The 71,415-nt window shown below is 44.4% G+C and overlaps 1 pseudogene; it reads left to right on the top strand.

Moving 5' to 3' along the window:
* Positions 1-33,143: 33,143 nt before the first annotated feature.
* On the top strand, positions 33,144-57,882 carry LOC144248366 (3'-5' RNA helicase YTHDC2-like; annotated as a pseudogene).
* Positions 57,883-71,415: the final 13,533 nt, after the last annotated feature.

Genomic DNA, 71,415 nt, shown 5'->3' with positions numbered 1-71,415 from the left:
CTCTCTTTTACAACAAGCACAGATGCTTCTGCACAAACGCTCCTGCCCTTTTCACGCACTGGATGGCATTCTGATCCAGTTTGACTTTTCCATATCTGCCGCAGCAATAGCAATGGCCTTGCTGGCTATTTCCTCTTTTTCCATTTCAGGGCAATAAATAAAAGAGCTCAGAGCTCCATTGTTGTGCAGGGGCACCATTGCTTGCTGATGGCAGCCGGGGAGGACTATCAAATTCATAGAGTGCATCAAATAGAGTTCTGTTGAGCTGGCCCATTTTCATCTGGTTGGAGTGACTTAGAATCCCATTGCTAACAAAGTTGAGGATTTCTCCTTTGAAAAGGTGGTTGTGGATCTGAGGAGAAACGAGGTCATAAATGAGAGGTAACGGCCTGTCCCTCATGCTTCTCTCTTGCCGCAGATGGCAGAAGGAACAGCGGTCTCTGCCCCGGCTCCCTCTGCTCCTGGAGAAGGAGCCAAAAAGGAGCAAAAGGAGCAAGATGACCACAAGCCTGCAGCTGTGGCCGATCGATCCAAGACAGTAAGTGCCAGTTGTGGGTGGTGCTGTCTTTAGTGCAAGGCAGAGCTGCAAGTTTCTGACCAGCCAGCACTTGCATGTTGCTTGCTGAGGATGCCGAGTGCTGCAATCCTGTGGGACGTAGCCATTTCCTGCAGGCAGTGGCCTCCAGCTAGAAATTGGCCTTTGACCTGTCACTTTGAGGCCCTGAAGGTCTGGGGACTCTGGCTGAGCTTCTGGCTGCTCGGCTCAGGGAAGGTCGATCTCTGGGCTTCTGCAGCGTCGTGGCCAAGGGCACACGTGGCAGTGCTGCAGGTGGCAGGGCTTTTTTTGTCTGTTTTCCCTTTGTGGAAAGGTGTGTTTGGTTTGTGGAAGTGTTCTGCAGTTTTCTGGAGCACTTCTTCACTTGTACAGTCTCTTTTGGCTTTTGCTAAGCTGCAAGGAGATGATTGAGTTGTCTAGGAATCTGTGGGTGCCATTCTTGTTGAGTGTGGCCAAAGAAACCAAGTGCCTCGTTGGGAAGACTTCTTGTGTGGCAGAAAGAAGAAGCGGCAAGTTTCTGTGGACGCCTTTTGCGATGAAGCCTGCAGCTTTGTAAATGGCATTAGGGCCTAGGGTGGGGGTGAGGCTGCAAGTCCTTGACTGCTGTCTTGTTTGGCTGAGAAGAGGCAGGACATCTTGGAACCGGGGATGCTGTATTTGAAGTCAAAGGGGCAATTTTGTGGTGAGGGACCTGAGTAGGTTAAAAGGACCCAGTGGTGCCAGTCAAGAGCAGCTGAATGTGGGCCAGCGCTTGGCCACATAGCCAAGAAGGCCAAGGCCATCCTGGCCTGTGTCAGCAGCAGTGGGGCAGCAGGAGCAGGGCAGTGGCCGTCCCCCTGGGCTGGGCAGCGCTGCGGCCAGAGCTGGGAGTGTGTGTCCACTTGTTGGCCCCTCTGAAGCTGAAAGTCCTTGAGGGGCTGGAGCGTGTGCAGAGAAGGACACGAGAGCTAGGGAGGGGTTTCAGCCTGGACAACGGGAGCCTCCTGAGGGACCTTCAGGCACACTTCCATAGATCCATATGTGACAGTGCTCACCACCAGGGCTGTTTCCCTGCCAAACATGCCCTCACTGCCTCCAAGTGCTTTAGCCACCTGAGGAGGGAACACTTTTGTCTTGTGGCTTGTTGGCTTGCTAGGAGGTGAAGCCCTGCCCATTTTCTCTCTTTTACAACAAGCACAGATGCTTCTGCACAAACGCTCCTGCCCTTTTCACGCACTGGATGGCATTCTGATCCAGTTTGACTTTTCCATATCTGCCGCAGCAATAGCAATGGCCTTGCTGGCTATTTCCTCTTTTTCCATTTCAGGCCAATAAATAAAAGAGCTCAAAGCTCCATTGTTGTGCAGGGGCACCATTGCTTGCTGATGGCAGCCGGGGAGGACTATCAAATTCATAGAGTGCATCAAATAGAGTTCTGTTGAGCTGGCCCATTTTCATCTGGTTGGAGTGACTTAGAATCCCATTGCTAACAAAGTTGAGGATTTCTCCTTTGAAAAGGTGGTTGTGGATCTGAGGAGAAACGAGGTCATAAATGAGAGGTAACGGCCTGTCCCTCATGCTTCTCTCTTGCCGCAGATGGCAGAAGGAACAGCGGTCTCTGCCCCGGCTCCCTCTGCTCCTGGAGAAGGAGCCAAAAAGGAGCAAAAGGAGCAAGATGACCACAAGCCTGCAGCTGTGGCCGATCGATCCAAGACAGTAAGTGCCAGTTGTGGGTGGTGCTGTCTTTAGTGCAAGGCAGAGCTGCAAGTTTCTGACCAGCCAGCACTTGCATGTTGCTTGCTGAGGATGCCGAGTGCTGCAATCCTGTGGGACGTAGCCATTTCCTGCAGGCAGTGGCCTCCAGCTAGAAATTGGCCTTTGACCTGTCACTTTGAGGCCCTGAAGGTCTGGGGACTCTGGCTGAGCTTCTGGCTGCTCGGCTCAGGGAAGGTCGATCTCTGGGCTTCTGCAGCGTCGTGGCCAAGGGCACACGTGGCAGTGCTGCAGGTGGCAGGGCTTTTTTTGTCTGTTTTCCCTTTGTGGAAAGGTGTGTTTGGTTTGTGGAAATGTTCTGCAGTTTTCTGGAGCACTTCTTCACTTGTACAGTCTCTTTTGGCTTTTGCTAAGCTGCAAGGAGATGATTGAGTTGTCTAGGAATCTGTGGGTGCCATTCTTGTTGAGTGTGGCCAAAGAAACCAAGTGCCTCGTTGGGAAGACTTCTTGTGTGGCAGAAAGAAGAAGCGGCAAGTTTCTGTGGACGCCCTTTGTGATGAAGCCTGCAGCTTTGGAAATGGCATTAGGGCCTAGGCTGGGGATGAAGCTGCAAGTCCTTGACTGCTGTCTTTTTTGGCTGAGAAGAGGCAGGACATCTTGGAACCGGGGATGCTGTATTTGAAGTCAAAGGGGCAATTTTGTGGTGAGGGACCTGAGTAGGCTAAAAGGACCCAGTGGTGCCAGTCAAGAGCAGCTGAATATGGGCAGAGCTTGGCCACATAGCCAAGAAGGCCAAGGCCATCCTGGCCTGTGTCAGCAGCAGTGGGGCAGCAGGAGCAGGGCAGTGGCCGTCCCCCTGGGCTGGGCAGCGCTGCGGCCAGAGCTGGGAGTGTGTGTCCACTTGTTGGCCCCTCTGAAGCTGAAAGTCCTTGAGGGGCTGGAGCGTGTGCAGAGAAGGACACGAGAGCTAGGGAGGGGTTTCAGCCTGGACAACGGGAGCCTCCTGAGGGACCTTCAGGCACACTTCCATAGATCCATATGTGACAGTGCTCACCACCAGGGCTGTTTCCCTGCCAAACATGCCCTCACTGCCTCCAAGTGCTTTAGCCACCTGAGGAGGGAACACTTTTGTCTTGTGGCTTGTTGGCTTGCTAGGAGGTGAAGCCCTGCCCATTTTCTCTCTTTTACAACAAGCACAGATGCTTCTGCACAAACGTTCCTGCCCTTTTCACGCACTGGATGGCATTCTGATCCAGTTTGACTTTTCCATATCTGCCGCAGCAATAGCAATGGCCTTGCTTGCTATTTCCTCTTTTTCCATTTCAGGCCAATAAATAAAAGAGCTCAAAGCTCCATTGTTGTGCAGGGGCACCATTGCTTGCTGATGGCAGCCGGGGAGGACTATCAAATTCATAGAGTGCATCAAATAGAGTTCTGTTGAGCTGGCCCATTTTCATCTGGTTGGAGTGACTTAGAATCCCATTGCTTATAAAGTTGAGGATTTCTCCTTTGAAAAGGTGGTTGTGGATCTGAGGAGAAACGAGGTCATAAATGAGAGGTAACGGCCTGTCCCTCATGCTTCTCTCTTGCCGCAGATGGCAGAAGGAACAGCGGTCTCTGCCCCGGCTCCCTCTGCTCCTGGAGAAGGAGCCAAAAAGGAGCAAAAGGAGCAAGATGACCACAAGCCTGCAGCTGTGGCCGATCGATCCAAGACAGTAAGTGCCAGTTGTGGGTGGTGCTGTCTTTAGTGCAAGGCAGAGCTGCAAGTTTCGCTTTTGCATTTCAGAGCTTTCAAGATTCAAAAGATCAGAAAAACAAGTAGATCATTGCTACCTCATAGTAGGCAGGGTGGAATATTTACATCAGAGCAATTTGCATTACAGATGGATCTGCCAATTTTAATACCATGAGACCACCATAGAATCCCATTGCAATAAAAGTTTCTTAATATTCCTCGGAAGATTTAGTGTTATATGGGAGAAGAAAGATTCTTATAAATGAGAGGTAATGGCTCATCCCTCATGGTTCTCTCTTGCTACAGCTGAGAGAGGCAACAGCAGTGTCTGCCCCGGCTCCCTCTGCTCCTGGAGAAGAAGCCAAAAATGAGCAAATTGAGCAGCATGACCGCGAGGCTCTATCAGTGGTCACAGCAGAGCCTGACACTTCTGTAAGTGCCAGTTGTGGGTGGTGCTGTCTATCGTGCAACACAGAGCAGCAAGATTTCCTTTTGCATTTCAGAGCTTTCAAGTATTAAAAAGTCAGTTACAAAGAGATCATTGCTCCATGATAGTAGGGAGGGTGGAATATTTATTTCAGAGGAATTTGCATTACAGGTGGATTAGCCAATTTTAATGCCATAAGAGCGCATTGGAATCCCATTGCAATTAAAGTTTCCCAATTTTCCTTGGAAGAAATGGTGGTAGATGTGAGAATATAGAAGGTTATAAATTATAGGTAACGGCCCGTCCCTAATAATTCTTTCTTGTCACAGATGACAGAGGAAAGAGCAGTGTCTGCCCCAGCTCCCTCTCCTCCTGGAGAAGAAGCCAAAGAGGAGCAAATTGAGGAGTATGACTGCAAGGCTCCATCAGTGGTCACAGCAGAGCCTGAATTTTCTGAGCCAGTAAGTGCCAGTTGTGGGTGGTGCTGTCTTTAGTGCAAGGCAGAGCTGCAAGTTTCTGACCAGCCAGCTCTTGCTGCTGCTTGGCTGAGGATGCTGAGTGCTGGAGTCCTGCCAGGACCCGGCGATTTCCTGCAGGCAGTGACCACCAGCCAGAAATTGGCCTTGGACCTGTCATGTTGAGGCACCAAAGCCTGTTTGCCTCAGGGTGACCATCTGTCTGCTCGGCTCAGTGAAGGTCTGTCTCTTGGTTTTTGAAGTGCTGTTGCCAAGTGCACATGAGGTGGTGCTGGAGCTTCATTTGTTTGCTTTGTTTGCTTTCTCTTTGTGGAAACATGTGTTTGGCTGGTGAAATTGCTCTTCAGCTTTCTTGAGAATTTATTCAGTTCTACAAAGTGTGTGGCCCAGCTGTCTTGTGACTTTTAATCAGATGGAAGGAGACGAGTGTGTTGTCCATGAATCTGTGAGGAACAAGACCGGTGGCCACAGAAACAAAGTGTGTAGATGTGAAGCCCTGTTGTGAGGCAAAAAGCTCAAGGAGCAAGGTTCTGTAGATGCATTTTTAGGGTTACAGTGCAGCTTTGGAAATGGCATTGGAGCCTGGAGGCGGGGGTGAAGCTGCAAGTCCTTGACTGGTGTCTTGTTGCTGAGAAGAGGCAGGACATCTTGGAACAGGGGATGCTGTATTTGAAGTCAAAGGGGCAACTTTGTTGTGGGGGAGCTGCGTGGGCCCAAAGGATGAAGGCATGCCGGTCAAGAGCAGTGGAACAAGAGCCAGGGTGTGGCCACATAGCCAAGAAGGCCAAGGGCATCCTGGCCTGTGTCAGCAGCAGCGGGGCAGCAGGAGCAGGGCAGTGGCCGTCCCCCTGGGCTGGGCAGCGCTGCGGCCAGAGCTGGGAGTGTGTGTCCACTTGTTGGTCCCTCTGAAGCTGAAAGTCCTTGAGGGGCTGGAGCGTGTGCAGAGAAGGACACGAGAGCTAGGGAGGGGTTTCAGCCTGGACAACGGGAGCCTCCTGAGGGACCTTCAGGCACACTTCCATAGATCCATATGTGACAGTGCTCACCACCAGGGCTGTTTCCCTGCCAAACATGCCCTCACTGCCTCCAAGTGCTTTAGCCACCTGAGGAGGGAACACTTTTGTCTTGTGGCTTGTTGGCTTGCTAGGAGGTGAAGCCCTGCCCATTTTCTCTCTTTTACAACAAGCACAGATGCTTCTGCACAAACGCTCCTGCCCTTTTCACGCACTGGATGGCATTCTGATCCAGTTTGACTTTTCCATATCTGCCGCAGCAATAGCAATGGCCTTGCTGGCTATTTCCTCCTTTTCCATTTCAGGGCAATAAATAAAAGAGCTCAAAGCTCCATTGTTGTGCAGGGGCACCATTGCTTGCTGATGGCAGCCGGGGAGGACTATCAAATTCATAGAGTGCATCAAATAGAGTTCTGTTGAGCTGGCCCATTTTCATCTGGTTGGAGTGACTTAGAATCCCATTGCTAACAAAGTTGAGGATTTCTCCTTTGAAAAGGTGGTTGTGGATCTGAGGAGAAACGAGGTCATAAATGAGAGGTAACGGCCTGTCCCTCATGCTTCTCTCTTGCCGCAGATGGCAGAAGGAACAGCGGTCTCTGCCCCGGCTCCCTCTGCTCCTGGAGAAGGAGCCAAAAAGGAGCAAAAGGAGCAAGATGACCACAAGCCTGCAGCTGTGGCCGATCGATCCAAGACAGTAAGTGCCAGTTGTGGGTGGTGCTGTCTTTAGTGCAAGGCAGAGCTGCAAGTTTCTGACCAGCCAGCACTTGCATGTTGCTTGCTGAGGATGCCGAGTGCTGCAATCCTGTGGGACGTAGCCATTTCCTGCAGGCAGTGGCCTCCAGCTAGAAATTGGCCTTTGACCTGTCACTTTGAGGCCCTGAAGGTCTGGGGACTCTGGCTGAGCTTCTGGCTGCTCGGCTCAGGGAAGGTCGATCTCTGGGCTTCTGCAGCGTCGTGGCCAAGGGCACACGTGGCAGTGCTGCAGGTGGCAGGGCTTTTTTTGTCTGTTTTCCCTTTGTGGAAAGGTGTGTTTGGTTTGTGGAAGTGTTCTGCAGTTTTCTGGAGCACTTCTTCACTTGTACAGTCTCTTTTGGCTTTTGCTAAGCTGCAAGGAGATGATTGAGTTGTCTAGGAATCTGTGGGTGCCATTCTTGTTGAGTGTGGCCAAAGAAACCAAGTGCCTCGTTGGGAAGACTTCTTGTGTGGCAGAAAGAAGAAGCGGCAAGTTTCTGTGGACGCCCTTTGCGATGAAGCCTGCAGCTTTGGAAATGGCATTAGGGCCTAGGCTGGGGGTGAAGCTGCAAGTCCTTGACTGCTGTCTTGTTTGGCTGAGAAGAGGCAGGACATCTTGGAACCGGGGATGCTGTATTTGAAGTCAAAGGGGCAATTTTGTGGTGAGGGACCTGAGTAGGTTAAAAGGACCCAGTGGTGCCAGTCAAGAGCAGCTGAATGTGGGCCAGCGCTTGGCCACATAGCCAAGAAGGCCAAGGCCATCCTGGCCTGTGTCAGCAGCAGTGGGGCAGCAGGAGCAGGGCAGTGGCCGTCCCCCTGGGCTGGGCAGCGCTGCGGCCAGAGCTGGGAGTGTGTGTCCACTTGTTGGCCCCTCTGAAGCTGAAAGTCCTTGAGGGGCTGGAGCGTGTGCAGAGAAGGACACGAGAGCTAGGGAGGGGTTTCAGCCTGGACAACGGGAGCCTCCTGAGGGACCTTCAGGCACACTTCCATAGATCCATATGTGACAGTGCTCACCACCAGGGCTGTTTCCCTGCCAAACATGCCCTCACTGCCTCCAAGTGCTTTAGCCACCTGAGGAGGGAACACTTTTGTCTTGTGGCTTGTTGGCTTGCTAGGAGGTGAAGCCCTGCCCATTTTCTCTCTTACAACAAGCACAGATGCTTCTGCACAAACGTTCCTGCCATTTTCACGCACTGGATGGCATTCTGATCCAGTTTGACTTTTCCATATCTGCCGCAGCAATAGCAATGGCCTTGCTGGCTATTTCCTCTTTTTCCATTTCAGGGCAATAAATAAAAGAGCTCAAAGCTCCATTGTTGTGCAGGGGCACCATTGTTTGCTGATGGCAGCCGGGGAGGACTATCAAATTCATAGAGTGCATCAAATAGAGTTCTGTTGAGTTGGCCCATTTTCATCTGGTTGGAGTGACTTAGAATCCCATTGCTAACAAAGTTGAGGATTTCTCCTTTGAAAAGGTGGTTGTGGATCTGAGGAGAAACGAGGTCATAAATGAGAGGTAACGGCCTGTCCCTCATGCTTCTCTCTTGCCGCAGATGGCAGAAGGAACAGCGGTCTCTGCCCCGGCTCCCTCTGCTCCTGGAGAAGGAGCCAAAAAGGAGCAAAAGGAGCAAGATGACCACAAGCCTGCAGCTGTGGCCGATCGATCCAAGACAGTAAGTGCCAGTTGTGGGTGGTGCTGTCTTTAGTGCAAGGCAGAGCTGCAAGTTTCTGACCAGCCAGCACTTGCATGTTGCTTGCTGAGGATGCCGAGTGCTGCAATCCTGTGGGACGTAGCCATTTCCTGCAGGCAGTGGCCTCCAGCTAGAAATTGGCCTTTGACCTGTCACTTTGAGGCCCTGAAGGTCTGGGGACTCTGGCTGAGCTTCTGGCTGCTCGGCTCAGGGAAGGTTGATCTCTGGGCTTCTGCAGCGTCGTGGCCAAGGGCACACGTGGCAGTGCTGCAGGTGGCAGGGCTTTTTTGTCTGTTTTCCCTTTGTGGAAAGGTGTGTTTGGTTTGTGGAAGTGTTCTGCAGTTTTCTGGAGCACTTCTTCACTTGTACAGTCTCTTTTGGCTTTTGCTAAGCTGCAAGGAGATGATTGAGTTGTCTAGGAATCTGTGGGTGCCATTCTTGTTGAGTGTGGCCGAAGAAACCAAGTGCCTCGTTGGGAAGACTTCTTGTGTGGCAGAAAGAAGAAGCGGCAAGTTTCTGTGGACGCCTTTTGCGATGAAGCCTGCAGCTTTGTAAATGGCATTAGGGCCTAGGGTGGGGGTGAGGCTGCAAGTCCTTGACTGCTGTCTTGTTTGGCTGAGAAGAGGCAGGACATCTTGGAACCGGGGATGCTGTATTTGAAGTCAAAGGGGCAATTTGGTGCCAGTCAAGAGCAGCTGAATGTGGGCTAGCGCTTGGCCACATAGCCAAGAAGGCCAAGGGCATCCTGGCCTGTGTCAGCAGCAGTGGGGCAGCAGGAGCAGGGCAGTGGCCGTCCCCCTGGGCTGGGCAGCGCTGCGGCCAGAGCTGGGAGTGTGTGTCCACTTGTTGGCCCCTCTGAAGCTGAAAGTCCTTGAGGGGCTGGAGCGTGTGCAGAGAAGGACACGAGAGCTAGGGAGGGGTTTCAGCCTGGACAACGGGAGCCTCCTGAGGGACCTTCAGGCACACTTCCATAGATCCATATGTGACAGTGCTCACCACCAGGGCTGTTTCCCTGCCAAACATGCCCTCACTGCCTCCAAGTGCTTTAGCCACCTGAGGAGGGAACACTTTTGTCTTGTGGCTTGTTGGCTTGCTAGGAGGTGAAGCCCTGCCCATTTTCTCTCTTTTACAACAAGCACAGATGCTTCTGCACAAACGCTCCTGCCCTTTTCACGCACTGGATGGCATTCTGATCCAGTTTGACTTTTCCATATCTGCCGCAGCAATAGCAATGGCCTTGCTGGCTATTTCCTCTTTTTCCATTTCAGGCCAATAAATAAAAGAGCTCAGAGCTCCATTGTTGTGCAGGGGCACCATTGCTTGCTGATGGCAGCCGGGGAGGACTATCAAATTCATAGAGTGCATCAAATAGAGTTCTGTTGAGCTGGCCCATTTTCATCTGGTTGGAGTGACTTAGAATCCCATTGCTAACAAAGTTGAGGATTTCTCCTTTGAAAAGGTGGTTGTGGATCTGAGGAGAAACGAGGTCATAAATGAGAGGTAACGGCCTGTCCCTCATGCTTCTCTCTTGCCGCAGATGGCAGAAGGAACAGCGGTCTCTGCCCCGGCTCCCTCTGCTCCTGGAGAAGGAGCCAAAAAGGAGCAAAAGGAGCAAGATGACCACAAGCCTGCAGCTGTGGCCGATCGATCCAAGACAGTAAGTGCCAGTTGTGGGTGGTGCTGTCTTTAGTGCAAGGCAGAGCTGCAAGTTTCTGACCAGCCAGCACTTGCATGTTGCTTGCTGAGGATGCCGAGTGCTGCAATCCTGTGGGACGTAGCCATTTCCTGCAGGCAGTGGCCTCCAGCTAGAAATTGGCCTTTGACCTGTCACTTTGAGGCCCTGAAGGTCTGGGGACTCTGGCTGAGCTTCTGGCTGCTCGGCTCAGGGAAGGTCGATCTCTGGGCTTCTGCAGCGTCGTGGCCAAGGGCACACGTGGCAGTGCTGCAGGTGGCAGGGCTTTTTTTGTCTGTTTTCCCTTTGTGGAAAGGTGTGTTTGGTTTGTGGAAGTGTTCTGCAGTTTTCTGGAGCACTTCTTCACTTGTACAGTCTCTTTTGGCTTTTGCTAAGCTGCAAGGAGATGATTGAGTTGTCTAGGAATCTGTGGGTGCCATTCTTGTTGAGTGTGGCCAAAGAAACCAAGTGCCTCGTTGGGAAGACTTCTTGTGTGGCAGAAAGAAGAAGCGGCAAGTTTCTGTGGACGCCCTTTGCGATGAAGCCTGCAGCTTTGGAAATGGCATTAGGGCCTAGGCTGGGGGTGAAGCTGCAAGTCCTTGACTGCTGTCTTGTTTGGCTGAGAAGAGGCATGACATCTTGGAACCGGGGATGCTGTATTTGAAGTCAAAGGGGCAATTTTGTGGTGAGGGACCTGAGTAGGTTAAAAGGACCCAGTGGTGCCAGTCAAGAGCAGCTGAATATGGGCAGAGCTTGGCCACATAGCCAAGAAGGCCATGGCCATCCTGGCCTGTTTCAGCAGCAGTGGGGCAGCAGGAGCAGGGCAGTGGCCGTCCCCCTGGGCTGGGCAGCGCTGCGGCCAGAGCTGGGAGTGTGTGTCCACTTGTTGGCCCCTCTGAAGCTGAAAGTCCTTGAGGGGCTGGAGCGTGTGCAGAGAAGGACACGAGAGCTAGGGAGGGGTTTCAGCCTGGACAACGGGAGCCTCCTGAGGGACCTTCAGGCACACTTCCATAGATCCATATGTGACAGTGCTCACCACCAGGGCTGTTTCCCTGCCAAACATGCCCTCACTGCCTCCAAGTGCTTTAGCCACCTGAGGAGGGAACACTTTTGTCTTGTGGCTTGTTGGCTTGCTAGGAGGTGAAGCCCTGCCCATTTTCTCTCTTTTACAACAAGCACAGATGCTTCTGCACAAACGCTCCTGCCCTTTTCACGCACTGGATGGCATTCTGATCCAGTTTGACTTTTCCATATCTGCCGCAGCAATAGCAATGGCCTTGCTGGCTATTTCCTCTTTTTCCATTTCAGGCCAATAAATAAAAGAGCTCAGAGCTCCATTGTTGTGCAGGGGCACCATTGCTTGCTGATGGCAGCCGGGGAGGACTATCAAATTCATAGAGTGCATCAAATAGAGTTCTGTTGAGCTGGCCCATTTTCATCTGGTTGGAGTGACTTAGAATCCCATTGCTAACAAAGTTGAGGATTTCTCCTTTGAAAAGGTGGTTGTGGATCTGAGGAGAAACGAGGTCATAAATGAGAGGTAACGGCCTGTCCCTCATGCTTCTCTCTTGCCGCAGATGGCAGAAGGAACAGCGGTCTCTGCCCCGGCTCCCTCTGCTCCTGGAGAAGGAGCCAAAAAGGAGCAAAAGGAGCAAGATGACCACAAGCCTGCAGCTGTGGCCGATCGATCCAAGACAGTAAGTGCCAGTTGTGGGTGGTGCTGTCTTTAGTGCAAGGCAGAGCTGCAAGTTTCTGACCAGCCAGCACTTGCATGTTGCTTGCTGAGGATGCCGAGTGCTGCAATCCTGTGGGACGTAGCCATTTCCTGCAGGCAGTGGCCTCCAGCTAGAAATTGGCCTTTGACCTGTCACTTTGAGGCCCTGAAGGTCTGGGGACTCTGGCTGAGCTTCTGGCTGCTCGGCTCAGGGAAGGTCGATCTCTGGGCTTCTGCAGCGTCGTGGCCAAGGGCACACGTGGCAGTGCTGCAGGTGGCAGGGCTTTTTTTGTCTGTTTTCCCTTTGTGGAAAGGTGTGTTTGGTTTGTGGAAGTGTTCTGCAGTTTTCTGGAGCACTTCTTCACTTGTACAGTCTCTTTTGGCTTTTGCTAAGCTGCAAGGAGATGATTGAGTTGTCTAGGAATCTGTGGGTGCCATTCTTGTTGAGTGTGGCCAAAGAAACCAAGTGCCTCGTTGGGAAGACTTCTTGTGTGGCAGAAAGAAGAAGCGGCAAGTTTCTGTGGACGCCTTTTGCGATGAAGCCTGCAGCTTTGTAAATGGCATTAGGGCCTAGGGTGGGGGTGAGGCTGCAAGTCCTTGACTGCTGTCTTGTTTGGCTGAGAAGAGGCAGGACATCTTGGAACCGGGGATGCTGTATTTGAAGTCAAAGGGGCAATTTTGTGGTGAGGGACCTGAGTAGGTTAAAAGGACCCAGTGGTGCCAGTCAAGAGCAGCTGAATGTGGGCCAGCGCTTGGCCACATAGCCAAGAAGGCCAAGGCCATCCTGGCCTGTGTCAGCAGCAGTGGGGCAGCAGGAGCAGGGCAGTGGCCGTCCCCCTGGGCTGGGCAGCGCTGCGGCCAGAGCTGGGAGTGTGTGTCCACTTGTTGGCCCCTCTGAAGCTGAAAGTCCTTGAGGGGCTGGAGCGTGTGCAGAGAAGGACACGAGAGCCAGGGAGGGGTTTCAGCCTGGACAACGGGAGCCTCCTGAGGGACCTTCAGGCACACTTCCATAGATCCATATGTGACAGTGCTCACCACCAGGGCTGTTTCCCTGCCAAACATGCCCTCACTGCCTCCAAGTGCTTTAGCCACCTGAGGAGGGAACACTTTTGTCTTGTGGCTTGTTGGCTTGCTAGGAGGTGAAGCCCTGCCCATTTTCTCTCTTTTACAACAAGCACAGATGCTTCTGCACAAACGCTCCTGCCCTTTTCACGCACTGGATGGCATTCTGATCCAGTTTGACTTTTCCATATCTGCCGCAGCAATAGCAATGGCCTTGCTGGCTATTTCCTCTTTTTCCATTTCAGGCCAATAAATAAAAGAGCTCAAAGCTCCATTGTTGTGCAGGGGCACCATTGCTTGCTGATGGCAGCCGGGGAGGACTATCAAATTCATAGAGTGCATCAAATAGAGTTCTGTTGAGCTGGCCCATTTTCATCTGGTTGGAGTGACTTAGAATCCCATTGCTTATAAAGTTGAGGATTTCTCCTTTGAAAAGGTGGTTGTGGATCTGAGGAGAAACGAGGTCATAAATGAGAGGTAACGGCCTGTCCCTCATGCTTCTCTCTTGCCGCAGATGGCAGAAGGAACAGCGGTCTCTGCCCCGGCTCCCTCTGCTCCTGGAGAAGGAGCCAAAAAGGAGCAAAAGGAGCAAGATGACCACAAGCCTGCAGCTGTGCCCGATCGATCCAAGACAGTAAGTGCCAGCTGTGGGTGGTGCTGTCTTTAGTGCAAGGCAGAGCTGCAAGTTTCTGACCAGCCAGCACTTGCATGTTGCTTGCTGAGGATGCCAAGTGCTGCAATCCTGTGGGACGTAGCCATTTCCTGCAGGCAGTGGCCTCCAGCTAGAAATTGGCCTTTGACCTGTCACTTTGAGGCCCTGAAGGTCTGGGGACTCTGGCTGAGCTTCTGGCTGCTCGGCTCAGGGAAGGTCGATCTCTGGGCTTCTGCAGCGTCGTGGCCAAGGGCACACGTGGCAGTGCTGCAGGTGGCAGGGCTTTTTTTGTCTGTTTTCCCTTTGTGGAAAGGTGTGTTTGGTTTGTGGAAGTGTTCTGCAGTTTTCTGGAGCACTTCTTCACTTGTACAGTCTCTTTTGGCTTTTGCTAAGCTGCAAGGAGATGATTGAGTTGTCTAGGAATCTGTGGGTGCCATTCTTGTTGAGTGTGGCCAAAGAAACCAAGTGCCTCGTTGGGAAGACTTCTTGTGTGGCAGAAAGAAGAAGCGGCAAGTTTCTGTGGACGCCCTTTGCGATGAAGCCTGCAGCTTTGGAAATGGCATTAGGGCCTAGGCTGGGGGTGAAGCTGCAAGTCCTTGACTGCTGTCTTTTTTGGCTGAGAAGAGGCAGGACATCTTGGAACCGGGGATGCTGTATTTGAAGTCAAAGGGGCAATTTTGTGGTGAGGGACCTGAGTAGGCTAAAAGGACCCAGTGGTGCCAGTCAAGAGCAGCTGAATATGGGCAGAGCTTGGCCACATAGCCAAGAAGGCCAAGGCCATCCTGGCCTGTGTCAGCAGCAGTGGGGCAGCAGGAGCAGGGCAGTGGCCGTCCCCCTGGGCTGGGCAGCGCTGCGGCCAGAGCTGGGAGTGTGTGTCCACTTGTTGGCCCCTCTGAAGCTGAAAGTCCTTGAGGGGCTGGAGCGTGTGCAGAGAAGGACACGAGAGCTAGGGAGGGGTTTCAGCCTGGACAACGGGAGCCTCCTGAGGGACCTTCAGGCACACTTCCATAGATCCATATGTGACAGTGCTCACCACCAGGGCTGTTTCCCTGCCAAACATGCCCTCACTGCCTCCAAGTGCTTTAGCCACCTGAGGAGGGAACACTTTTGTCTTGTGGCTTGTTGGCTTGCTAGGAGGTGAAGCCCTGCCCATTTTCTCTCTTTTACAACAAGCACAGATGCTTCTGCACAAACGTTCCTGCCCTTTTCACGCACTGGATGGCATTCTGATCCAGTTTGACTTTTCCATATCTGCCGCAGCAATAGCAATGGCCTTGCTTGCTATTTCCTCTTTTTCCATTTCAGGCCAATAAATAAAAGAGCTCAAAGCTCCATTGTTGTGCAGGGGCACCATTGCTTGCTGATGGCAGCCGGGGAGGACTATCAAATTCATAGAGTGCATCAAATAGAGTTCTGTTGAGCTGGCCCATTTTCATCTGGTTGGAGTGACTTAGAATCCCATTGCTTATAAAGTTGAGGATTTCTCCTTTGAAAAGGTGGTTGTGGATCTGAGGAGAAACGAGGTCATAAATGAGAGGTAACGGCCTGTCCCTCATGCTTCTCTCTTGCCGCAGATGGCAGAAGGAACAGCGGTCTCTGCCCCGGCTCCCTCTGCTCCTGGAGAAGGAGCCAAAAAGGAGCAAAAGGAGCAAGATGACCACAAGCCTGCAGCTGTGGCCGATCGATCCAAGACAGTAAGTGCCAGTTGTGGGTGGTGCTGTCTTTAGTGCAAGGCAGAGCTGCAAGTTTCTGACCAGCCAGCACTTGCATGTTGCTTGCTGAGGATGCCGAGTGCTGCAATCCTGTGGGACGTAGCCATTTCCTGCAGGCAGTGGCCTCCAGCTAGAAATTGGCCTTTGACCTGTCACTTTGAGGCCCTGAAGGTCTGGGGACTCTGGCTGAGCTTCTGGCTGCTCGGCTCAGGGAAGGTCGATCTCTGGGCTTCTGCAGCGTCGTGGCCAAGGGCACACGTGGCAGTGCTGCAGGTGGCAGGGCTTTTTTTGTCTGTTTTCCCTTTGTGGAAAGGTGTGTTTGGTTTGTGGAAGTGTTCTGCAGTTTTCTGGAGCACTTCTTCACTTGTACAGTCTCTTTTGGCTTTTGCTAAGCTGCAAGGAGATGATTGAGTTGTCTAGGAATCTGTGAGGCCCCATTCTTTTCCAAGCTGTCTGTATTCCTTGTTAACCTGTTCTTTCCCTTTCCTCACAGTCAGTCACTCTTGTCTGAGAGGGATAAGCTGTTGTCTCTGACTGCTATATTCTGTTTGACTTGAGGTGCATGTGTTGATATCTCACCAGGCAGGCTCCAAAGACCTCCAAGAACACACTGGCCGTGAAGATCACCAAATTTGTCCCGGACCACTGGAACTTCCCCCTCCTCGAAAAGTGCTGCAGTTTCAGCACGTCTGCACGGGCTCTGGTCCCAATCCTCGCTCTGCAGCAGCATTACTTAAAGGAACCTATGATGTGGAACCTGTGAACTCAATCTCAGCCTTTGGTGATCTCCTTCTTCTCAGCTCCTTCATCTCCCTCCACGTGGCTTCTGAGAACCAGGAGACTGAGGAACAGTACCTGCGTATGCTCCGTACGTCTGCTGTATTTCTTGTCTGAGGGTCAGTGGATTGTGTGCAGGTGTCAGCAGAGCTGTACCAAATGTTCCTCCTGAGTTTGGTGTCACAGGGCCATTTAGGACTCCCGAGAGGAAGTGCTGTGCTCTGAGGCAGCGAGAGAGAGCTCTGGGTGCTCCTGCTGCCTCTGAAGGTAGCTGGGACTGGCCTGGGTTTGCCTGAGCTTCCCTCTCGGCTAAAGGCTGAAGCAGGGATTTTTCTTGCATCAGCAGAAGGCTAGGCAAGTCCTGCATGCTAGTGGCCAAACCAAAGAGAATTTTTAGCTTCCTAATTTCCCCTTAGACTCCTGACTTCCAACCAGTCATCAGAGCAAAAAATCTTCACAGAAATTTTATGGTTTTGGACTTTTGTCTTTTTGGTTGGGGATTTTTTTTTAGGGGGCTGGTGGTTTGGGGTTTTTTGCTTTTTCCCTGTTTATTTTTTATGGGGTTGTTTTTTTGGTTTTCTTTTTGCTGGGTTTTTTGGTTTTGTTTGTTTCTTTGTAGGGGTTTTTTTTTGGTGGAGTTGGTTTATCTCCATCCTGAAGGAGCCCTTCTGCCCCACATGTCTTATTGATGTCATTTTTATGACATTTTTATGTTGCCACTACTACATATACAGTTTCTTTTCGTGAGAATGCTATATTTTTGTCAATAAAAAATACTGTGAAAGAATATCAGGTTACAGGAGAAATAGAGAGCAGGAGGTGTTTCCCGTGTGCCCCCAAAGAAAAAAACAGATACTTTTATAACAATCTGTATTTCATATCCTAGTTTTATGCCTCTAAAGATGTGTCCAAGAGAGACACATTGAAGTGGCTTGATCAGATAAATCTGTACTGCAGGCATTTCTCAGGAGACAGCCTCCAGCCCATCCATGGTATATTCCTCAGATCCATGGCACTTTTTCGTACCTTCCCCACTCTTTCCCATGACTCTTAGAATCCTACCCATTGGCCCGAGCCCTGCTCAGATCCGTCTTTAGGAAAACACATCAAGTCCTCTGGGATTCTGCAGCACAGCCCAATGAATCTGCTTCTTGCCCATAACAGCTGCCAGTGCTGAACTCTCAGATAAGACCTGGTGGGGCTGAGAACAGAGCCCAGTGGATTCTGTGTCTGCCATCACCTGTTGGGACAAAAATGGCATTGATCTGCACCTCAGTGTGTCTGATCTCAAAACCCATCCTGTTGTGGCATGAATGGGGGCAACACTTTGTACGGGGCCCAGGCTGCCTGTGACTTCTTCCCATTGCTTGTCAGTACTCATGCTTGGGCTTTGCCAGCCTTGTTGTGGTCGCTGCCCTGTCCCTGAGGGCTGGTGGGACAGGGCTGGAACCTTCCTTAGCCCCAAGATGGGTGTCTGTGAGCTCAGCCTGCTCATGAAGGGTGAGGGTCCCGATGCTGAAAGCACTGTCGACATTGGTTATAGCATGAGCTGCTCTGGATTACAATTGGAAAGGCATTGTTTGGGCAATGTTTTCGCTGAAAGCTGGAGAAGATGTGCTCCTCTCCTGGGAATGCATCTCCCTGTGCTTTGTTTCCTGTCAAGAGAACTCTTCCAAGGGCTCTACACAATCAGTCTCTGTGCCAGCCATCTGCACTGCAGGGCTGCCTGTCCTGTTGATGTTGTTGCTGTTGTTGCAAGTAGCTGACTGCCTCCAGACACTGGGGCTGCCTTTTGTATCTCCTGGAAGCTGGGATCTCTGCTTTAAAGTGAGCATCTTGCATTTTGTTTCCCTCAGGGAAAATGGTGAACGTGGAAAATCCCAAGATGAAATACACTGAAATGGAATATATTGGCAAGGGGTGAGTCCAGCCACACTTACTTCTACACAACCATGGGCCAGGGGTTCTTCTGGTATATCACTGGTATATCAGGTGTTCCACTGGAATATCTATCCAGTGTGAAGTCAGGTCAGCTGCAAACATGTTCAGACACTGGAGATAGATTGTCCTATCTCTTCAGTGCTGCTCAGAACTTGTGAGGGTGCTCAGAAGGCATTGTCAGAGACATCTCCATGCTGCCAAAGTCTGCCTACATCAAGGAGCAGGACCTGGAAGATCTCCTTGTCTCTCAAGTGTGGGACAGCTCTGTGTTAATTTCTTCAGTATTTTTGTATGTCTCAAAACCACACTGCCACACTAATGAATAAAGAAGAATCTTGCTTGCCTGAAAGGGCAACCTAGCCCCTCTCAAAGCTATGAGATAACAGTTCCCAGGAGAATTTCATTCAATCCACGGTTCTTGGAAGGAAATGCTCCATGCTCAGAATAGGAACCACAGAGTTTAGAAACTCAAACCTAAGATGAAAGAATAAATTCCCTTTAGGAGCTGAGGCAGTAAACCCCAGCGCTTCTGCAACCAGCCCAGGCACTGCCCATGCACTTGAGAGGAAAATGCATCATCTGCCTTCTGGCAGAGCCCTCCTGCATCCTGCAGGTTTTAGGCATTTACAGCAGAGATCTCCTGTGTGGGCCAGCTTTCACTCTAAGAAATAAACAGCTTCTCCTTTCTCTGCTTCTGTTTTGTTTCTAGGCATTTTGGATCTGTGGTTAGAGCACTCAACCAAGCCACAGGAGGAGAGGTAAATGTCAACATCCCCCACAGACTCTGCTGCACTCAAGGCCTTTCCCCTCTGGTGCGAGCAGCTGTGGCTGGAGCTTTGGGTCGAGCTGTGCTGAAGAGGCACAAGAAACACAGACTGGTACCAGCCTGCAAAATACATTGGGGACAGTCTTTGTCCTTTTCAGCTGCCAGAAGGAAGTCACGCAGGGCAGCAGTTCATTTCAGAGAAGGATGTGCTCACTCGCTCTCAATTGCTAAAACAAAGGTGGTGCCTTAGAGCATCTCACTGCTCTTTGGGGCTACAGCTTCAGAGTCCTGAATTCTCACTTCTGGTTGCCAGCAAATACATCTGAAAGTTACTGGTAGTTCTTTAGCCACCTGCAGTGCTGCACTTGGGAACTGCACATAGGGAGAGATCTGCAAGGCGTCCCTAGAAACTCGAAGCCCTGCCCATAGCCCAAGATGTAGCCACAGAGTATTAAGGCATGGATTACTTCTTCTGAATCCCATACAAAGCAGCAGGGAGTGGGCTCAGAGGTTTGTGGGTGATAGTTGAGACACCAGTGTCACCAAGTGTTCAGGGCAAAACCTCAGTGGCCACATGTCCTGTAACTAGCCCCCAAGGGAGTGGAGAAATGGGCTATTGCAATGTCATTTCCTAATTACTGCAATGCCTAATCACAAGGCAGTTTGGCACAGCTCAACTGTGTCATTGCAAAATCACTTGCTCCATGTGCCTTGTGGCCTTGTGCCACCAGCTTCTCAAGTTACTGATTTTCAGTGTCATTTTAGGTGGCCATAAAGAAAATAAGCCTTAAGGGACAGCAGAGGAAGCAACTAACTGTTAATGAAATCACAATCATGAAGAAGCATAGGAGTCCCAGTGTTGTGAATTATTTAGACAGGTGAGTGGTCATGGTCTTATCCTGTGAATATGCATGTACATCCTGCAAACATGAGAGGTTAAAAATCCACTTTGGTCACTTCTAGAAAGTAGAGCTGTTAATTATAATGTATTAATATTTCTCTACTCATCTGCAATGGATGAGAAGAGAGTGCATCTTCTCTGCATGAGTCTTCCCTGGCACACGTAGTTTGAAAATTATTCCAAAATTATACAAAACCTGGATCAGCTGTATCGTACGAAGTTAATACATTCTAAGTTCACTGCCTCCACATTCTTTTGGGATTGATTTTTTAAAGTTTCTTCAATGCTGAATGATGAACCATCCTAAAGTGGATTTCCCTTGGATTGTTGCCCCTCTTTTTCTTTGCTATGCATGCCAGGAAGACTAGGTGCTTATTTCCAGAAACACCACGCGTGACAGGCTTTTGATCTGGGCTCTTACTAAACCACACTTTTCACTTGCTGGCCATCTAAGACATCTCCTTTTTCACAGCTGTGCCTTTCTCCCTGAGACTGCACAGATTGCAAACAAAGCACAGCCAAGAGGGAATGTCTATTCCTTTTATTCTGTCCTTGTCACAAAGGGCCTTGGAAACAAGAAGCCCGGAAGCAAAAAATCAACCTAGCCATGCATGTTTATCTTCACGCCCTTGTTTCTTTCCTTCAGCCACCTTCTGGGTGAGGAACTCTGGCTGGTCATGGAGTACATGGATGGAGGCGCTCTGAGCGATGTCATCAGGAAGACCTTCCTGACTGAAATCGAGATAGCAGTCATCAGTCGGGAGGTCAGCAAGCCCACCTGTGCTTCCAAGGGTTTGGGCAGGATTATCTGAGAAATAGGGGCTCAGAACAGGAGAGGTTTCACGTGCCAAACTTTGCTTCTGCGTTGCTGGTATGCTATGGGCACGTAAAAGCATCTCCAGTGAAATGCCTGGAGTGCCCCTGCACTCACTCTACTCAGTTCTTGTACTCTTATCTCCTGCTGTTGTATTCTCACTCTGCCTCTTGTATCTGCTGTTCTCCATCTTGCCTCCCTAAATTTTTGCCTGTCTTCACTGCATTCTTCACTTGTAGAAGCAAGGTGCTGGTAGCAGGATTTGAAATGAACAGCAAAGGAAAAAAGAGAGACTCATTTCTCTCAGTCCTCAGCTAAAAAGGGTACTAGTGCAGCTAAAATGCTCTTTGCTTCTGAGCACATCCACTGCAGCAGCAGTCATCCTGGCTGGTTTGCAGGGGACAGTCTACAACAGCAGGTGCTGTTGCTCTTTCAAAAGGTGACATGCCTTTCCTTAGAAAGGTCCTGCTCTGCAAGTGTTGGAGCAGCAGCTCTTCCTCTCAATGGCACTGTGTTCTGCCATTACTCGCCATTCTCCTGGGGAATGGGAACCTTTTAGAGTCTCTGTTTCTTTTCTGGTGTGATGAAATCCCTGTGTTTTGCCCTCCTGGTTCTGTTGACTCTCTCAGTGCTTGCAAGGATTGGCTTTTCTTCACTCAAACCAAGTGATCCACAGAGATGTGAAGAGCGACAACATCCTTCTCAGAACTGACGGCTCTGTCAAGCTGGGTCAGTATATTCCTGGTCAGGTGCAGCGTTCAGGGATGTGGGGTGAGGGGCTGCTTTGAGTGGCTGCCAGCTCCCCAGGAATGGTGCTGGTGGCAGTGCAGGGACCCCCCGCTCTGAGCTGATGACATGGTTGCAAGGTGCACAGAGGTATGACAAGGAACAAGCAGTCAAAAGGGGTGTTGCTCTGTGTGTGTCCATTGCAGAGGGAGGGAGCAACAAGTCTAAAGCTTCCATAGAACAAAAGCCACTGCTGAAGGCAGTGTACAAAATGTGGGGATTTGGCTAAAATCCTGAGGAAACAGAGCAGGGACAGTTGTCCAGGAGATTCAACAGCACATTCTCAAAGTTCTACTGGGCAATTCTTTTGCTTGGTTTCCTAATTGCACAGAATTCAAATAAAAGCAGTATTTTGCTTTCCCCTCAGCTGATTTTGGCATCTCTGTTGAGCTCAGCCCTGAGAAGAATAGACCGTCCTCGGTAGCCGGGACTCCTTGGTGGATGGCACCTGAAGTGGTGATGGGTCAACCATATGGCCCCAAAGTGGACATATGGTCTTTTGGAATTGTGGGAATCGAAATGATAGAACGGAAAGTTCCCTACTGGAGCCGAACTCCTGCCACGGTAAGGGGCAAATACTCACTGATCCCGCTTGTCTTTCTCACCTGCCCTGTGTTCTGCATGCCATTGGACAAAATCCCATTGCCATCTGCTGGAACTACTGCCACCAAGGTCCCGTCCTTAAAATGTCCCTGCAACACATCAGCATCTGCTGTAGTTTTGGTTGCATCAGTGTGGAACTCAAGCTATACCACATGCAAACAAACCCCATGCTCAGGCAATATTTTCCTTTGGGTTGTAAGTGGTTCCAGTTCTTTGGTCTGTGTAGATGGCCACAATAAAAGGAAACAAGCATCTTAGAATTGGTGCTGTCCTTCCAGAAATTAAGGAAAGAAAGCCAAACCTAACAGAGCTTCTAAAAGAGTGGTTTTAGTGAGGAACTGCATCCCCTGTGCAGTTTCTGCCCACTGAGAAACATGCCTGGAACATGGACATGAGGCTGCAAGGGCCACAGAGTCTCTTCTCCTTCTTGTGCAGTGTTGCTGAAACACTTAGTGACTGTGTTTCTCTCATAGCCCAAGCCACCTTCTCCACATCACCAAGCCGGAGCCTGGTGAGAGGGAGAGCCTGCAAAAACCTCCTGTTTGTTTCCTGGCATTTTCTGGGATAGGCCTTCCATTCATGCATTGACTTGTGTAGCTAAATGAGCAGAGGGTGTCCACAGGGATGGCACCTCTCCATCTTCGGAGCAGGAAAAGTTTTTCTGTTGCTGCATAAGGGAAGCTGAAATTTTCAGACTGCTGACAGAAAGAGATGCAGGTGGCTCCTGTGTGTCCAAGCAGGCATTTTCATCCCCATACATTTGTGCATGCACCTTAATGTGTCTGTGTGGAATATGAGATTATAAATATTTGTTTCCTTACCTGGGGATTAACTGATGGATTTCCTTTCTTTTTGTTCAATTACCATTGTTTTCAATAACAGACAAAAAACCTGATGAATCTTGTTGTATGGCAACCGGGCTGAAGGGACCCACAAGCACTGCAGAGATGCCTTTCATGTCCTAATCCTTGGAATTAGTTAGTATTACAAAGTCACCCTTCCAAAAAGGCTGCCAAACTGGTGTGAATCCTCAGAGAAGCAAATGTGCTTTTGCTGATGTAGTTCCCAACTAACTAGGTCAATCAATGAAATTGGCTGCCAAGGCAAGATCTGCGGGATGATGGCAAAGCTGTGGCTGCATCAGAGTTTGGTTTTTTATTGGTAAAGGACAGTCATCTCTGGGTCTCTGCCAGGGCAGAAACTGCCACTGAAGAAGAGAGGTTAAACAATGGCTTCTGGGAGGGCAGTTACAGATGGGAAAGAAGCAGGTGTAGCCTTGTGTTTCCTGTTTCTCCAGACTAAATTCCTGATAGCAACAGCAGGGACGCCACAGCTGCGGCAGCCCAAGCTCCTCTCGGCTTGGCTGCGTGACTTCCTGAGCTGCTGCCTGCAGAGAGACGAGGAGCGGCGCTGGTCTGCCAACGAGCTGCTGCAGGTAAAATGCCAAGGGGCTGAGGTGAAACAGTGTGCGAGGGATGGGCTCCTCCTCCACCAAGGTCCGAGGCCTCAGATGAGCCCCCTTCCTCCTCACCTCCACTCTTGGTGCTCTTCAAATGAAAATGCTGAGGAGTGCTAGACTGGGCTGGGCTGGCAGGGCTCTGTAATGTCCTGTTTTACCTAACAGCAAAAGAATTGACGTAGAGCATTGTAGAGAGACATGAAATGGTGGTGGAGGAAGCCACGGCTGCCAGTCCTGGCAGAGCACTCTGGAGAGATTTGGCTGTGGGCAGGAGGGGCTGTGAGGGACTCACTGTGAGCCTCTGAGGGGCCCTGGTTTGTGCCCCCCACCCCACCCTTAGAGGTTTCTGGCACACAAACAGGGAGAGCTGAGAGGGACTTGTCCCAGCCCCATCTGCTGCCTGGCACGCTCAGGCAGAGGGGAACTGGCCCAGGCTGACTGCCAGGTTGTGTGGCAGAGAGGGAACTGCAGGACCCAGCGCCACTCGGCTGGCCCTGCTGGGAAGGAAGGTGCCATGCAGCACAGGAGGGGCAGGGCATGGAAAGGCAGACACTGCTCTGTGTGCCTGTGGAAACTAGCACAAGACAGGGACCTATGGGAGTCATTGGAGCTTCTTGAAAGGAAGAAACCCCAGGGACAGAAAGCACCATTTCTAGAGCACTGGCAGGGCAAAAACCCCAGCAAGATGGAGAAACCAGAATAAATGGATGAGTGGGATTCTGGGCCGGGTTTGCCTGTGATGGCAAGATCCTGCACATGAGAATTGAGCAGCTGATGGTCCCATTGTTTTACTTTTCAGGTCTTTCTAGGAACCAGAGGAATCGTGATTGAGTATTTGAAGCACTAAACTTGGAAGGAGATGGTTCACTGTTCTTTGTTTGTTTTTTTTTTTTTTTTCCCCTTGGCCAGCATCCATTTGTAACATCAGCCAAGCCAGTGTCCATCCTGGCACCACTCATCACTGTCCTGAAGAGGATGCAGGAGGGAAGAATGTATAACCAAGACAAGGTGTCATCTCCACAACCAGTTTTGAGTAGGATTGTAGAATAGTTTTGTAGAAGAGTCTTGTAGAATAGGATTGTAGAGGATTGTGGTGTAGGGGTGTTAAAGAGTTTTGTAGAATAGGATTCTGGAGTAGTATTGTAGAGTAGGATTGTTGAAGAGTTTTGTAGAATAGTATTGTAGAGTAGGATTTTAGAGTAGGATTGTTAAAGAGTTTTGTATAATATGATTGTATGGGCAGACTGTGGAGTAGCATTGTAAAGTAGGATTGTTGAAGAGTTTTGTAGAATAGTATTGTAGAGTAGGGTTGTTGAAAAGTTTTGTAGAATAGGATTGTAGAGTAGGATTGTGGAGTAGGAATTTTGAGTTTTGTAGAATATGATTGTATGGGCAGATTGTGGAGTAGCATTGTAAAGTAGGATTGTTGAAGAGTTTTGTAGAATAGGATTGTAGAGTAGGATTGTAGAGTAGAAATATTGAGTTTTGTAGAATATGATTGTATGGGCGGATTGTGGAGTAGCATTGTAAAGTAGGATTGTTGAAGAGTTTTGTAGAATAGGATTGTAGGGTAGGATTGTTGAAGAGTTTTGTAGAATAGGATTGAAGAGTAGGATTGTGGAGTAGGAATTTTGAGTTTTGTAGAATAGGATTGTATGGGAGAATTGTGGAGTAGCATTGTAACATAGGATTATTTAAGAGTTCTGTTGAATAGAATTGTAGAGACAGCTTGTAGAGTAGGATTGTTGAAGAGTTTTGTAGATTACGATTGTAGAGTATGATTGTGGAGTAGGAATGTTGAGTTTTGTAGAATAGGATTGTAGAGGAGGGTTGTGGAGTGGCATTGTAAAGTACAGTTGTTGAAGAGTTTCGTAGAATAGCATTGTAGAGTAGGGTTGTTGAAGAGTTGTAGAATAGCATTGTAGAGTAGGATTATGGAGTAGGATTGTTGATGAGTTTCCTAGAATGGATTATAGAGGAGGATTTTCAATAAACAAAGTTTCTGAAGCATCAGCCCATTTTGAAGATTACCCTCCTTCTGACTCCTTCAGGGGCTCTGTCCTCACCAGGCTTGTGGGAATTGTTCCAGCAGCTCTGGGTGCCAGGCAAAGCTCCCTCTGCTGCAGCTCTGTCCACAGGCTCCTCTCCTGAACACTCAGGGGCAACAATAACACTCCCCTTGAAACAGAAACAGAAAGAAAGAAACCCTTCTCAGCAGTTACACAGAACACCTGGTCCAAAAACTCTGTGGCTCACACTCTTAATCCCTTGCTCCTAACAAGAAGTCTGGGCACCAAAGCCCTTCAATAGTCAAAAAGATTTGACTCCTCAAACACAGTCCAAAAACTGTCAAAGCTGACAGTGTTGGACATGGGTGTGACACTGAACACATGGGATGGTGTAGTAGATAGGGACAGGCGAACGGAAGATTTCGGGATGTGACGGAAAGAAAGACCCCCATCCCCCTCTCACCCTGCAACATGTTATCCATTACCCAAAGAATGTAACCACACCTAACCAAGTAGTTTTCCACTCCTGACTAACCCTAGAGACCCTGCCAACCCCCCCTGACGTAGCAGAGTCCCCCAAGACTATTTAAACCCATGAGATAAGATAATAAATGCTTTTCGACCGTCCACCACATTGGTGTCCTGCGTATGTCGTTAGCCCGAGTGGCCCAGGGGAGACTGGGCTGCCGTGCTGTTCCTTGCAACCAGGTCGCCGTTGTCTCCCATGAAGGCAACAGATGTCTTCTAAGGAAGGAGTCCTGCCAGCTCCTGGCACAGGGATGTGCTCCTCCCTCCACAGCCCTGAGCACAGCAGTCTCATCCAGGCTACAGCTTGGCAGGGACTGCATGGGAACATACATCTCTTCCCACAGAGATGCCCAAGAGCAAGGCGACTGAGCTCTGCAACATGGACAGCAAGACGGGCCAGTTTGCCCAGCTGAGGATTTCCCAGATGGAAACTGGACTGCAGGCACCAGGTTACTGAGAGGACAGGAAAGCTGCAGCTCCAGCCCAGCCCCACCCATGGCTCTGGGAGCACCTACAGGTACAGCAGAGCTCTCACAGCAGCAGCAGCTGCAGCCCAGCCCTGCTTTGCCTTGGCCTTCCCACCCAAAAGAGGCAGAGTCCACATCTCCACATCTGCTTCTGGAACAGAGGCACCTCTCGCATGCCCCTCCCTGCACAGGACACTTTGCCTTCAGTGGCAATTCTCCAGGCACTCTTCTCTTCTTTCCCATCAAACAAAGCCTCTTAGAACCTACAGAGCTTCCACTTCCTTACCACAAAGGCCCCTGCAGAAGGGATTCTCCCCAGGAAAATGAGCACGCAAACCTGGCCAACACCTCTCATCCTCACTTAAGGGCTATCCCCCTTTTCATTCCCTCTTCTTTAGGAAATCTTCTTTTACCAAGCAAATCCTGCCCTGTCCATTCACAGCTGAACTGAAGAAGCCTTTGCTTCTCAGCCGTGCAACAGCATTCAAACGCTCTCAGTCCAGCCTCTTTCATCCCTGTCCAATGCAGGTTCCTGAACAGAAGGAGACTTCTCAGGCAGGGATCTTCTGCTCTCCCAAATCATTTTCTCAGCAGCAAGGCCCAGATCTACTGGTGGTGATTCCCCTTCCCCAGGTGCATTCTGTGCTGAGCTGGATGCCCTCAGCGCTGCACAACCAGCACTGCCGGGTGGAGCGCTGGGGGCTGAAGCGTCTGCTGTGCCTGCAAGAATCCAAACACTTTGGTTAGGCTCCTGAATGGGGCTTTGGGATGCAGAGCTCTAATCCTGCCTTGGCTCAAACATCACAGGAAACACATAGAAAACTCTATTCCAGAAATGTATTCAAATTCTGAAGCGATTTGGAATTTGGATTTCTTCTTCTTAAAAAGTATTTATTTTAATTGATATGTACATACATTCAAGTATGGGCTGTAAAATTGATCTACACACACACTAATGAAGCCAGGCTGTGGCACTGCCTCCCCTGAGATCCAGCTGCTCATTTCTTCCTCATGGTCGTTATTTCCCAGTGTTTGACCTGGTGTCTCCTCTCAAAAGGACTCTATTGCTCCCAGCGTGTACAGCTTTTGCCTGCTTTTCCTAGGAATCCTAAATGTGCTGAACAATCTTTCAGGCTGTTTCCACAATGGATCCTAAGGAGATCAGTAAAGAACAGCCCTTTGGCAGCTGCTTTGGCTACTGAAGGCATTTTCTGCTGAGATGGTGATGACTCTTCATTTCAGTTTATGATGGCTCATGACTGTCCAACCTGGGCCCTCAGCCCTCAAGATCTGCTAAGCTTTTGATTGAGCAATGGGCTGTAATCACTTTGTTGAAGATTTTGTTTTTAGGAATATCCCAGGAAGTAAAGAAGGAACAAGACAGAGCTGGAAAAAGGCACCTGGGTGTGTTGGATTTGGCACAGCTTGGTTTTTGGTAGCAGGGGAGGGCCATGTGGGTAGCTTCTCTGGAAGGCTGCTAGAAGCTTCCACCATGTCCGACCGAGCTGGTCTGGGATGGCTCTGAAGAGGGACATGCTGCTGGGCAAATTAGAGAGGTTGTAACATCTCTGTGATGACATATTGAAGAACAAAAGCAAAACAGCCCATGTGTGGTTCTTTCCCAGGGGTGGCGAGGCACTGCTGCCAGGGGCCATCCAGGTGCAGCACGTGGCGATGAGCTGCCACGGCTGCTGCCATCCTGGCACGACCTGTGGTGAGCCTTCTCTGCCTGGCTGCTCCTGGCCAGCCGCACTGTGGACAGAAGGGCAGGGGGGCGATGGCAGCAGCTTCTCCTTCCCAGCATCCACATAAAGAGAGGTGTTCAATAGTGCCAGCCCTGAAGTGGCCACCACTGCCCCCATGGTGGTGGCAGGGCCACGTGGCTGGGAGCAGAAATGTAATGAGCGGTTCCCCGGAGCAGAGCCTACATGAGATCAACATTTTGGTGCTGTGACATCCTGCAAGAAACTTTGAATTAGTCAAACTTTTTGGCAATGGTACCCCATAGGAGCAGTTTTTCTTCTAGTCAGAGAAGAGGAAGAAGTGAGGACATGTGAGGGAAAACAACATGGCAATGCCAAAGTCAATAGAAAAATAAGGATATGAATAAGGGGAGAGAATCCACTGGGCCATAACTCTGTGGGATGTGTCTTGAGTTTTTGGAAGTCGCAGTCTCTCTTTTATCCTAAACTCACAATTTCATCTTGCCCTCTTTGTTTCCTCATTCGCTGAGTTAGTGAGAAAGTACAGATTCCCAATTCGCCTACTCCATTTAACACATATTCTCCCTCATCAAGCATTGTATGGTCATTAAAATTATCTTTAATCCCACCCTGGTCTGAGAGCGTGGTCCTGCATCAAGATCAGCTGCCTGAGCTGTCCATTCTGCCTTTAGCTTCTCCGGGGTGGTAGTGTGTTTTTCTTCCATAAGTTGGTTCTGTTATCCCTGTGCAGATGGTTTGTCCTTGAAGCCTATCCTCTCACCTCCCTTGTCCATCTCCCCAAAGATGCTCTTTGTTCCAGTACCTTCCATGTCCATCACTGTAACTCTGCCCTCCTCCTTTGTCTGTCAGTATAATCCCGTCTTTACTTCCAGATCCTTCCCTGTCAATCTTGTATCCCCCTAAGACCTAACTGGTTCATTCAAACTGTACTCTTCCCCTGTTATTCCCTATGGGTTTGAGCATTGTAATCCCTACCTTCTGCTCCTCCCCAGGTTCCTTGAAATTTGAGAAAGTCTGTAACCTCCCCTTGTACCCTCCCCTGTATATAAATTGGTGCACACCTTTGTTCTGTGTCTTTCCTTCCCTGACCCTTCTCCTGGAATAAACCTCCCTGAGAAACCATTGGAAGACCCCTCCCTGTTCTTTGTCCCGACCCTTTTGCAGATACAGCTCGTGCTCTGGGGGAGCAGCCTCACTGCTGCAGCTTTCTAGCAGCCCTGCTATACTGCCACCAGGCAAATCCAGGCAAGGGGCGGCCACTCTCGGCGTGGTCAGGGAAGGGGCTAGCTAGAAGTTGACCCAGCACTCCTGTCACTCCTGCCCTACAGGGAGAAAGCGTGTGTGGGAAATAACCATTTATTCCCTTTTCCTTCAGTAAAGATTTGTGAGAGCCCTGCTAGAGTTGCCAGTGGGTTGGCCTCTTGCAGGGCTGGGGAGAGTCCTAGGGGCTGAGTCCCTTCTCTTAATGGGGTGCAAGGGTGCCCATGGCAATCGGTTGTAGCCCAGGAGAGGGGTGGAGGGGCTGAAGCTGCTGCCCTGGGCAGAGGGATCTGCCACTGTCACCACCTCCTGCCATGGCTCCTCCTGGGGCCAGTCCCACTCCACGGAGACTGGCACAGGTGGGGGGCAGCTGGGACCCCCAGGGAAAGCAGCCTCCGATGTACCAGCTTCCTCCTCCACATGACAGACTTCGGGGCCATGGACAGGAGCCCCCATCCAGGAGCTGCTGCTCTGGGAGCTGCTGGAGGTGGTGGAGCTGGCACTGGCCACAGGGCTGTTGTTGTCGTCCCTGAAGGCACCAGAGCACAGCAGCCTCTGGGCCTCCTCGCTGCACTGGCCCACCATGATGCTGATGGTGCCATGCACCAGTGGAGCCGTGTGCTGCTCGAGGACAGGCTGCAGCCCCTGCACCAACACCTCGGCGTTCAGCCCCTTGAGGCACAGGTCGTGCAGGATGGAGCTCTCTGCGGCCTCAACCAGCCACCACCAGAGCCGGAATATCCCCTCCAGCCTCCGGCGCAGCCAGCGCTGCAGGGGCTCCAGCAGCTGCGGCTGTCCATGGAAAAGTCGGGCCCACACCTCGGGCAGGAGGCCACCCGGGAACTCCGGCCCTGAGGGGCCCTGCTCAGCTGGGGACAGTGTCCCCTGTGGCACAGCTGCACAGGACACCACAGGGCCATGGGGCTGTTCTCATCCAGGCAGCCGGGAGCTCTCCCTGCCCGGCCGGTGGCCACTGGCAGCTGCTCCGGGGCAGTCCCGGCTGTGTCCTGATGCTCGTCTGCGTGCTCAGAAAGCCTGACGGTCTCTATGGGTGTCCTGCAGAGTGGGCACGAGGGATTCCTGTGTGCCCACCGCTGGATGCAGCCCAGGCAGAAGCGGTGGTGACAAAGCAGTGCACAAGTCACATCCTCTCCGTGCCTGGCACCAAGGTCTGCCAGGAACAGGCTGTGCCCAGCACCAGAGAGGCCTGGCTTGATCCTCTCGGCCGTGGCCTCTCGCTCAGTAGAGTTCAGGCTGCAGCCAGAGTGGCCCTGTGAATGCCTGAATGGAAGCAGTGAGAGACACAATGTCTGTTGGAATCGTGCTCTTCCCAGCCTTCATTCTGGATTAATTGCTGAATACTATGGATGCCTTGAGGGCACTGAAGGGCTGCAGTTCAGTTCAGTTCAACAGTGATGTGGGAAATGGATTTGTAGAGACAAAGCTCAAGTTCTGGACCATGGCAAGTGAGGACCTGAGAGAGATTGTTTTACAAAGACAGAACAAGACAGAACTGATCAAAAGGCCTTTTCTTTGATGTCTCAAAAATAAATAGAAGTGAAGTAAGGGAAGTGGAAGTGGAAAAGACAGAAAAGTAAGAAATGATGCGTCAGCGGATGATAGGAGAGGTTACAGAAAGGGGGCAGTGGCAATCACCCGGATCAGCAGCCAAAGGTCTGGGGAACTATCAACGTAGGAGTGTATCCAGTAGTGTGCAGTAAAGCAAGAAATGCCCATTTTCACTGCAGTTAATTTATTAAACAAATATCTCTCAATATAATTTGACATCAGCCTTACTTCCCTAAATCTGTATAAATACATAACTTACTTCATGGGATCATTAATGATCACAGCAGCAAACAGCTGTCTGGTTACAAATGTACCATAATGCTTAAACCCCTGCATACTGGAATTCCTTTTTTGTTTGGGTTGTTTGGGGGTTTTGTTTGTTTGTTTGTTTTGGGTTTTTTATGGGTTTTCTGCTTCTTTTTGTTTTTTGTTTTTTGTTTTTTTATTATTATTATTCAAGGAACTGAAAAGATAAATATATCTTGTGCTCTTTCATTAACTTGATCTTGAAGAATTGGCTTACCAGTGATCCTTGCATCATATTTCAACAGCTAGCAAGTCTTACACCACTTAAAATATTTTAAAAATCCCAAACAAACAAAAACCAGAAAGACTAATTATTTTACAGTCAAGCCTGACACAGTCTAACACAGTGCATAATACTACTGTTTCACTAACATCCTTTGCAGTTCTTTTTCTCTTAGAACTGGCATATTTTGTGGAACATAAGAGTGTTTACAAGAGAGAAAATGTTCTGCAAACTGAAAAGAAGTCAGCAAAAGTGACTCTAGGGAAGGTAAAATAAGAATGCCTAATTGTATTTAAACATGCAGATGTATTTTTTGCGTAAAACTGTGCTGCCTCTTAATTCTTCTTATAAAAAATACATGGGCATTTGACGTATGTTAATACAAGAAAATAATTCTTATTCCAGGGGTTATTTGTTTTGAGTAAACATTAGCCAGAAGGTATCTCTGAGGCCAATCATGAAAGCAGAATTTTTAAATATTTACAGGTTGTTATTTCAAATACGAAAATCCACAGCTAGTAATTTTTACTAGGAGAATACCTATAAAGAATACAATCTCCATGTCTAAGAGCTTGGTCAAGCACAATTCTTTGCTCATTCATATGCTGAGTGCAGACTGTGACTCAGTATTCAGCAGGGCTGCAGCAGGCAGTGCATGCCTGACCACACTCTCCTATTTTTTCACCCTTCTAATAGCATTGGAGAGTCAAAAAAGCAATGAAAAGAGAAGGGCATGTATTAAGGAATTTGTTATGCAGGATGCACTCAGGCTTCACACCATTTAGCCATACAGATGAGCCCTAACCCAACAGTTACCTCTGTGCACTGCTGTATTTACAGGATTGCAAACTGAGAGCAGAATTGAGCCGAGGAATCTTTTTTCAGAATCATGGGGCTTTTTGTCTGTAGGAAGGCAAGCTGATGCTGTTAAGAGGTAGAAACTGTTAAGAGATCTGGGTGCTTAAGTAAAGATGTGACTCTTTCAAATTAGTTATGAACTCTCATTTTTCCTTGTTGATACCAAGGATGATAAGAGGAATGCTCATCTTATTCAGCTGGCGTGTTTAATTTTCCATAACTGTGATGTGCTTTGAGGTGGCAGTACTGAATGTCACAGGAACAGCTATGAGGAACTAGCATTTTGTACTTTGATTGAAGATACATAGTCAGATACCTGAACTGAAAAACTGAAAAAAAAATTAAAGTAACCTTAGAACAGATCAATTGTTCCGCTCCAGTGTAATCTCTCAGTGCAGAATTATGCTGAAGTTAGCTTTGTAAAAGCCTTGCTGGAGGTCGCTTAAGAGCTACTTTTCAGCTAGCTACATCAGACAGTGAGTGTTTATTTTCTATTTATTTAATTGCCCATTTCAACTGAGGAGTAGTAGCTTATTCTTCTTCCAAGTACTCTCCTTCTGACCTAATGATGTTTCCGAAGCAGCAGCCTTCAGTACCGAGGCCTGTGTCAGGCCCAAGTGGATTTGGTTAAGTTTCTAGCTCGTGTCTTCAGCGTGGAGTCCAAGGACAGCAGGAAAAGCAGGGCAAGCAACACTTTACCGAGTGAGGAGGCTGAGGCCCGAGATGACCCTCGCCACAGCTCCGTTTCACGCCATGCCATGAAAGCAGGTAATTCATGACGGGACAGGGAGCAGGGCCGCGTTCTGCCCGCAGCCACACGCGCAGCGCGCTCCTCGGGCAGCCGTGCCCCCCGAGCGGCGGCACAAGCGCCAATTTCCTCCCGCCGGGGCCGGCTCGGCTGCGGGCGGCTCCAGCCGGCCCCGCCCCGCCCCGGCGGCGCCCTCGGGCCGAGCGGCTGCGGCCCCGGGTCCGGGCGGTGTCGGGGCCGTGCGGGGCCGCGCGGGGCCGTGTCGGGGCCATGTCGCGACACGGGCGGGTCCCGCGGCGGCAGCCCGGCGGGGCTGCGGGGGACGGGGCTGCCGCCGCCGCGGTGCGCGCCCGGGCCGAGCCCCTCGGGGCCGCCGGCGTGGACGAGGTGGTGGCAATAGCGGCGCAGCTGGCCCTGGAGCGGTTCCGGAGCGGGGACGAGGCGGGTGCGCGGCACGGCCCGGCCCGGGGGCAGCTGCGGGTGTGGGGAGGGCGCTGGCAGCGGGTCAGGGAGGGGATCCTGCCCCTCTGCCCGGCCCTGGTGAGGCACGGCTGGGGTGCTGTGTCCATCTCTGGGCTCCCCAGCACGGAGACAGGGAGCTGATAGAGCGGGTCCGGCAGAGACCACTGAGATGGAGGTCTCTCATCAGGAGAGCTGTGGGAGTTGGTCCTGTTTGGCCCAGAGGAGACTGAGAGGGGATCTCACTAATGCATATGAATATCTCCAAGATGAGTCCCAGGAAGGCGGTGCAGGCTTTTTGGTGACAGGACAAGGAGCAATGGCCATAAATTCAAAGAGAAGAAGTTCCACCTGAACATGAGGGAAAGCTTCTTTCCTTTGAGAGTGGCAGAGCACTGAAACTGCTGCCCAGGGAAAGCATTGAATTTCCCCCTCTGGAAACATCCCAAACCCTAGATGTGTTCCTCTGTCACCTGCTCCAGGTGACCCTGCAGGGGGGTTGCACTGGGTGGTCTCCCTTCCAATCCTAACAATTCTGTGTTCTGTAACGTTGAGTTGTCAAGATTACTGCCTGTTGCATTGTTACTGTCTTTTCATTATTATTTATCATTCTAGAGATGGAATTTCCTTCTAGTTTCACTAGTACTGAAAGAGCATTTGTTCACCGGCTCTGTCAGTCTCTTGGACTGGTATCTAAAAGCAAAGGGTGAGTCGGGGTACAGTTTTCAGTTCTTTGGTGCAGATGATAGAATTTCAAGACTAATGATAACCTGATTGATGTTTTCAACATCCTCAACTTGCTGCAAGGAATAGTATTAGAGAAAAAAGTGTAAAAGTAGCTACAGATATGAGCATCTTTGTTCATTGCTGTATGCATGCTTGGAAAAGCTTGTGACATGCATTTTGGGACAGCATGATTTTATACTCTGTGGATTTAATGGCTCCATTAAAAAAGGTTCTCACTGTGATTTCTGTTTTTTTTCCAAAGATTTTGCTTAGCATCTCATACCCTGACAGATAAAAGTTAACCTAGAGTAGGTTCCTTTTTCCTAAAATAAGTTTTCCCTCCCCCTGACAGAAAAGGAGCCAATCGATACCTGACTGTAAGGAAGAAGGATGTGTCAGAGGCACACGCAGTCATGACTTGTGACTTGGCTCTCTGTACGAAACACGCCGTTCGGAGCCTAATTCAGCGCTTTCCCGTCACAAATAAGGAACGCGCGGAGCTCCTGCCAAGGACAGAGCGAGGAAGTGCCTGTGCTGTTGAATCTGGTACGTTCAGCATGTGTTCTCATTTGGACTTGTCCATCGACACCACTCGAAACCACCTGCAACCCAGTGACAAAACAAACCTCTTCCTGCTCTGTCCCCTCTGGTGTCCTAACAGACACCTTCAAACAAATGCATTAATTTTCCTTACTTTTAAGGTCTTTTATAACTGGTGCTGTGAGGAATTTGGGAAGTCATATCATGCACATTGAGATGTCCACCTTGTGTTGTGTTAATTTAGAATCTTTGAGCCAGTTCCAGCCAAATCTTTTTGGAAGCACATTTTGAAATGTGGCTTCACAGAAGTAACTATGAGGTGGGGTTGAAGAGTCAGTGTTACTGTGATGCCATAAGAATGCCTATATTAGAAAATGAGGTTGTCTGTTCTGCTTATAGAAATTAATGTGCTTGATAAATCAAAAATTTCAGTTTTTACTTCTTCATCTCTACAAAATAGATTTGGTCCTTAAGAGACTACTGTCCAGACTTCTTGATTTCTTGAATATGGAAGAGTTCACGGAAAGACAAACTTTGGTCGAAATGTTGGGTTTTTTTTTAAAAGCAAGGTTTTCATCTAGATTATTGCTTTAGCAGCTACAAGTGGAAGAGTTGCACTGTGTTTCTGTGTGCAGAGATGGGTGTAGTGAACAGAAAACATTTGTACCAGTATGCCTTGTTTAATTGCATGGTTTTGATACGTGGTGTCTCTTCTTGACGTGCTTTCTTTGCTGTTATTTCCAATTGTTTTAGTTGTTTAATAGGATTGTTATATGAACCAGAGGGAAGCTGTAATAAAAGTGCTGAAATGCAATGTCTTAGGAATGTAAGGGATAAGTTAATGAACAGTCTAATATTTGCCTTTCTCTGCATCTCAAGAATGTATTTTTAGTTCTCCTGATCTCTTAGTCTGTTTGTCTTGGTACAACAGAGCTTGAAATTTAGAATATGAATCTGTTAATGGCATTACATATGTATAACTGAGTTTACAGCAAACTTTTCATTCTGCCAGAGAATAATTCTCAAGGAATTACAGAGTAGCACTTGCAATGATGGATGTGAAGTAGCTCCCTCAGAAGATGTGCCTGTTTTTTGGCTACTTATGCACTGCTTTCTAACACATCGCACTGCTGCGTGGGGGCCAGGGCTCTTGATACAGCATGCTTGCATTGGTATGATTTCAGGCAAACGTGTGGAATAGCTTAAAGGTTTAACTCTGTCAGTGTGTATTTCTAGGGGGAACTGCAGGTGTGAAATGTGGGCGCAGATACAAAGGCCACCAAAATACGCCAGGCTGATATTCTCTGGTTTAGTTTGTTTCTCCTTTTGCTCTTTGTAGGCTTTTTTGACTTGGAGCAATGCTCTGGAAGAGTCTGGTTTTCTTCAAAATACCTATGAAAGTAATAACTGTTTTGAAAAATATCTATTGCAAGCACTGCAGGACATGCTATAAATATGACATCTAAATGTGTGATGGGTTTGTCACTTTACCCACAGGGATGCATAAAAAGCCAGCAATGTTAATTTTTAAGTACAATTTTTGAGCAGTGTTTTTGTGACCTTCCTCTGTGTCTGCATAAATGACCTTTTAACTTGTCTTCACAGAAAAGAAAGAAGTAAACAAGACAAGTGGTCGACTTAATGATGGTATCCCCCAGGTCCCAGGGAAAAGAGGGGAATCAGAGTTTGATTCCTTCAGGCAGTCACTACCAGTTCTTGAAAAACAGGAAGAAATTGTCCAAACCATAAAGGACAATAAAATTGTTTTGATTATAGGAGAGACTGGATCAGGAAAAACGACGCAGGTATGTTGCTTCAATGAAATAAAAACTATAACAGTATTTATTCTAAACTAATGCCAGTTGTGTAACATTTGTGATATGGGGTACTTTGATGCTGTTTCAAGGCTTTCCTTTTCCTGTGTGATTGAAAATGTTGTTCCAATTTATTTTGTTGCTTTTGAAACACTAAGCCTCTAGATAGGTACTAGAAGCAAAAATGATTCCTTACAATTTTCTGGTAGATACCATTTTTTCATTAAAATAATACAAAATATTGAAGGGAAAGTAGCTGTGATGTTTGTATAACCCTTTTTCTTCTAAGGCTAGTTCTGTTCTTAGTATCCAGAGTAATCTATTTTTTGTGTTAAAATGTGAGATTATCTGCAGGGCTTTGGTTGTTTTTTTTAGATTTCTCTGAAGCAGGAGGGAGGCACTGTAAGGTTTTTCTTTAAAAAAAACCTAAATAGGTTATAATTAGAAATTTACTTTCTGCTGATTCAGATATGCTTGCTATGATAATTGTAATGAAAAGTCTTTTGCAATGTGCAATATTGATATGCAGTTAATGGTTTCCCTGTGCTAACAAAGCTGTGACTTTCTCAAAAAGCAAATTTGAACCACTTCTTTACAGATCCCTCAATTTATCCTTGATGACTGCTACAAGAATGGAACTCCCTGTCGTGTGTTTTGTACTCAGCCAAGACGTTTAGCAGCTGTTGCAGTGGCTGAAAGAGTGGCAGCAGAAAGAAGAGAGAAGATTGGCCAGACAATTGGTTACCAGATCCGGTTAGAGAGCAGGTACCAATGGTACTTCTAAGTGTCGGTTGATCTTGTGTTGGTCTTGTGAATCTTGTGTACATTGAAACTGCAGTATGTTTGTGCTGCAGCCTCACAGATGGGATACGTTACTGCAGGTAAGGAATACGTAAGAGTGAAAAGGATGGCTTTCTTCCTGTGTTTTGCAGTTTCATGTAGAAGGCTGTCTTACAGAACTGAATCTCAGGTATTTTCTGTTGATTTCTTCTGCATGGAAATCCTTGTCTGATTTTCAGATCAAGTCTACACTTTCTTCTTTTTTTCCCCGTCCTCTCTGCTTTTAACATGTGTGGATTCAAAAGGTCTGCAAGCTTTGAAGGTAGGTGTGAAAACCAGCATGCTGTAACAAATGTTATGTAGTGAGAGTTGATAGGAGCCATAAAAGGGAAAACAGAAAAATTGGAATGTGACTGATGAAGCTGAGCATTATTTATCAGTCTAGCCTGGATTAAATGTATTCTTCTTCAGCTGCTGTGTTTAAAACATGAAGTGATGTAAAAGTAGAGGTTTCAGTATCACTTGATGAATTTGTCTGTAAAGCAGAGCATGAATGGATTGTTTGGGGTTTTTACATCTTTGCACCGTGTAGCGAAATGACATTTCAGGGAAAGGCCAGCAGTTGAGATATGAGTGACCAGAAGATGGCTAAAGGTTGTGTTGCTTGAGTGAACAAAGATAACACATAGCTGGTGAAAATGAATGCACTTGAACAATGAAGCCACAATAAGAATTCAAATATGTGTATGAAAGCTCACAAGGATATTAAGAGATTAGAAGAGCTGGTGAAGATGTGTCACAAATAAGCCGAATGATTAATATATGGAAGTACTATGCTGGCAGAAGAAGAGCAAAGTCAGGTGAAAATGGTAGAATTACTGGGAGCAGTGCAGAAAATCCAGCTTGAGAAAAATCAATACAATTACTCCAGGGAAACACTGAAAGGGGGAGATAACAATATTTTGAGCTGTGGACAAAAGAAATTTGGAGTGGAGATGTTGAGAGGTGTTTCTAGTAAGACAGAAACATAATTTTTAAGGTTTTCTCAACTGTCTTCCAGAGAAAAGCTGTAGAGTACAGTACAGAGGAACTTTTCAGCTCTTTTAGGATGGCAGTAGCAGAGGGAGTAGTGAGAATTGCTGTTTTTATTGGGACAGCTAACTGTGCCCCAGGTATGGAATTGTAACATTTCAGTATTTTCACCTCCTGAAAAACCAGAGGATCAAGCAGATGCCTCTGTGATTTAGTCAGCTGTAATGAGTTGTGTCTTCAAGGCAAGGCTTTGGGAGCTGTGGGGAGGCTTCTGTGAGGACGTGCCAGAAGCCTCTCCCGTGTGTGACAGAGCCGGTGCCAGCCAAGACAGACCTGCCTCTGGCCAAGGCTGAGCCTATCTGTGATGGTGATAGTGCCTCTGGGACAGTGGGGAATGGGGGAGGAAAACCTGCACAACAGAGGCAGCAGTTCATGAAGAGTGGTGAAAGCATGTGAGAGAAGCAGCTCTGCACACAGGAAGGTCAGTGCAGGAGGGGAGGAGATTCTCCAGGTGCCAGAGCAGCCCATGGTGCAGCCCATGGTGAGGCAGCTGTGGCCCAGCAGGCCGTGGAGGTCTGTGGTGCAGCAGGGATCCTCCTGTGAAGGATTCTGTGTTGGAGCAGGTAGATGCTTGAAGGAGACTGTGATCCTCTGGGAAGTCTGTGCTGAAACAGGCTCCTGGCAGAAGCTGCGGCCCCAGGGAGGGAGCCGCACAGAAGCAGGTTTGCTGTCAGGATTGTGACCCTGTGGGGTCCCACACTGGAGCAAACTGTTCCTGAAGCACTGCACCCTGTGGAAAAGGACCTGTGCTGCAGCAGTTCCTGGAGAACTGCAGCCCATGGGAAGGACCCATATTGGAGAAGCTCGTGGAGAGCCCACTTTCCCGTGGGAGAGACCCACATTCTCCTTATCTTTCTCTGGGGCCTGGTAGTCTTTTTGTTATGTTTCCTCTCCCTTGCCCGTGGAGAGGACAGATAGAGTGGCTTGGGTAGGCACTTGGCGTCCAGACAGGCTCATCCCACCACGTGTAGACAAGTACAAAGGCTATATCCAAGCACAGGCTGAGGAATTGGAACCTGGTTTTCCACATGGAATTTTCTAGTAAAATGAATGACGTGCAGGGTTTCTTCACAGTTTTCTTTTATTTCCTTAGTTATTAATATTGAATCTTATTCTTTCAATTAATACGTTGTCCAGAGTTTTGAGGCGCAAGCACTACAAATTGTTAGGAAATGTCTGGGAAAAGGCATAGTTTAAAAACAAGTGGTGTGCATGAATCTTTTGAGGAGAGAACTGTAATTTCTCTTCTGGTCAGCAGCTGCTTTAATTTTTGATCCATGGAAAGCTTTAAATGGTGCAAACCCCTGAGTTGTCTCTGTGATGTGATCCATAGGGTTTCTCCAAAGACGCTGGTAACATTCTGCACTAATGACATGCTCCTTGGCACGCTGATGGCAGGAGACAGCACTCTCTCCACCGTGACCCATGTTATTGTGGTGAGCATCCTGTGGTCTTTCATGTGGGGTGGAGCAATATGTATTGCTTTGGAAAATGAGGTCCTCATTTGTTTTACTGAAATTTGCTGAGCACTTTAGGTGTTTTTGTTTGGTAGAATCTGAATCAACTTCAAAGACTTTCTGAGTCCTCAGAGTAGAATGCATGTTTTGTGCAGTTTGGTGTTTTTCTGTGTGTTTGCGTTTTTCCTGTAAAAATATCTTATTTTCATGCCAATGGTTAAGTGTGGAATCAGGAGGAGTGGAGAGGGACAGAAGTGTAAATATTTCTGAACTTCCATGGTCAGCAGAAAATCCTTAGGGAGGCTTACCTTGATGTGGTTCAATGTGATTGTGTCAGATTTTCTCTTACCATTTGTTTTAGCAATACAGGTTTTCAGTCCATTTGTTTGCCCAGAGTTTTCTAGATAATGTGGAGTCTAATTGCTAGCAAACTATTCAGATTGTTCATTTGTGATTATGTCAATATTCCTATGATGGAACTGAATAAGTAAAGGGAACTAGAATGTTTTTGGCAAGACTTAAGTACTGAAGATGAAAAGGTAAGTTTAGGTGCCTGCCTGTTTATCAGAGTTAAAAAAGCATGAGAATGATTTATACATTCTTGATGTCAGCCTACAAACTTTGTATTTTGACTCCTTGTTTCCTTCATTCATAATATAAATCAAAACAGAAGAATGAAAAAGATGATTAATCAGTTATGTACCTTAACTTATAGGCTTTGTGTATGACTTGTCTAAGCAATTTGTCTGTTTTTCTGATTATGTGGTGTCATACATTTTTTTAAATGCTTATCAGTGGTGAAGTGAGAATTTATTAAAATAAGATTTGTACTTTGTGGTGTTTTCTTGAAATTTGGCTTCAAATACAAAACCAGAGAGGTTTCAGATACTCACTTTAGCCTCTAAAGTTAAGGTGCTTACAGCTTCAGCATTGCAATGCACTCAGCGCTGACAAAAACTTTTTGAGGCATTTTTGTTTCTTTATGGATAGTTTTTTTAAAAAAAACCTATTACTTAAACTAGACTCACACATATTAAGGCCTCTGTAATGTGCCACCAAAACATGTATTTTTTTTTAGAGAAGTTTGTTTTTGTCAGAAGTTGTGAATCTGTGATGGTTTTTTATCTCTTTTTTTCCCTTTTTGTTACAGGATGAAGTACATGAGAGGGATAGGTTCAGTGACTTCTTGCTAATAAAACTGAGAGATGTGCTGCAAAACCAGAATAATTTAAAACTAATTCTCTCTAGTGCTCCTCTAGATGCAAATCTCTTTATTAGGTATTTTGGAAGCTGCCCAGTAATACATAGTAAGTCTTGATCTTAACTCTTAAGTCTGAGTATACCTGCCCTGAGACTCACAGATCTTACTAAACTGTAGCAAATTATTCTGAGTAAAGGCACATGATTAATACACTGAGAATTCCAGGAATCCTTGTTCTTTCTGTATGCAGGTTTCTTGTTTCTTGACTGTTTGCACCTCATTCAAAGTGAAGTGTTTGAGTCACTGGGAGTTCTGTAAATGCAGGTACATCCTGCCCCCCTCCACTCTTAATTGAAGAAGTAGGAAGAGGTTATTGAAGTTCTGTCTTCATGCTGATACAGGACTTAGGAGCTACATGAGTGTGATATATATCAGTGCATTCCAGTAGGATCTTACTCTTCAGGCTTTGTGAAGGTTGTCACTGGTTACTGGATAAAACACAGATAACTGTACCAGTTCAGTTCAGAAATACAGGCTTAGGCAGATTGGGTTTCACATGAAAAAAGAATCACATGATTCTCTGATTTAAGGAAAATTAGTAGTTGTTCATCTAGGTAAATATTCAGAAAAGACATCCAGTTTTGCTTAGTTTGTTTGCAGACTCAGTTACCTGCAGTTAGACTACATTCAAATGCAAAGAAAAGTTACCATTATTTGCTGGTTTAATTTCATTTGACTGATCTTTAGTAAAGCCAAAATGTAAATGCGTGGGAGATTGCGGGTTTTTGTGGGTTTGCGGTTTTTGCCCCACCCTCCTGGCTTGCAGGTTTTCTGCATGGGTGACCTCCTCTGGCACCTTGCAATCCTCTTACTTTTTCAACAGTAATGTCCAACTTTAATGTGTTTTGAAAAGTAGCTTTTAAGAGAAATGCTTTATCTGACAATCAGGTAGACTCTCTGCATGTCAGCCTTTTTAAAAAAAATCTCAATGGTTTTAGGAAATGGGATTGCTTACTGGTTTATTTTAGCAAATGTTTGTGAGGAGGAAACCTTTTTTTCCTTCCTTTTTTTGCAGATGGAATTGTTTAGTTCTCAGTTTTGAATTTCTGCCCAGTTGAATAAGGTTTGCAGCTTGTTGGAGACAGGAATCTGGAAATTACACGTGATTTCATGTTCTTTGAATTTTTTTTGCAAGGGAGTGCCTCGGTTATGATTGTTGTATGACTTTCCAGTTTAGTCTTTTTGCAGCTTCCTGTTCTTTCAGATCGGTCAATTTGTGTTGGAAAATCTGCTGGCAATCTCTCCCAATCTCTCCAATTTACCACAGTGTTTGTGCTGGTTATGTAACAGGCCAATAACAATTCAAAAGATATTTTTTTCCCGTTTTTTGTTGTTGTTGTTGTTGTTTTGGGGTTTTTTTTTTGGGTTTTTTTTTGGTTAATTTAAGAATTAAAAGAAGTGGCTTTGTCTGTTAATTTAATATACAAGGTTTGAGTCTCCTTCAGCAATACGGCTGACAAAATCCTGACCACAGAAACCACATTTTGTGGCTGTGGATCGCTGTAGTACACAGAGTTTGTGATCAGTGTTGGAAGGCTTCCTCTGTGACCAGCTTCTAAAAGTATGTGAATTGTGGATTGTTCTTTCTGAAGGAAAATCCTGAGTGTTCCTGAGTCAGGTTAAGGAACAAGAAATCAAAATGTAGAGATTTTAATCTTCATGCAAAAAGCATCCTGCAATGTCGACAGATAAGGTCTAGAAAACAGTCCTGTTGAAAAAGAGATCAGGATAAATTATCAGAAGGTAAAGGCCGCTGGGATGTCTCATCTGTCAAGAAGTATTCAGTAAAGAAAGCTCAGCTTTGCTGAATTAGTAGAGGACATGGAGATAAGGCTGCCTTCTCACATGATTCTCATGAAAAGAAAGGAGTTCAGTACAAAGATTTACTGTCTCTGTGTGGAACCTTGCAAAAAGCTGTATTAATTGCTTATTATTTAATTACATTTTTAATCCAGATGGGAGACTTACATGGCAAGTTCTTGTTTGTAAGCCTAAACAAAAACAGCTGTTTTCTTTTTCTCGTTTAAAAAAAAATTGTAGTTAATAATTGTCAATCTTACGAACATCTGCTGGAACACTTCATAAAATTGAAGAGGTTGAGGAGAAACAAGGTGGCATTTGATTTTGGAAATGTTTTGTTTTGTACAGTTTCGAGAAAAATAAACTCCAGTGAAGGTAGTTTTTTAAAAAATTAATTCTGTAAGTGAAGCTGGTGAATATATGATCTTTTACGGATTTTTTCTATTTTAGTCCAAGGGAGACCTTTTGAAGTTAAAGAGATGTTTCTGGAGGACATTTTACGAAGCACTGGGTATACAAACAAAGAGATGGTGAAGTACAAAGAAAAGAAGCAGCAAGGTCAGTGGACTTGTTAATTCTAAGGGTTGGCAATGAGAATCATTGATTGAACAAACAATTAACAGGATTATTTTCTGTTGAAATTCCAGAGTCAGGAGATTAAATGAGTGTGATTTAGATGACAGCAAGTATCTTTAAGCTGTCAATATTTACATTATGGAAATAGTTTATGCAATTAAAGAAAAAAGATCACTTTGATTCAGTGGTTGCATTCTGTTTTCACTCAGTTGATGAATGTCATCTTTTTTCTAATTATTATGCTGTAGAGTTATATATAACTGGGGGCTCTGCCCACATGAATGCTAAAGAAGCATAGGATGCTCTGTACCTTTGGGTGCAAATTAAAGTGCAGCTATTAAAGCAGGCATGATTTTGTACATCTTGCACTAAATGGACAAGGTATTCCCTTCAGTAACATTTTTCACTGCTTTCTTCAGGCATGGATGTATTTTTTTAAGTGTTAACACTCTTGAGCTAAACATCATTGGTTTTAAGTTGATTAAGTAGATACTGCTTCAGAAGTTTTCCTGGCAACTGAAAGTAATGATCCCAGTGATTATTTAAAGGAAAAGTAAAAAATGCAAACCCCAAAGCTATAACATTCAATATCCAGTCCTAACTGGGTATTGATCACAGTGCTCATCTCTGATCACTGGGGTCAGAAAAGTTCAGTTAGGACACTGGTGTTTTCTGATGTTTCTTCCACTGGTGTAGAAAAGTAAGTTGTTACATGCAGGGACTGTATCACTTGTCTTCAGAATTCCATTTGTGGAAAAAGATCTGGCCTGAGATTGTGTGGAAGGTGATTACTTAAGGAAGATACTTTGAATGCAGTAGTTTGGAATAATGGAGGTTTGGGGGGTTAAACACCAAAGTGTTGGGTTTTACCTCGTTTTTATAGCCCTGGTGCAGTGCACTTTGGGTACCCTTAAACATGTCATTTCTGTTGGACTGGTAGTAGCATTCTAGACTAAAAAAAGATGTTGAATGGGTAAAACTTGGTAAAACCTGCTGTGACTAACTTTTTTAGTAGAAAACAATGGATAATAAATATGACTCTAAAACTTTCTTGGGGAATACTTTGCATTCTAGAAGAGAAACAGAAGAACACTCTTGCTGAGTGGTGTTCAGCTCAAGATAACACTAACAAAGGGACATCTCGGAGACAAAAATCGGTTCCAAGGACAAATGAGGAGTACAAACGGATGATGGCGGTGACACAGTATTTAATCAACTGGTAAGTTTTTTCTTTAGTCGGAAGAGATGTTACAGGTGTTTATATTTGTGTTGTATTACTAGCCATTTAAAATCTGTTTTCTAAAGTTCTGTTGAATCTTTCAGGACATTAACGTATTTTAAAGATTACTTGATGAGGATGAACGGCTCTAGCTGAAGTGTGCTCTTCAGTTCGGGTGGTTGCACACAGCTTTTCCTCAGATCAAATGGCTCGACTGCCATTGTGTTCGTACTTGCGTATGACAAAATCAATGCATGAACTGATACCTGAGTGCTGGGTTTCTGTGGCTGCTGGGAAAAATAACCATTGCAATTCTTTGTGGGTAATGTATGAGAATAAAGACAACTCTTGGAAAAGATTAAGCTTTCAATATTGTTTTTTATCTTCAGACTGAAAAAGATGTGAATTGCCTTGAACCGTGGATAGTAAAAGAAATGGATTCCTGTCTTTCTGACATCTGGTTGCATAAAGATATTGATTCGTTTGCTCAGCTGTTAAATCTTATTTTAACTGAAAATGTCAGTGGTAAGTTTCATGTGTTATTGCATAAGAAAAGAGCAACCTCAGATGTACTTAGATTTTTATGGCTACTTTTATCTCCAGTTTCAAATGGTGTTACCTTTGCATTCTGATGCTGACTGAAAAATGATAGGGCTAGCAGAAATAATGAGTTGTTTAGTTAGTTATTGTTTTGAAGTATTGACAGAAGTGTGTTTCTAAAACAGTGTAGAATTCATATGAACTAACTTCAGAGATAAAGTGAGGAAACAAATTCTCTTTGGGCTGGAATTTGAAAGCAGTATTTGTACTATATTTAGATGAAAAAATAACATTTCTACTGGGTTTGCTGGATTTTTTTTTTTTTTTTTATTTCTCAGTTGATTATAGGCACAGTGAAACTGGTGCGACTGCTCTGATGATTTCTTCAGGGGGAGGCTTTTTGAGTCAAGTAGAACAGTTGATCAGCATGGGAGCAAGTATCCACTGCAAATCATCTAATGGCTGGTAAAAACAGAGAAACCAAAAGATAGATTTATTTGTCAATATAGGAGAGAGGAAGAAAATTCTTTAACATCTAAATTAATTTGCTAGCTTATCACACTGCTGTAAGAACTATAGATTTTGACAGCCTCAACAATTTCTAACTCCTGATAATCACATTGTTTTCTGTAAATTCTAAATTGAATTCTTAATTACATGGTCTTGATTGTGAGCTATAAATTTTGTTTCAGTAGGTCTTGTTTAGGATACTGGTTAGTAGAACAACTGTAATCTACTGAACTGAACCAAAATATTTGGCAATTCCTATTTTCATGGAGTTACACATATCAGAAGATCTTTCTGTTATGTTTCTAAATATATTGTAGCATGTAAAAATATTTGTGGATCTGTAGAAACTCAGGTTTTGTGGTCATGGAGTATGTCTTCATATAAACAGGGAAGTACAGTAAATAATTGTAGTATGGAATGATAAGAATTAGGATTCCAGGGGTCTGATATTTGGTACTAACATTTGAATAACTTGGGGAAGAAATGCAATTTAAAGTTAAAAGGGTGAACTGCATAGTGAGGACAGCTTCTGAAAGACATGAAATAGCCAGATGTTATGCCTGGGGTGTGACTTTTTGAGATGACTTCAAGGATACTGCAAACAGGCAGGTCTGATCTCTGCACCATTTTTAAAGGAATGGCACCTTCTTCCTCCTCACTTCCTTGAGCATGTTTGCTCCTGTGTAAAACTGACATTCTGTTGTGGTAAAGAACTGTAGTCACCTAAAAGTCAGCTGTTAACACCTATTCAAGCACTTTCAAATGGGAAGTTGCAGATCCAGCAATAACAGTACTGATGTCAATACAGAAATGGGTACAAAAGTCTGATGTCAATTGCCTCTCCTGATGTGCTCTTCATATGCATCTTTTGAAGTGAAAAGTCTAATAAAAATACTTGTGCAACTATTTCAGGATGGCTGTGGACTGGGCTAGGCACTTTGGACAGACAGAGGTTGTTCATCTGTTGGAATCCTACAGGTAAGCTGTAACTGTTTTGCAGAATGAGTTGTATATGATATACATAGAGTTGTGATGGGAAATTTGAGATTTGTGTTCTTCTAATCAGAACAGGTTTTAGCTTTTCATGCTCTAAAATCTGGACTTAATAGCAATACCTTTTTTTAAGAATAGGAGTATTTCAAAAAATAAACAGCAAAAAAGTTTGTACTCAATAGCATATTGTTTATGCTTGCACAACTTGCTAATTCTATACTATGTACCATTTTCTTTTCACATGCTTATTTTGGAAACAAATCTGTAATGTGTTTTTATCTATATTTTTTATATGCAATAGGCATATTAAAGAAAATTTGCAGAAGTAATGTGTACACTAGGCCATTCAAGAATGATTTTCTGATTAACTTACAGTTGTCATACTTGTGGTAGTGTTTTGTAAAGATTATCTCTACTATAATTTCTCTTAGTGTAGTTTCTGCTAGTGGGAAATTTTTGGAGAAGACATATCTCTCAAATATTTTTACTTGAACAGATAAACGAGAAGTATCTTTATACTTTCCTTTGCTTATGGTTGTGTTTCAATGAAGTTGAAGAAAACTAAAGTTAACACTAATAAATAAAGTGGCATCCTTCATTGGGTTAACATTGGAATCAGTAAACAGTAATAGTATGGTGATTCCCTTCTGCAACACTTAAACATCAGAATTCAAGACCAACAGTCTTGAATTGAGTTGGTCTCAATCTAAGTTTGATTTGATGGCTCAATGCAAACCCGAAGGGGCAGCCTTGATTCTGGTGTATTTTCCTGTTACAGCGCTTCATTTGGATTTGGAAACATGGATGAAAGTTCCAGTTCCCTGGTCCAAAAAAGTGCTAGTGACCTTAGTGCAGAGGACAGAGAGCTACTGACAGCTTACCATCACAGTTTTGATGATGAAAAAGTGGATCTGGATCTGATAATGCACTTACTTCACAGCATCTGTCATAGTTCTGATGCAGGTAGGTAAATACCTAACCAGTGGTTGTGGATTTGACTTCTGATAATCATGCTCTTTTTTCAGCAATCCACAGATGTTAAAACCTTCTGAGTGCTATTCGACATGTATTTGAATTTTCTGTTTAACTTTGCAAACCCACTTCCTTTTTTAGGAGCAATTTTAATATTTCTTCCTGGGTATGATGAGATAGTGAGCCTGAGGGACCGCATTGTTTTGGATGACAAGAGATTTTCTGATAATGCTCACAGGTAAAACCTTTAGTTACTGTGGCTTTTCATTGCTTCTTTTAAGGATCCTTAAAATGTTCCTTTTGTCTTGCATTAGATACCAAGTTTTCGTGCTTCATTCAAGTATGCAGACTTTGGACCAGAAGAAAGTGCTTGAAAGTCCACCTTTTGGCATCCGCAAAATTGCAAGTATTAGAGGACTTTTTCCAATGCCACAATGACCTATTTTGCCATTGCTTTTGCAGTTATTATAGTTTTGGTGGTTTTGGGTTTTTTCTTTGCAGATTCTTTCTACTAATATTGCAGAAACCAGCATAACAGTCAATGATGTGGTGTTTGTCATTGACTCAGGAAAGGTGAAAGAGGTAGGACTGCCTTAAATTTTCCTAGTGTGATTCTAAAACACACAGTGTATAAATTTTGGAGAACTTTTTTTTTTTTTTTTATTACTTTACAGTAAAGTGAGAAAAAGCTTTTACTAGCTGAGAGCTAGTGCCTGTCAGGCAACAGTCCTTTCTGAAAGGCTTCAACATGAATTTGTTTTAAGACAAATACTGTAAGCTATCCGTCTCAAAAACCTTGAAAATCTTGAATTTCAAAACTTGTGGAGCATTAAGATACTAGAAAGGAGATACCCTCATTAATTCACTTGAAATTGAGAAGGTACCTTTGTCTCAGAAGCTGCTGTATATATTACTATTTCATACTTTTTAGAAAACTCCTGTTGGTAATCTAACTAACTAGTAACTTGTATTTCATGTACCCTATTGAGTTTTCAGTTTGTATTCCTTTCTTTGTTTTTCTAGAAGTCTTTTGATGCACTGAGTTGTGCTACAGTGCTAAAAATGGGGTGGATTTCAAAAGCCAGTGCTATCCAGAGAAAAGGCAGGTAATAAATGCCTCATAGTGGTTCCCATTTTGCAGATATGCACAGTCCTTTATGTTTAGAATAAACCACACAACATAGTAATTGTTTCTGGCCTATTCCGGTGTTGTGTTGCATAGAGGCCAACACTGGTTCTCTGCAGACGAGTAGGCGTCAGCATGTATTTCCTTGGAATAATCTCCCAAGTTGTAGAAAAGTGATGCTCAGGCATTTCCCAAAGGTCTGGGTTGTTTTCCCCCCATTAATTTGTTCTCCTTCCTCTTTCTCCCACGTAGCACCCGCAGTCACAATGTTTTCACATCATGTCTATGGGCAGAGGACTGCCTATTTCACTTTCTCCAAGCTATCCATGACTTAACAGGCCATGATTATATTCTTCCCAGCACTGTGGGGGAGGGCTCAGAAGTTTATGTAGCAACAAATGCCTGTTTAATCAATCATATTGGCATTAAGCTGCATGTATGCACATAGATGTATATGACTGAGAGAATTTGCTCATTCCTCCCTCATTCACTCACAAGTTACTTCATCTTTATTCTACCTTTTACTCCAAGGATAACTTCTGTTTAGGGGATGTGAGGGGAAGCAAGAAAGTTTGCAACTGGTTCCTTACAACAAAGGATGATTGAGATTTGGACTGGTCTTAGGTTAGCAAAAAACCCACAGCACTTTACATTAGAAAAGCCTTGTTTTTCTTTCTCCAGATTTCTCAGTGTTGGGTTAAAATTACAGTAAAAAATTGCCACACTCTCAAAAATAATTAATGATTAGGAAATTCTCATGTTGCATGTGACCTAACAACACTTTCTTCATGGTAGTGCCTCTTCTTTTCCATTCTGAGTTTCTGTGTCTGTTTGTTGGCTTTTGGTTTTGTTTTTAGAAAGAAATCCTCATTTTCACAACTTCCCATATTTTATTTTCAAGGGCTGGGCGCTGTCAGCCTGGGGTCTGCTTTCATCTCTTCAGCAGGCTCCGATTTCAGAATATGTTGGAATTTCAATCTCCAGAACTTCTAAGACTGCCGCTTCAGGTGCATGTTCAGTTAGAAACTATAACTTTAAAAAATACAATGTCCTCAAACCATACTACTAATTGCAACAAATCATGTGTTTGGCGGCTGCTTCCAAATCTTGGTAATCTTTTTTTGTACTGCCTTTTACCTTGCAGGAGATCTGTTTGTACACAAAAATTCTGGCTCCAATTAATTGTCCAATTGTAGACTTTCTTATGAAAGCTCCTGATCCTCCGCCTGCTGTAACTGTGAGAAATGCTGTGCATATGCTTAAGGTCAGAAAAGGAATAAGTTTAGATGGTAATTGTGTTTGATCCCAAATTTGTGGTGTAGCAATTTACTGACTTCAGTTTGTACTGAAGCTGTTTTTAATTACTTAAGGATGTTTTGAAGTTTTGCTTGTTGTCTGTTTTCATTTTGTGTGTGGGGATGTGTTTTTCCATGTCAAGGGAAGAGAGTGCTTCAAAGTCTTGTCTCTGTTAATAGTCTGACTTGCTTCTTCAGTGTTTGGAAACAAGTCTAGTTAAAGTCCATTATTCACATCCTTTTTGCTTTCACTGTAAATTGATTTTGTCCACTGTACCCATCCTCCTCTCCTTTATTTGTTTGTTTGTTTGTTTATGAACAGACCATAGATGCCCTGGACCCTTGGGAAGATCTCACTGAGCTTGGTTATCAGCTGACTGAATTACCTGTAGAGCCACACCTCGGTAAAATGGTGTTGTATGCTGTAGTTCTGAAGTGCCTGGATCCTGTTCTGACCATTGCCTGTGCTCTTGCCTGCCAAGACCCTTTTGTGCTGCCCACGCTGGCCTCCCAAAAGCGTGCAGCCGTGCTGTGCAGGAAGCGTTTTGCTGCCGGGACATTCAGTGACCACATGGCCCTGCTCAGGGCTTTCCAGGTAGTCTTTCATTTCAGAGAGTACTAATCACAGCACATCACCCAAGCAAAATGCAGATGTACCAGTTGGATGTAGAGTGGCGGACTGTGATTAAGTCCTCAGAGAAGACTTTCTTTTTGCCTAGTGCCTTTCCTGTGTATTGGACTCATAAATTTGTGAGGGAACCCTTTTTGTAGTATGTTTTGTTTCAAACCCTAGAAAATTTTGAATGTTTCAACAATGTGCCTCTTTGCATCCTACTACACTGAACTTTGAATCATGATCTTAATGTAATGATCTTTATTTATTGTTTTAATTTGACATAATCATCACTAGAGTGAGCACATAAAGAGAATCTAATTGTTGAACAGAAAAAATAATCTGGTTTGATACATTAACTTTTAGAGTGGGTTTTGCATTCATTTTATTGACATAAATGTAATCTTTAAAAAAACACCTGCAGTTTTTAGTTTAAGTCCTTCAAATTAATAGGCAAATGTAAAAACATTTTCAGGCATGGCAGAAGGCACGCAGTGATGGCTGGGAGAGAGCCTTCTGTGAAAAGAACTTTCTGTCCCGAGCCACAATGGAAATCATTGCAGGAATGAGAACACGGGTGCTTGGCCAGCTTAGAGCCTCAGGTAGAGAAGTTGGAAACAATTTTAACGTTGTTTTAAAGTCAAGCATATAGAAATTGTAACAAAAATCATGTTCACTGGTGTAATTTTCCTTAATTTGAAATACACTGTCATGCACACATTCATGCAGGGTATGGTGCAGATGAGGAATTGTGGCTGATCAAACTGAAAGCACCTTCATCTCCACATGCCACTGCGTTTCATGTTTTAATGAATTATTCCCATAGGAAATGTCTTTATATTGTAGAAAATAGTGGTATTCTGTGTCAGTATGAAACCCCTTATCAGGAAGGATTTCAGTGTAATGGTTTCTTCTTGGTGCTGTTAAGGTTGGCAGTGGTGAAAAATGCAACAAAGAAGTCATTTATTTCACCTTTTGTTTCTGACTCCTTTTGAGAGCCAAACACAAGGTAACATGGCACTGTTTTGTCTCTTTCATTTGTCAGGTTTTGTGAGAGCCAGAGGAGGAGCTGATATTAGAGATGTTAATACTAACTCTGAGAACTGGGCTGTAATTAAAGGTGCCTTAGTGGCTGGGATGTATCCCAATCTTGTGCATGTAGACAGAGACAGCCTGGTGTTGACGGAACCAAAGGAGAAGAAAGTGCGATTTCATCCTACCTCTGTTCTTGGTCAGTCTCAATATAAAAAGGTAAAGACACTTTGAATTCATAGTTCAAAAAAAAGGGCACTAAAATCTGTCACGTGTTTTAGAAATGTCTTTTCCTGTTTGTCAGTACTTCAAAAGCAGTATAGGCATTTAACACTACAGCTTTAGAAAATACTGTTCTACCCAGCTGATAGAATTGGAGTTGATTCATTTTTCTGTCGTTTCAGTTAGTCCTTTCTCTAGATGGAAAAGGCAAAAAGGCAAAAAAACTGCCCTGCTATAAAATTGTTTTAAAGATATAATGATCCCTATTCTTAAAAGCAAGTTTTTCTCTGAAACTCATTTTTAACATTTCTTTTTAAAACAACATATTTTGTTTTACCATGGTAGGATAATTGATGAATCTGGTTGAATTCTCACACTTTTTTATGTGCATGTGCGGCTTTCGGGGGGTTCTCGCTGCTGTCCCCCGTCCCTCCCCGGCCCCCCGGGACCCTCCGGCTAGCTGTCCCCTCTCGGGGCCGGGGTTTTCCGCGGTCCCGCTGCCCTGGGCTCACCAGGCAGGGCTGGGTTAGCACGGTCCGAGCGGCAGCGTTGCCTCAGTCACCGCTAGGATTCGAGATAAAGAGACCAAGAGAGACCAATGGTATGCTTGTCCAGAGAGGTTGTATTGCCTGAACGGTTGCAGGGACCAAAAGCCCCGGGCTATTGCCCAGATACAGTTTTATACAGCAGAATTAAGAGTTAAGGTCTAAACAATAGAGACAGTTTTCATCTTAGGCACATCAGAACCGCCCCAGGGGCCGGGTCCAATGGGAACTGCTCAGGGGTGGGGAGAAAGGGGGTTTAGAGAGGAATGCTGAAGCAGGACTTTCCTTAAACAATGGAGCATACATAAATGTATCTTTTCCCTCAGTTTCTCATTTCCAGGGCCTTCCTAAAACAATGGGGCATACATAAATGTATCTTTTTCCTCTGTTTACCATTCCCAAGGCCTTTCTAAAACCTTCCTCCACACTACCATGCCAGCATGATAGCAACATGCATGTATATTTTTATATGTATATAATTGTACATGTATTTAATTCTCAAAATACAGAATCATAGAATGGTTTGTGTTGGAAGGGACCTTAAAGCTTATCTCATTCCAGCCCCTGCCATGGGCAGGGACACCTTCCACTAGTCCAGGTTGCTCAGAGCTCCACCCAGCCTGGCCTTGGGCACTGCCAGGTTGAGGCACCCACAGTGTCTCCGGATAAAATGAGAAATACGTTCAAATTTACATTAATTACAGGTAGAGGGTACAATAGCCTGGTTTTACCTGCTCTTCCACAGATTGCCCCAGCAAATGGACAAGCTGCAGCCATCCAGGCCCTCCCCACAGACTGGCTTATATATGATGAAATGACGAGAGCTCACAAGACAGCAAACATCAGGTGCTGCTCTGTTGTGACACCTGTCACCGTGGCCCTCTTCTGTGGACCAGCCAGACTGCAAAGTAATGCCTTGCAGGCATCTTCATCCTTTCAAGGTACACTGGAGTCTGGATTTGGGATGTTTCCATTGGTATACATCAGCGTGTGACATGCAGAGCTTATTTTTCAGTAATATTTAATACATATATTGGCTGATTCTGGAAACAGCGCTGTTATAATTCCTGTAGCTATTCAGGAAGAGTTTGTTGGTTCTGTAACAAATCTCTCCATTTTGGGATTCCTTACCTATTCAAGTCCATAAATTACACAGTCGTAGGGTCTCAGAAACTGCAGTATAGTTTGTAAGGAAAGAATGCAGCCACAATATCTAATGAGAACTGTAGTATTGGTACTGAGAAGTGTAGTATGCATGTTCTCTTTCTGCAGACTACTTTATTTGAATCATTGAACCAGATTATTCAAACAGAATAATTTAGAAACAATCAGTATGGCAAACAAGTCATGTTGCTTCTAGCTAACACATACATTTTCAAGATATGTTCTACTGATAATTTTTAATTTCAGTTAACTGTACTATTAACTGTAAGTAATAGAGAATATATTTACATTTCCTTCTTTTTTTCTCATTTAAATTGAGTCCTGTTGGAATGGAAGCAAAAATAACTGCTTCTAGTTGTCATAGTTTGAATCAAACTAAAAGTCCAACTTATTTCTAAAGCTTTCCTGTCTTGCTTTTAAACTGTGAACCTTAGAGTAGTACTCATGCTGACTGAATTGCACTTAAGAAAAATAAAGAATCCTAATTAATAGCCATACATATTTTTTTTTCTTACTGGGTCTTTAAATCTGCTGTTTTACTAGGAAATAGAGGCATGTGTGATTTTGCCAACAGCTTTAGGCAAAAGTTGTATAGTGGCCTGTGAAAACTGGTGAAGGTACATGAGTTGGGTCACATCATATCAATCCACGTTTTTACATAGTAGGACCTTCAGCAGGTCTGGCTACTTGATTGCTGCTATCTGGAGCAAAGACTTTGCAGTGTATTTGCAGAAAAGAAGAGGTAGTTTTACAAATGTTTACATTTAAAGTCAATTTTAGAAGGAAAAATATTGCTGGTAATATAGTAGTATGCGGGTTTTTGTATAGAAATAATAGTAGAAAAAATATGGAAATTCTGATGAACCTTTTGTCTTTAATTCAGGGGGAGGGGTATCTAATGATAGCAGCGACAGTGAGATGGAGGACAGGACGTCTGCTGATCTGGCACTGCTGAAGCTGGATGAATGGCTCCATCTTAAACTGGACCCTGAAGTAAGAAATTACTCCTGGGTTTGCTTCATGTAGAGGAATTGTAAAAAGATGTGAAAAGGTTTTTGTAACATTTGAGTAGCCAAGAATTTTCTCCAAGAATGTCATGGTCCATTTAGGTCTCTCGAACTAGGTACTCTGTGATTTAACCTTTACTTCACAAGCTCATTAAGAATTAAACGGCTTCAATCCCCTTTGGCACAGAGTTGTCTGTTGCATGAATTTGTGTATTCAAAATCCAAGTTGCAGTGTTTGATCACCTGTCACCCATACCTTTCTCTTCTTTTACCTGTCAGCAGAAAGAAAGAGAATAGTCACCTAAGTCAACAGTGAGAGTGCTCATCCCTCTTCCTCCATATTGGTGTGGGTGTCCTGTCTCTCACAAAAGGGAGCAGGAAAGCCTCAGCAATCCAGATGCTGTTGGGTCTGTTTCAAAAACTTTCTGGGTAATATGATGTTTTATATCTGAGCTTGGCAGTTTTGTCCCTTTCCACAAGTCAGCAGATTCTGAAGAGACTGGCAGACAAAAAATGATGACTGCAAGGGACAGCAAGCTGCAGGTGACAGTGACAGCATAAGGGCCCTTCTGCTCCTTCTGGCCTCCTGTCCTGCCTGCATGGTGCTCCATCAGGCCATAGCACAAGCTGGGATAAGCTAAAATCTGGACAGGAGCTGAGAGAACAGTCACATTGGCATATTGTGTTCTTCTTTCTCTGAGAGGATAACCAAAATCAGATCAAAAAAGGAGCACTTGAAGCTGAAGTTGCTGAGAGAAAGTTGCTGTCAGATTTTGGAAGGATACATTTCAAATCCTCTTTGAAATAGAAGTCTTTATGTCATTGAGGAGCTGTGGCTGCAGTTTATGGGTCATGAAACACACAACTTTACCAACTCTAATAATAATACTCTCTCTCCTAGTCATGTCCAGAAGAGTGATTTTTAAAAATTTATCGTAATGGAAGCGTTTCTGGTAGCAGAATTAGACAATAGTCTTCTGAATTTAGTCATCACATTTGACCAGGTGTCGATGTAAGAAAAATATCACTTAGAGCTCTTTTCCATCAACTATACTGAAGAGTGCATGAGTAGAGACTGATTTGAGAGGAAGGGCATAAAGCATGAAAGGATTGAGTTTTCTTGAAAGATAAGAAGGAAAAAAAAAGTCTGTGGAATTACAATACAAAGCTAAGTTTAGTACAGAGCTAAATGAAATGTTTCCAAAATGACCTTGTACCCAAGGAAAAGAAAGCAAATTAACATCATAGTTTAAATATGGATTATTCCCCTTCCCCAAGACCTTAGTCTTGCCTTCAATTCTGGGCTCTGTTTATATTGGAATGCCAGGTGTTGCTTGATAGGGAAAAGACAGGGTTCTCTTACCTGTGTGATCTAATTTTCATCAGTATTTAACAGAATTGGAATTCATTGCAGGCTGCTGGTATGCTGCTGCAGCTCAGGCAGAAGTGGCACAGCTTGTTTCTGCGTCGTATGCGAGCTCCTTCTAAGCTGTGGTCTCAGGTTGATGAAACAACTGTAAGAGCAATTACAGCTGTTCTGAGTGCTGAAGAACAGTCTGCAGGTCTGCAGCAGCCTTCAGGAATTGGCCAGAGACCAAGGCCTGTGACTTGTGAAGAACTTCCTTTGGCATCTACATGGAAGTCAACCAGCAGCAGAAAAAGCTCAACAGAAACAGAATTGTCTGACTCCTCTCATGCTGAAAAGTAAGATGCTGAGGTCTTCTGCTTACTGTAGGTTGCAGTTTATGTATACAAGTATCACTTAAGTTTCTGCTAGTAATAGGTGAAAACAGTGGAAGTACATTTGGAAGGTGTTATACTGTTGTATGCTGCATTGTAATCCCAAAGAGAAGTATTTCATACCTGGGGCTGCTGTTTGAGAGAGCAGTCAGGAATATTGTCCATGAATTGTGATGTTTGAGAAGTAGCAGAAGAAGTTTAACAGTAGCATTAAAAAGCAATGAATGGTCAGTATGAGTTTTTAGTTAGGTTTAATAGATGTTGTAGTTGCTGTAATACATGGGGTCATGCTGTAGGTGGACAGGTCGATGTAAATTGTTCAGTGACTGCTTGTGAAACTCAAGGTATGTCCTTTGTAGGGTTTCAGTGAAATCTTCTTCTCCTGCACTCCACCAGCCAAAGAAGTACAAAGAAAAAGACATTTTGCTCTCCGGACAATCCTCAGATGACAGATCAGCTCAGTCCTCAGTAAAACCTGCAGAAAGCAGTAGCTATTCCAGCCCCTGTGCTACTCCTTCTTCTCCAGTGTCTGGAAAGGTAGAGTTCTCTAACATACTACCCTGCTCTTCCAAAATAATAGAATTTCTTGCTGATATCATTCTGCAGTTAGGTATTTTACTGATAAATTAGGAATCTAACGTAGCTTTTCATTTGTAACACTGCATAATACTTCCTTCTGGAATTTAAAAATCTAGACTAAATATCCTTGTTTCACTAGTTTAGTACAGCAAAAATAATTTATGGACTGCTGAGGTAAAGCTATCCAAAGTAGAAAAAATGAGATTTAAAAAAAATCCCAAACTTGTTCTAATAAACGTGTAAGTTTTTTTCAACTAAATGAGTATATTATATACATACTTCTGAAGTTTTTGGATTCTGCCTTTTTCTGCATTCATAATAGATTTTCAGTATCAATACTGATTCTGTCTTACCTGCCTTACTAGGACTGATTTTTGTGATGGTTATTTTAACAAAGCACACATTTTTAATGAGATTACTGTGACAGTTGTCCCTATATACTTGAATAGTAGACTGCAGTAACACAAAGGAGATCATTCAGAGGAAACTTCATGGACTCATTGGAGGATGTAGTAATTCCTCTTGAATCTTTCAGCTTTTAAATTAAGACAGCGTAAAAGGAAGAAAACATGTTTCCCGAATATAGAAATGCGAGTAGTGTGCTGTAGGCTACACTCTAGGATGATGAATTTTGGTGTCATCTCAAGGTCTGTCAGATTTTAACCAATTCTAATTAATCACTAGGCTTTTTAATCCTATTCTGCTTCCTGCCCCCTATTCTTGTTTCCTGCCCCTCATGGATGAATTACTGTGGAAGGGGCTAACAGCAGGCCTGTTAGCTAAAGGAGCAAAAAGAAGCTGAGAGGCAAGAAGCTGATCAAGAGCTCTCTCCAAGGCTGCTACCAAGGAGGCTGAGAGAAGAACTGGAGAAAGATAAGGAGAGAACTGCAGCTGGATAAAGCATTTTCAGAAAGTTAACTAAAGTCACTGTTACTGTTCACCAGTGGTGTTATGTTGATTTTTTTGTGGCCAACAGTTGGGGTAGAAGAAGTATAAACAATTAGAAAGTTTATAAAAGGTCATGTTCGATAATAAAGAGTTGCCATCTGAGACCGCCTGTGGTCTGTGCTTTGTGTGGCGACCGCCTCACGATGCAGTGTATATACCAGTGACAGCTGGTGCCCACCGCGTGGAGCAGCAGCCTGAGCAGCGTGGTCGGTCTGGAGCCACGCGGGGTCCCAGCGACTGGCAGCCCTGACCCGCTGGGGAGTGGCGGGGGAGGCGGCGCTGGTGCAGCTGAGAGTGGCGGGTGGAAGCCACAGGCAAGTCCTGACCTGATTTTCTCCTATCAACACACCTGGAAGCAGGTGAGGCAACAACTAGTGATAATGGGAGATAAATCTAAAGAGGAAGAGACTGTTTTGGCTACATAGAAAGCTTTGTTAAGAAATAAGGGAATTACTACTTCAGACTATGCCCTTTGTAGTATATTGCTGTGGGCTAGATCATAGGATTTTGCTACTGATCCTGACACAGCATTTAGTGTTAAAGGTTGGAAAAAAAGTCAGGAACAAGCTGTGGGAAGTCACCTGAGCGGGAGATAAAACTATTGTCAATCTAGTTGTTACTTGGATATCGCCTTTTGAGGCATTAAAGGAATGGAAAACAGCGGGAACAAGCAGAGTACAAGGTGGATGAAGATTTGGGGTTGATAAAGGAGTCTGATGGGAGGGATGAGTCAGATGGGGCCTCTGATGGGGAACTTGTTGCATACATCCTTGAAGAAAGTGCAGGTGCCCATGGAAGTTACCAGGCAGGCTACCAAAGCTTCCAGGAAAGTTGCCAGAGCTTCTGGGCTGGATGCTGAAGCTTTTGGGAAAGCTGCTAAGGCTTCTGGGCAGACTGACAGAGTATCTCCTTCTCAGACTCCTAAGCCTCTTTATCTCACCTGCACAGCAGCTTTCAGCGGTGCCTCTATACACTGCACCACTGCGCCAGTTAGCGGAAATGTCTTTGGCAGAGAGACAAACCCAGCTGTCTGCCCCCCTGCTCCCCTCTGACGCTGTTGAGGCAGGATGGGAATGAACAGACTTTGTTCAGAAGGCTGAGACTATAACTGATTTATTTCAAAATACATCACTCTTTTATACAGAGCTTTGTGCAGACCAACTCTATTGGTCCTGAAGTGAAAACATGTCACCCTATTGGTGTGCAGTGGATGACGTACAGTAGTAAAACCTAATTATAAACAATGTGAACAAGAGAGATAAAGAACTTACATTCTTTCTCAACACTTTCTCAAGCTTCTACCTGGTTAGAAATTTATGGTTTTTCTTTGAATCTAAGACCTACACCCCTCCACTCTAGCCCAGCCATTTGCCCCCCGCCCCCCTCTGAGCTGCATGAACAGTTGCAAGGTCGTATCCTCCACTGCTGGACAGTGACAGGAAATCAAGTGAAGAGTCACCCGCAGTAACACCTGAGGTGGGGCAGGGAACTGTTGGCAGTTCAGCTTCTAAGAGATCTAGCCCTACTGCCCCATGGACTTTGCCTCTGTGTCAAGTAACTGTGCTTCCATGACAGCCTCAGAAGTTTTGGGAATTTCTTAGGAAGAAAGCAGCTGAATAAAAAAATTGGGACCTAATAGAAAGATTTGGTGCCCCAAAAGTACCTCAGGAGGAGAGTGTTAAGGCAAATGTTGCCTGTGATAATCCTATGGCTTTTCCAGTTTTTAATGCAGTTCCTGGAATAGGGCAGGATGACAGTCATCATGTCTTTGCCTGGAAGGTTGTGCAAGATCTCCAATTGAAAGTGGCTCAGTTTGGTATTAATTCCTCAGAGGTAATGCAATTAATACATGTAATTAATGCAGTATGCTTGTACCTTATGATATCATGCATTTTGCTACAGTTTTATTCCAACCAGTACAGTATGGTGTGTTTCAAGAAACTCGGAGGTGAGTGGCTGAGCTCACAGCTTTAACAAATATGCAGCTGCCTCAACACGACTCGTCATGCTGTGGGTGTTGATGCCTTATTGGGCACTGGGCCTTTTGCTAACCCAGATTTGCAGGCAAGGTGGGATCCTTCAATTTTGACACAAGCTCAGCAAATAGGCATGAGTGCTTTAATTAAAACAATGGAAATGGCAGGTCCAAAACAGAGATATGTTACTATACAACAAGGGATGAGAGAACCATTTTTGCAGTTTGTGGAAAAGCTTGCTGCAGCTATTGAAAAACAGGTAGATAATGAACCTTTGTGACATAGATTGTGTATAGAATTGGTGAAAGAAAGTGCAGACCCAGACTGCAGAACGATTATTGACACCTTACCTGGGGAGCCCACATTGCCTGAAATGGTTACTGCTTGCTCAAAAGATGGTTCAGTAGAGCATAAAATGACAGCTCTTGCTGCAGTTCTAAGACCACCACCGAAATGCTGTAATTGTGGACAGCAAGGGCATGTAAGGGCACAGTGTAATACCCAGAAAATAACATCTAAGTCAAATGCAAGCAGCAATGTTATGTGCAATCATTGTGCTAAATTTGGGCACTGTGCACGAGTAAGTATCATGCAAATGGTCAGCTGTTGCAGGGAAATGGGAAGAAGAACACGAAGGGGTGTGTGGGGACACAAATAACCTGACGACCATTAACAGCAATTATGGGCCTTCCCAGCACTGTAAAGCTACCCATTTGCAAACAGTATTCAGGAGCAACAAGTGGGTCCACAGGGATTGATGTACCCACCACCGACACAGTAACTATTTTGACAAAAGAAATCTGCAAAGTGCCCCATGACACCTATGGCCCAATAGGACGTGGATTGAGTGCATTTCTGATAGGGATATCAAGTACTACACTTAAAGGTATTCATGTGCATTTAGGACTTATTGATGTTGATTATTTAGGACAGAGTCATGCTATGATATGAATTGATGAGTGCCCTATTACTATTCAGAAAGGAACTTGCATCACTCAGCTTGTAGCCTCTGTGAGTTTTGTTCCCAATACGGTAAGTACCTCAAGTGTTCCGGACTGAGAAAGTAACGGAGAACCATCCAGAAAAGACATGCATCCTCACAGCCAGTGGATATCATCCAGGGACCGTATCGGTAACAGGTTTGATTGACACTGGAGCAGATGCTACAATACTCTCGTGACTGCGTTGGCCTCAATCGTGACCTCTCACTCGTGCAAGTTTTGGACTGATGGGGTTGGGTGGTTCTACAACAGGTGGCTTGTCAGCCATTGTAATTCATGTGAAACATCCCGATGGCCAACAAGCTAACATCAGACCCTCAGAATTACTGGGATTTTTAATTACTATTATTACAGAATTGCTATGGATTTTTAATAGGAGCCACTGTGATGCAGGGTGGTGAATGTCCAGTTGTAGCCTTGACATGGTTAACAGATAAACCTGTCTGGGTTGATCAGTGGCCCCTTACTACTGAAACGCTTACTGCCCTGCAAGAATTAGTCACAGAACAATTGCAAGTGGGTCATATTGAAGAATCATTCGGCCCCTTGAATACCCCTTGTAATAAAAAAGAAATCAGGAAAATGGAGACTTTTACATGATTTACAGCACATAAATGCTGTAATGGCAACAATGGGAGCTTTACAACCAGGCTTTCCTACACTGACAAAACCTGGCTAAAAGATGCATTGAATCAGATATATATCACTAATACTTTCTGAAAGACTAAATATGGTCTGCAATAATTCTAAAGTTCATCAGCTGCTTACATTATTCTTAAAATGTAAAATTGTACTGCTCTCAAAAGTAAGAACCTTCCTCAAACTCCTAAGTAAAAGGTTGTTTGAAACGTATTCTTTCAAACAAGAAGTGTTTCTCAAATATTTTACAAAACCTAGTGAAAATATTATTTTCTTGCAAAATTTCACATTCCTGTACAGACCCAAGCCAATTGTGCTTAAGCAATCATAATTACTCATACTATTACTGTGTTCTTCTACGCTACAAAGTACATATTATTTAATGTCAGTAACTTCATTTTATAAGCTAAATTAATAGTTTAAGACTTTCCATTAGGAATCAAAGTGTATCTGACAGTATTTCGGAGATTAAAATGTGTGAAAATACCACAAATACATAAAATTGCAGTCCTATACAGCATGTGAACATAGTAAAATACAATGATCATGACAGTTACATTTTTCCATTCTAATCTTTTTCTGAAGCTTTGCATGTGTACCAGGTAACTGGGCTGGGCTTGGTGTATCGCTGTAGAGCCCCAGGAGCTCTGCTCCCACTCAGCTGAATGTTAGCACATGGGCACCAGCCCTGGGCAGGAGCCAGTACAGGGCCCCTCCTGCAGGAGAAGGGATCAGGCCCTGCTCTGTAACTTTCATTTTGGCCACTTCTGTGAACAGGTAAGAAAGGTCAAAATGAAACTTTTCCCAGCTATTTCCGTCTGCTTTATCTTTTTAGGTGCCAGAACTCTGGGTCACAGATGGCCTGGGTGTGTGCTGAGCAGTGCAGAACCCATGAAGTCCTTGGTTTCCCCACAGGTTGCCATGCCTTGTTCCCAGGTGTGCCCAGCTCTGACAGGAGCAAGAGTCTGCAGCGCCGTGCCCTGCTCAGCCAGGGCTGTCTGGCACAGAGCAGCAGCAGCGCCAGCACCTTTCAATCCACTCCTTCCTTATCTTCTCCTGGGACACAGAAGCCTCTGGAAATCAGCACCAACAGTCTTCTTCCCAGCTCGGAGCAGCTCCTACTGGCAGGCAGATGCTGCCAGTTTGACTGCTTTCAAAGGGGAATAAAGGCAGAGATGTACATGCTCAGGAGCCCTGGGCATATCCAATAAATGTGCAAACATGTGGGAGATTTGTCAGGAATTGCTTCAGCTGTTATGCCAACAGTGCCTTCTCTCCTGGTTCTGTGTGTTATAGATGAGTCATGTAACAGTTGGCTCTCACTGTTAAGAGGTAGATATTATGGGGATGTAAAAATGTATAGTGATGTTATTGTAATACATCCTCCCAGAGTCCTATTTCCCCTGCCCCTTGCAATAGCCTTGGTAGTCAGGGGTTTTGGGGAGGGCTGGCTTGTGACCAGGAGGTGTGGGTGGCGTAGCAACACCTGACCTCCAATAAGAATGTAAGAAAGGAATCTCCACCAGTGGATGGCAAAACTTTGACAAAACTTTGGAGGGGTTAAGGGTATAAAAGGCAGAGCATCCATTCTATAGATGTGCTGCTTGTAATGGTCAGAGACTCCCAGTGCTGCAAATTTTCCTTATTCAGTCCTTTGTTAAGATTTAATAAACATTTAAATTTTTTAAAAGTAAGCGTTGTTTCTCAGAAGTGCAATGCTTTGGGCCGTTTTCTTGGTCTGGTTTCCTTTGCTTGGGTCCCATCTGAGTGCTCAGTTGGGGTACAAGGTATAGGTGTTTGGTGCACTCCTGGAGTTACTCTTGGATTCCTTGAACAACAGGGTTTGGCCACAAAGTGAATTTGTGCTGCTTTGTGACAGAGAAGAACTTCCCCGGTTATTTTGCGTTTGCTGTACGGAAGGGTGGTTATTGCTCTGCATAAATTCACAGGCCAATATAGAGTGCTTGCACTGTGATGTCAGGGCATGGTTGCCATGTGGTCATGGTGACAGCAGAAGGTTGTCTTGGTGCACGGAAGGCCTCAGTGTCAGAGCAACCCTAGGGCTTGCTCAGTGCAGGAGCATCCTCCTGGTTGAGGTGCTTGTCAGTGAGAGCTGCCTACTGACAAGAGCCTTGTTTTTTCTAGTGTTGGACAAATCTGCACAGCAGTGCTACAATGATTGAGCAACTTGCTGCTGCAGCTTTCACAGCTTATGGCGTTGTTTATTCTGGCTATTACCTCACTAACCTGGCACGTAAGTAGAGGTTTTCCCTGGGTGTACCCGAACCTGGCTTCTGTATGTCTTCCTGCTCTTTGTTAGTGCCTGAGTTATTTTAAAACAGAAAGAACACTAGGGTGCCACTGCTTTGGTAAAGCTCCTGTCAAGGCATTCAGGTACAAGGGGATTTCTGCAGCCACAGGGGCAGCATTTGCAAGGGAACCTGCAGGGGTTCTTTTCCCTCCACGGGAGAGTCTGAGGCAGCAGAGTCTGTCTTTTCCTCAGTTTGCTGGGACATGCAAGACAGCTTTGAAAATGTAAACTGGAGACCTTCTTGGAAGGCCTTCTAACAACTGTGCAGTATTTCCCAGAATTCAGGGAAAGCTTCTTTCTTTCTACATTTTGTCATGAAAGGATTTGACTGTCTAACTTGAGCCTTGACTGAGTGTTAAATAGTGATTCCCTTTGCAAGGAAGAGCAAACTCCAAAGCAGTGAGTGTCTGCTCCTGGAACTTGGAGCTGCTGCTGTGTTGTGTCACAATAGAGCCTGCCCCATCATAGTGGAATTTTGGAAAAGCTTTTCTGGGCAACTGTTTCCAGCAAGTTAATGAGAAGTTGTGCATGCATCTGATTAAAAAAAACCCTAGGTACCAGAAGGAGAGGATTTTTAAAAGAGGTGTTATGTGTTTGGTAGAACAGGAGCATTGAGTGTTAGAGAACAATTTGCATTTTCTTCATCATGTTTGTGTTCATTTAATGGCTAAACAGGCCAAAGGGTAGGCATGCCCAAGAATATTATCTGGATCTCTTGCTGGTTGTATGAATGAAATGTGTCTGCTGAAGGGATGTTGTGAAAGGGAAAACTCTCTGTTTGTGGTGCTTGTTCTGTGGGTTTCACCAGCCCAGACAATTTTCTCACAGCATCTGGTTCATTTTCCCTTGCCTACTACAGGTCACCTGAAGCATGTATTCAGCGGTGCTGGTCCTAAGGTGAGTAAGAAAGGAACATTTCATGTTTGTGCTGTTTGGCAATTGCAGAGTAAGCTGTGTGCTTAGCCAGAACCAGTAGGCTGTAGAGGGCCAGGCATGCAGGCTGAAAGAAAATCCATTTTCAGGCATTCCACAACAAATACAAAGGCATAGCTGGATATTTCCTAATTTCCAACTCAGAGCCTTGAAGACCTACAAACTCAGTTTTGCAGAGAGTTGAATAAGCCCATTTTAATGAAGTCACAGCAACTTAGATTCCTATCCTTATAAAACTTCATGATACTTCCTTAGAAGATGTGGTTGTAGAATTAGAAGGACAATTTAATGCGGTATTTGCAGTCAAACGGGCAATTTTGTGGCTGGGCAGCTGCGTGGGCCAAAGGAGCCCGGGGTGCTGGTCAAGAGCAGCTGAAGGTGGCCAGCGCCTGGCCAGGTAGCCAAGAAGGCCAAGGGCATCCTGGCCTGTGTCAGCAGCAGTGGGGCAGCAGGAGCAGGGCAGTGACCGTCCCCCTGGGCTGGGCAGCGCTGCGGCCAGAGCTGGGAGTGTGTGTCCACTTTCTGCCCGGTCGGTCTGCGTCTCACAAAACAGGATGGGACCCGGACTGGTTGCAGACTTAGCATTTATTATGTCTGTATCCTCCAAGCAAAAAGCCAGAGACACAGAGAAATGAACATCCATGCAAATCTAGATCAAAGGCAAGATGGCAGTTGATGCAAAGCCTTTTTCTACATATTCTTTGAACCTATAACATAAAAGAAAAGGTGCAGAGTCATTATACCCTAACCAATAAGAAAAGGACCCATGTGGGTTTAACATTACCAGAAGGACTTCTATGAACCTCAAACGATATAGAGTAATTCATTATATAAGACTGAAACTTTTTCTATTTTTGCAAAGCATATATCTAGGACTTTTGACATCTCAAACTATCACTAAGTTCTTGTTCTTTCTTGCTCCTTATGATAAATAGAAATGAATTCACTTGGTTCTTATTTTCCTAGCTTCCCATGAGAAGGTTTTGAAATTTCCCAGTCTTTTTCAGCTTTATGTCTACTTTCTGGGGCCTTTTTGCACTTTCTAAAGTTTTTTACCTTTTATATATTCCTACAATTCCCCCTCTCTTTTTAAATAAACTATTTTTGACTTGTCACTTATTTATTACTTTGTGTTCCATAGCTTTACTACTGCATATATTTATTCATGTAGGAAAAAAGTTATAAACTTTTTACATGAAGGTACTTTTGTTTTTGTTTGTTTTAAGCTCTATAATTCTAAGTTAAACCATTCTTAATGTTGGGTAAAGTTAGGTTTAGTATCTGTATTAGGTTCTGATAAATTTTGACTTTTTTAAGGCCTCAATGTAAAGGTTAAATTTGTGAGTGACTTTAATTGTTTTTGCTGAGGTTTTGTGAATTGTCTATAATTTTTTAAAATTTTTTTCTTTTGGAAAATAAAAACTTTTTTGATGAGTTTGTAATTTGTTGTGAATAATGAAGTGTATGTGGTATTAATATTAATATTCTAATAACAAGATTTTACTGAACTTGTAAAGTTCTTTTGATTAAGGAGTTAAGCTCTACTTCCTGAATAAATTGTTTAACTATGTTTCTTTATTTTTAATTGTAGATTGTAGAGTTTTTAAGTTTTTGTATATTTTTGTGAATGGATTTAGAATGATTAGACAAATTTATGTAGCACATTCTTTTGAATTCTTTTCAACTCTGTTTATGTGTTAGAAAAGAAAATTAACTGTTGTTTGATTTTGGAATTTGTTGGACACTGCTGATGTCAGTCTGCGTGTTACTGAGCGCACTGGATGTGGTATTTGTTTGTTTAGTTAATATTTAATCTTGTCTATTTGTCTTAATGTTTTTTCTGAAGCAATTGTAGGTAAGAAGAAGCTTGTTGAAATATTTTGTGGTTTTTTTTGAAAGACTGAAATTACTGCTGTAATTTTTTGGGTATATATGAATAGATCTTTTGTCTTTTCTTGTCTTTTTTGAAACTGTTTTAGTACTAGGTGTTATTACAGTGAGTGTGCTAATGTTACATGGTTTGTCTTTAGGGTATGATAGAATGTTTTGCTATGTTTTATTTCTACAAATGAACTAATAACATTTTGGTAATTTCCGTGGATATTTGTTAACTTTAGATTTTTATCTACAGTGTATGAGTAATTGCACTAAAGCCTTAAATTTTTGTATTCATAGTAAGAGTGAATAGCACTGTATTTTAGAGAATTATTTTTTTTCTAATTGTTTCTTGAAAATGTGACACGGAAATTTATTGCTAAGGAACTATGGATCTTTAATTCTTGGGGTTCTGAACTTGTTTTGAGGAGTTGTTTGGTCTAGAGGCTTTAATCCCATGTGCGATTGTTTCTATTAGTAATTTCACTTAGCTTGTTGTTAAATCACTTTTTTGTTAAAAGATCATGTTATATAGGTATTGGCTAATTTTTAGTGGTACACTAACTAAACAGGTTGAAAAAGGCTTTTTTGGATTTGAGTGAGACATACATATGGTATCTGATCTTGTAGCTTTGGTTAATGTGACTTAGACATTTGGTTTTGGTGTTGTATAGGAAAATTTGCATGATAAAAAGTAAGCAAAGTTAGAAAATACAAAGTGAACTGATTTTCTTTCATATCTTTTTTGTTGAGTTACTCTTTGTTAAAAGAATTTTCGATAATATTTTAACTTTTAAACTGCATTTTTTGGAGAGTTTAGAATATTAATTTTTTAGAATCTAATGATAAGAAATCTTTCTTTTCATGTTTTTGTTAAAAGAGCTCTACGAAACAAGCTCTACACATGTATCATTATCATTAGATTGAAGTTTGCAGATTCTACAGGTGACATAGGAACGCTGGGCGTGACTTGTAGTCTCTGTTTAGCTTACGTTTGTGTGATTGCTTTTTTACTTTTGGGTTTGTTAGTGTGTTTTGGTGTGTTGTATGGTTTGATGCTCTTTATTGGAATTCACTTTGCTTTTCTAGTACTTGGAGAAATACAAGTATACTCTTTGCTTTAAGTTATTAATTGGCGAGGACTTTTAATTTGTCTTCTTTCAGGTCTTTTAATTAAAACAAGAGAATTTTTTTTTAGTTTTGTTTGTGTGTTATTTGTAAAATGCTTAAGAATTGGTGGATCTGGTTCTGCAAAAGAACTGTTTAAAAAATTATAAACATATAAAGCTTTACTCAATTTTATCTGTAGTATTACTTCTGCTCCCCTCTTCTGTTGATCTAAATGTGTTTTAATATGTGATATGTCTTTTTAACAGTTGTTTGATTTGTGGGGGAGTGGGGAATACTACAGGTGTGATGAACATTTTAATTTATTAGGAATGTTGTTACTTTTTGAGATAGATATGTGGGGCTATTGTTTGTTTTCATTTCCTGGAGTACACTTAATGAAGTAAATGTTTGTAAAAAATGTTGATAGGTACGATTACTTGTTCTCTTGTGTGGATAGAGGTAAAAACTGTACTTGATAGTGAATCTACTGAAACATGAATATTTTTAAATCTCCCCAAAGAAGGGTATTTAGTGATGTTTGTTATAATTGTACTCTTTATAAACTTTGTGGATTAACAGTTCCTGTAGAAACAGGGGTTTGCACAAGGTGACAATCAGGGTAACTGTTAATAATAGCTTTAGCTTGGGATTTAGAGATACAAAACGTCTGTACAAGTACTTGTGTATATTGAGGAAAAAGGTATGACTCAATTTTGCATGCTGAAAAATGTTTGCTAATGTGTTTGAGATAACTATGGCCAGTTTTTTTGTTCTTGTATTTCTTTTTGCTAAACATCTTGGTAAAGATGAATGAGTTGTAATATGAGAAATAAAATATAGGTTAGTTCTGTGTTGTAAATTTTTATGAAGACATGAGAGCTAGCAATATAAATTATTATTACTAATATTTTTTAAAACGATATTTTTACCTACATTAGTAACAGAGGTAGAATCTGTAATTAAACTGAAAGGCTTTGAAAATAGCTGAAGAGCTTTAACAACAGCAGCTATTTTAACTACTTGAGGAGAACTTTCAACTATTTGGATATTTGATTTCTAATTTTTTGTAGTTTGATTTAACTATACAATTACTGATTTATGTGTTTTTCTTGACTTATTAGCGAAGAGCGTTGTATTACTTAAAGGCCCTTCACTTAGCAAGGGCTATTTTTTGAAACTCAATTTTGTTTGTAATAATTTGTGACTTGGATAATGAATAGCACAAACACTTGCAAAATTTAAGAATGCATTTTGTAAATCATCTGAATTTTGTAATGCCTAATCTAAATAATCTTTATTTAAAGGTAATTAGAGAACTGTAAAATCTTTACCTATTAAGGTTAATATTCTTGCTTTGGCCTTAATTACAATTTGTGCTACTATCTCTAGGGTTGTAGAAATTGTTTTTGGAGACTTGTAGGGAAGAAAAACTTATTATTCTACTATTAATAATGGATCTTTCTCAGATGGATCTCATGGAAAAATGAGGCTATAAAGTTGTAGCTTCTGTCTCAAAGCAGTCAGGAAGAAAGGTTTCTTGGGAGCATAATGATGGGCTTGTCTTCTTTGGAAAGTTTTTGTGACTTTTTATGGTGAGTTGAGCTTCAGGTGTTAAAATCTTGGGAGATTTAATGTCACAGTTTTCTCTCAGTAGATCAAAAAGTGGAGCAAGTTCATCGTTGGCAATTTTCAAAATAGGTTTCATCTAGTTCATTTCTCTTAAAAGTTGCTGTAAATCTTGCAAAGTGTTGATGTTGACTTGAAGGTGTATCTTTTGTAGTGAAATTGTTTGTTTTGCTATCTTCTATCTTAGATATTTTTAGAGTGGGATTTCTTGTATCTTAGATGTAGAAATTCTAGTTCAGTCTTTTGGATTTCAGTGACAGCACTGTCACGAGTTTGTTTCATCTTTGTCTGTGTCAGTGCTGCAATGAGGAGATCATCTATGTAGTGTAGAATTGTGGATTGTGGATGCTTCTGTCAAGTTGGGCACAGTACTTGTGTGACAAAATATTGTTAAATTGTTAGAGAAGTCTTCATCCCTTGTGGTAAAGATTTCTAGTGCTATCTTTGCATTGGCTTTCTTTGATTGATGACTGGAACTGAGAAGGCAAATCTTGGGGCATCTTCAGGATGAAGTGGTGGTATGTTGAAGAAACAGTCTTTTATAGCGATAATGACAAGAGGCCAGTTTCTAGGAATTATTGATAGAGAGGGACGTGCAGCAGCTGTCTTCCTTTCAGGACTTGTACTAGTAATTATGGATTCACTTTGTAAGCAAACAGTAGTTCTTCTGATCCTTGTGAGTGTTCTCATAGGTGATACTAAGTGTTAGCTACTGGGCTAAAACAGGAGAGAAATTACAGAGACATCTGCACCGTATCTGGTATGCCTGTAACATAAATTGTTCTACCACGATGAGTTAGGGCACAAGTCAGTTCTGGTTGGTTTAGAACATACTTCTAAGTATGTTCTACTTAGAAGACACCTAGCATTGGAGTAGAAATCACATCTGGAACACCTTGGTACACCGTTTGATTGGTTAACAAAGCATCTTGTTGAGATACATTTTGTTTGAGTATGTCTATAGGTAAAGCAATTGTAAAAGCAAGAGGCGTCTTAGGTTGAATTATTGTTGGGGCTTTGAGGAGAAGAGCTAAAACTATTAGCTCTTCATTGTAGTTTACTGAAATGATAACTGGAAAAATTTATAGTCCAAGACTTGTATTGTTGTCTTAACCTATAAGAATTTAAAATTCTTGTCTTTGTTGTGATTTCTTAATCACACCTGTAGGTATACATTCGTAACAGAAATTTTTTAAAAACCGTATTAATTTTGAGTTGGCCAAGTCCAGTTTTGTCCTTGGAGGTAATAAGAAGGAACATCTTGTGGTACTGGTGGTAAAGGTGTTTGGCTTTGAGGTCTCCTAGTTAAGGCTAAGGGGGCAAAATTCCCTGAATTCTGGGTTACTAATGCTTGTTTCACTGCGTGGTGGGTCGCGCTTTGCTTGGAGTTTAACGGTAGGCGATTACTATCTATATCAAATTTAGAATGACAATTTTTTGCATAATGTTTCCCTTTTTGATATTGAGGACTAAGAGAAGGTATTCTTCAGATTTTATTATTGGATCAAGGTAAGTCTTTATCACATGACTAGTCTTCTCACATCTGAAGCACGACTTTTTAGTAGAATTTCATTGAACAGCAGCAAGAGTTTTTTCAAAAAGTTTTATTTGTTCTTCAATTGCTTTTTAAACTTTGTTTTTTAGTGAATCATGAGATTTAGTAATTTGCTCTCTAAAGGCACTAGCTTGTGCTGTAGCAAGATACCTTGGAGTGCTAATTTTACTGTAAGTTGAAAGCATTTGAGTAACAGTTGGAGGCTGTTTGGGTAATGTAGAAATAATTTTTTTGCAATCATCATTTGCATTTACAAATGCTAGGTTTTGGAGAATATAAGAATGAGCTGCTTTATCAGGGCGTTGTTATTCAACAGCTTGTGTTAACTTAATTAAAAATGTACGATATGATTCATTTGTTCTTTGTGTCATGGTCGAATATGCTTTAAGAGGAGTACCTGTTGATTTGACAGAAATGAAAGTTTTTCTTGCAGCTTGTTTAATATCTCTCAGCACTGACCTAGGAAAAAAGTTTCTGTGTCTGGTTTATCATATGGCAGTTTGCTA

This window comes from Lonchura striata, chromosome Z, assembly GCF_046129695.1.
Source record: "Lonchura striata isolate bLonStr1 chromosome Z, bLonStr1.mat, whole genome shotgun sequence".
NCBI classification, from domain to species: domain Eukaryota; kingdom Metazoa; phylum Chordata; class Aves; order Passeriformes; family Estrildidae; genus Lonchura; species Lonchura striata.
This window is presented reverse-complemented; position numbering and strand designations above follow the sequence as displayed.